Genomic DNA, 72,089 nt, shown 5'->3' with positions numbered 1-72,089 from the left:
GAGTTGCGGGCAGGGGCAAGAGGCAGGGGGGTTACTGCCTCGTATGAGCTCTCGCGCAGTTGAGAGAGATGAATTCTTGATTGAAGTGTGAAAGGTGGGGCTAAGTGCAGCGCGGTAGCTGTGTCTCAAGAGAGGACACATCAACCGCACTGCACAAGGGGAAAGGGAGAGAGGTGTTGTGGAGACGGCCAGGTAGTAAGAGGAGAGGGAACTGTCACTCTCTCGTTAGTCACGCGAAGGCGCCGAGGAAAAGGGCGCGTGCTGTCCTGCAGCCAAGTTGCGGAGAAAAAAATGGGCGGAGGAGGGACGACCGTGACGCGTCAGCTTTCGTGCAGCCGAAGGGCCAGGATTGCTGGTAAGGGAGTGACTTCCGCTTGCTTGCTCGTTCATTTGTTCGTTAGCACTATTCGCTCACACTGGAAATCACCGTCCATGGCTTTTGCCTAAGTTTCGTTTTTCATGTTATCTGTGAAAAAAAGCAATTGTATCTCCACACTATATAATAATCTAAACTCTAACCTTTGATAGTCCGTAGGCGCCCCGGCGGACATGCGCAAAAGTTATTCATACAAAGTTGAAGCAATTTAGTAATGTATATAAAAATAATACTTTGTATAGTCGATTTCATTACAGTTAATCAAGACAACTGATATCAGGGAGAGCAGCCTAGAAATAAAAAGAAAATGCCAAACTTTATGAATACCTGCTCGTTAAGTGCCGTTCTCGCGCAAGAAAATCTCGAAAATGAAAGTGCGGACAAATAATAGCGCCCTACGATTTCTTTATTATGTATCATAATAAAGAGTTCGACGGAAACCCGTCCGGCGAGGAATGACCATAGTGCAATAAAACAAACACTCACCAAGATCTTAAGTGTAATAAATGGAAGCTTGACGTTTCGGGGCCCTCACGGGTCTTTTTATCAAAACGAAAGAAACCGTGGTGGCTGTTTTTAAATATAGGAGAAATGTACAGTGCAGGTGCGTAGGTTTCGGGCAGATTGCCACGGTACCCTATATATCGCATGCGGCGTTGTCTGATTGCTCAGCGATTCTAGCATTAGCCCTGCAGGCATTCTCTTCTCTGTGGCGATTATTATTTCCGAGTGTCGGTACATGCAATCGCCTGTGCTCTTGTGGTGTTCCGATAAAGCGTAGGAAACTGAGTTTCCCTTGATAACATCGCATAGATGCGACTTTATGCATTTTTTCAAATTACCAGTTTCGCCGACACAGGTTGCCTCACATTCCTTGCAAGAAATTTCATTCGCGACACCCGGATACCTTGATCTCTCCAAGGGGTCTTTTACGCGCATGAGTTGAGAACGTAACTTGCTGGAAGAGACATGCGCAAACCAAAGATCGTGGTTACAAAACTCTCTTGCCAACGCCTTGCTCAAACCAAACCGCGCGTGCACAGGATGGCCGTATGCTTGCCTGTCCTTGTAATCGCTTGGTGGTGGGGCACTGAGACACGACGTTCCTGCTCCCTCAGCATTTGCGGAGGGTATCCGTTTCTGGACAGGTCCTTCCGTACCAACATCACGTCTTCTCTGCGACTTGTAGGACTCGAACATAGATGGAAAGCGCGATGAAACAGTGAACGAGGGACAAGAGCCAATGTTTCTACTTTCATTATGATCAAGAGACCCGGATGTGCCCCGAAACGTCATTTTCATTTGATACACTTTTCCTCTTGGCGAGTGTTCGTTTTGTTTCACTAAGTATGTCTCATGAAGGTGGTATGGTTTGGAATGTTGATTTAAGGCAAGCAGTATTATGTCTTCTGCATACACCTCATAATTCTACGCATACGATGGCAAAACCTAAAGGAAAGGGCAATACTAATAATGAAACAAACAGACAGCTTTTCTCACAGTCGCCGCCTGGCTGATCAAAAAGAAGTTCGTAAGTGGGAGATATTTGTTCCTTATAGATTACAAGAGTAACGTGAGTACCATAGCTGGTTTTAGATACGACAGTTTTTCGTGGTCCGTGAATTTCTTACCAACTGTTCATGTTAATTCAAGTGTCATTTACCGTTAGTGTTTCTATTTTACCAATTTCTTTCATTAACCTTAGATAGTTTTTTGTTGTTTAGAATCCTAATGTTTTTATATAGTAATCATTGAAATTTACAGAGTAATGTCGCAGAAATTTCGCAGCATCTTAACAATATTTATTAAAATACTTGCTTGAAAAGCGAATTTTGAAAACGCAATTTATAATTCAAGATTTACAACGCTTCAGGTGGTATTCGCTTTAGAGTGAGTGCCGTTCTTGTGGAAACCCGAGCAGTTCTTCTAAGGGGTCGTGCTTTCATACGAAGACAGTAATTAGGTTCAGAAGCAGATAAAAAGGCCTGGTTTGGACTGCATCTCTGTGAAACCGACAAGGTGACTCTGGCAGGGCACCTATTTAATACTGCTTCTGTGGAACTTCTGGAGAAAGAAGAATTAGCTACCTGGTTTTGTTCAGAAATCCCTGGGAACTTAACTCATAAACACTCCTTTAGGCGTCATGCCAGTAATTCAGAGAAGTCGCTCCGTTGGCCCTCAAGTAGCGTACCTAATATTCATCTTGAATGCGAGCAACTACATCTTAGCAAGGTGAGCTTTCATCAATAACATATACCCGCCGTGGTTGCTCAGTGGCTATGGTGTTGCGCTGCTGAGCACGAGGTCGCGGGATCGAATCCCGGCCACGGCGGCCGCATTTCGATGGGGGCGAAATGCGAAAACACTCGTGTGCTTAGATTTAGGTGCACGTTAAAGAACCCCAGGTGGTCGAAATTTCCGGAGTCCTCCACTACGGCGTGCCTCATAATCAGAAAGTGGTTTTGGCACGTAAAACCCCAAATATTATTATATTCAATAACATATATCTCTGCGAATAAAAAAAAAGAAGAAACAAGAGGTAGCGGCGAGTGAAATGTGCTGGACATGGCATTGTACATTGATTGTTTATTGGTAAGACGCAACCTACATAAGAAAGGAAGAACTACAGTGTCGCTAATTCCACTCAAGGTGCAATTCGTGGTTGCTTCAAAGCGTAGTAAAATGAAACGACCTATTGAGCATACGGCAAAGACTAAGCCACGGCATAGCCTCAAAACCAAGGTTCGCCTCAAAAATGTAAAGCTCCGTTGAGCCAGTCACAACGTGCATGTTTGTCCCAGCTAGATGTAACTTTTGGCAGCCATGTGCAGCTACAACGAACAGTTTCTTGAAAAACAGCGTCAAAATAACATCAGGATCGGAAGAAGCCGCTCAGGGTGAGCTCTTTTTATCTAGGGTAGCTACGTAGCTGTTTATTGTATTGCAGAAGCCTAACTGACTCTTTTCCTAATACCACGTTGCCTGTGGCTCCACTTCTGTACGCCAAATGCTGTAATAACATCTCCCCGTTTGTTTGAAACTATAAAATAGGTCGATGAATTACCTAAGGAAAGAATTCCGCCTTCGAAGATGCGCAGCTATTATGTCCACTTGAACTTGCTGACACAAATGCCTCTAATGTCATCGCAATGTTACCGCCACAATTATTTTTGTTCGTACTACGGTGAAGAAATTTCAAATGTGTTGTAACGACATGGCAAATGTGTTGTAACGACATCAGCCCCGCATATCCCCTATAGCGCATTGACGCTAAGCGCTCGTTTTTCTGTGTAACCCTTTTAATTTGCGTCTTTCCCCGTCCGATTTCGCTGTAGTCACTACAGAACAAATCTATAAGACCCAGACACAAATTTGCCAACTTTTCTAGTATAACAAAACAAATGAGTTAAGAAATAGGTCGCTCTCAGAATCTGCATGCGTTACAAGATGATCTTAACTGCTCGACTAGCTTCCATAAGAGGTTGGCTGGTAATATGTTGCATATATAGTGCTGGTCAAAATTATACATGAAATACTTATGAAATTCTCTTTCTCTCCAGTAACCACTGCATTGATTTTTCGGTAATGTCAATCAAACTGATGGTGTTCATCAAAAACATATTTTTGTTCTGCGTACCACTTCATCTAAAGTTGTCTGTGCTTTACTAAAACACAACTTCAGCTATTTTCTTGTGCAATTGGTGGGACTGTTGTCTTTCTCTTTGTAAACATGGTGACATAATTGTTCAAGATAAGCTAATTATATTTTATTGGAGTCATAGGACAAGAGTAATATGTTGCGGGTTATTCATTGAGTTGTCAAACTTTTCTCTTATTTGTATTTACCAGCAGCGAATAACTGGAGTCCGGACATTTTATTTTTACTGCTTTAAACTTCAATTTTAGAGAGGAAAATACTACGAAAGTTACAACAACAATGACTACAGCCTTTTGTGTGTTTCTTCTTTTCTGCATTATTAAGCCTTGCGCAAGTAAGTGTTTACATATTTTTATTGAAAATACACGGCGGGGTAACCCAGTTTCCTTTCCAGCACAACACTGGCTTCTAATTTTGAATTTACCGCACATTACATCGTTCATCACTCTGAGTGGTATAAAATAAGCTACAGTCTCCTTCCACCTCGTCCCTCAGAACCCGTATATTTCCTTTCGGTGTCAAAGCACGCAATTTCTTTTAACTTCAAGGAAATTTAGCAAGTCCGTGAAATAAGAATCACCGACTTCTGAAGGCGTTCATCGTTAGTGACCTTTGAAAACATCTTGAAAAGCAACGTCTGAACGCATGCGGTTCGTCTGCAGTATTGCGGAATACGCAGGAAAGCTTAACACCATGAGAGGCCAGTATCTACATGTCAACGAGTAAGCATTTGTACAACTATGACTTAGTGCACACGAAGCAGAATGCAGATAAAAAAAAGTTGAATTCCCGCTTGAGCTCTGCCGGAGTAAACATTATTTTTCCCGCGTTATACGACGAACATTTGGCCATTCCATTCAAATCTCGTAGTTGTAAAGCACGCACTCTATTTGGTAAGAGAAACTCGAGATTTTCAAGGAAAGACGAAGTTGGTCAACAATGTTTAGGAAGCTAAGCTAACTTGCGCCAACCTGGAAGAAACACCCCGTGAGCTCGACGAGAATGCAGCTTAGTATTGTTCATTTTCTTCAATGCACCTCCGCTCAAGCGCAGTTATGCCTCCCTACGTAGGCTACCTAGTGAAAGCTCGTGACATGGTGCTGCAACGCGGCCAGCAAATCCCTATCAATTCCGGAAGGTGTGAGCAATTCCTGAAACAAATATAAAAAATAACGACCGGGCTAATGCTTGCCAAACTACGACGTTATTTTGAGGCACGCCGCAGTGGGGCACTCCGGTATGATTTTTTCTGACTGCCGTTCTTTAACCTGCAGCAAATGCCTGGAACGCAGACCTTTTTAGCTTTTCGCCCCCATTGAAGTGCGGTCGCTGCAGTCGAAATTTCATCACGCGCCACACTATGCCACAACGGCTAGCGATTGCTTACACAACTTCGCTACCCTTGCCGTATCAGCTGTCACATTGGCGTAATGACACCCGCGAAGGATTTTTTTAAACTCTTTTTGTTCATCACTGAGGTGCGATATCTATTACGCCGCTGCTTGGAGTGTTCACCGCGCTCCACTGCAAAAACGTTTACGCCATTAAAGGGCTTTTCTTGTCGGATTGGTAACACCCTTAGCGTTAGGGCCTTACAAAAATTTATAGAGGACGACAACGGAGCTCTAACTAGACGCGCAATGACAAAAGAGGGTTTCATATTTCTGTCCCCGTGAAATCCTCTTGTCAGATATTTCTGTGCGCCTAAGGTTTTCAGAATGATTGCATAGCATTGAACTACGTCTTTATCATCGCACGTCTTGTTAGAGCTCCGTTGTCGGCCTCTACAAATTTTTATGAGGCACTAACGAGAAGGGTGTTACCAATGCGATAAGAGAACACCCTTAATGGTGTAAACAATTTCCCGGCGTAGCGTTATGATAAGCCTGGTATTTGCCAAGGCGTTGCTCCAGCTGCACATTCAGTAGTTCTATCAAGTGATGAGTGACGTCATGTAGCCAGCGCCTATTCTTGGAAAATCCATGGGAGCAGCTTTATTATATCATTCAAACTTCGCCTTTCAGCGACACTGCCATTTTTATTTCTGTCATTGTCATCAGCGTCTTCATTACATCGACACTGATTCCTTTACTAAGCAGATATCACATTTTGAGGGTTGTTTTATACAAGTTGGGCAACTTTATGAGATAAGTGATCATCTGCCTCTATTTCGTTTCATTCCTTACGCGCACAAATGTCGGGAAGGAGGGATAAGATCTCGTAGTTTTCATACAAGGGGATTAGAAAATTTCCGCACCCTGATTTTATCAAGAGACTGGTCATCTGTACTTTAAAAACAAGGTACAACTGCGGCATACGAGTAGTTTTCTTCATTAAGTGATCACGTGCTACGACCAAGCGTTTTCATTGAATTTGTGCAATCAGTGGAGCCGGAAAATATGAAAACATTGGATAAATGCTGCTTTCTTAGGAATCATAACAAGAAAATGAAACATGTACTACTTGTTTGTAAAATGCAGGAGTGTGCAACTGTTTGCTGATTTCGAAAAATACAGAAATAGGGTTGCAACTTTATGAAAGAAAGACAAAAATTAAGCAATATGAACGGTTATTTGTTGAAAAAATAACACCACGAAGTTTGGAATGGAGTTAGAAACCTAAGTTCTACGAAAAGACAGAACACAGAGATAGACATAAAGGCAGCCATTGGCTTTTTGGCAGACACAGGAGCAGCAGCTGCTTTGAATGAATATTTCGTTTCCAGTACCAAGCCACTCGGCAGGGGTAAACCAATGACCCCACCTATCGTGAACAAATTCAGTCATACTAACTCAGCGATACTGACATCCGTTACGCCTGCTGAAGTTCTGCAACTACAGCTTCAAGAAAACGAAAACAACGTTTATGCTGGGTGCTGATAAATCACTACGAATAAAACATATTGCCGATATAATTGCATCTGTGATAGTTCACAACATGAAATGCTTGAAAGCGATACCTTTCCATAACTTCAAAATAATATAGCATGATTGTTATCTATCTACAAAGGAGGTGGTAAACATATATATGACAAATTACCTGCCAGTAAGTGTCTTACCTGTTCTCTCAAAGGTGTTCGAAAGCGCCCTGAATGTTAGATTACATTTATTAACAAATATAACACAATAAATGACATGCACTATGGTGTCGAAGATGTAAATGTTGTGAAGCACTTCTTATTGTCAAACATAAAGTAATACAAAATATTGAAAATAGATTGTATACAGTACATCTATTTGTGGACATCAGGAAAGCCTTTGATTCAGTTTGTCACAACTAATAATTAGAAAATTGGAATAGCATGGCGCATGAGGTATCGTACTGGAACTTTTACGACATTACTTAGCCAATAATTATCAATAAGTGAGTATAAATACCAATGTTTCATGTTATGTACATATCATAAAGGGTGTTCCACGAGGAAATATACTTCGAATTCTTTTGTTTATTATACATATTAATGACTGTGTGGCATTCCCGAGGCTACTGATTTAGTTATGTATGCAGACAATAATAAGATATTCTTTAAAGCTGTAACTATAGCAGAACTCGAATTGAAGGTTAACAATTACCTGAAGGAATTCTCATGCTGGTTAAAACAGAATAAACTACAAATGAAATTGTTCCAAAACAAGATACATAATATTTGCTCCTACAAATAACCACGTAACTATTACGCAGCTGTTCTTTTTGAAGAGAGAATGACAGAGCAGGTCAATATAAAAAATTTATCGGAGTGGGGCTGCAAGAAGATTTGACTTGAAACACGCACATCGGCAAAATTGCTAAGGAATTAAGCAGAACTGTTGGTTACTTATACAAACTGAGTACCTTGGTACATCCATGGTTGAAATGTTGATGGTACTATGTACTTTTTAAATCTTGATTAATCTATTGCAGATTGATTTTGGGGTACTATTTCGCAAAAAATTATTATAAACTGATAATACTGCAAAAAAGTCCTTTCGAAGTATACGATGTCCTTTTACAAAATTTAAAAGCAAACCATTTTTTATAAAACATCCTATGTTGAAGGAAAACCAGGTGTTACAAGTTGATGCTCTACTATAAGTAAGATGAATCACAGTATGTCCTGCATGTACCCAGCAACCTGAACTACAGCTTTCGGCAACATATTAAAACACTTAAGATAAGAACTAATCACGGACAAGAACTGGTCAGTTAACAGGTACCTTCACTAGCAAATGGCCTGCGTGATTTTGGGGATTAAATTTTGGAAGGTTCGAATAAATCATGCAAAACTTTTCTCATTGCAAACAATATTAAGCTTGTCGGAATAGAACCCTAGTATAAATCATTACTGTTTTGTTTCTTGTAGTTTGAAACAAAATGTATCTTATGTGTATTCTCTCCGATTTTTATATTTGTTGTAGACATGTTCTTTTTTTTACGAAAATCGTATGCTGTATCGCGACCCTCCGGTTGATTTCGTTATGTCTGTACGATTCGTGTGCTGCCTACGGCCTGCATGCCTAATTGTTGTAGGAGGGGAAGCCTTGGTCAGGCCACATGGCCCTTTAGCGTCTACTTCCATTCTGTTGTAAACAGGTGAAACTCATTCATTCATTCATCCAGCTGCACCTATTTCGGTCTCAAGTAGATTATGAGCCTTGTAGCCTTCGTTCTACAATCTACAGTGTACATCCACTGTCGTAATTTTTTCCATTGACCGTAGGGGAATTTCTAGCATCCTAAAATTCTTTGTTATACAACGAGTTGGGGATCCATGGTTTGGCACTAGCAGTATACAGTACATTAGGTGTGTACTTTTACATTTAAATACGTTGATGGACTTCCATTCTCGGCATCAGAGTACCGGCTATATGTATCAAGGCCGATTTTTATTACCGTATACTTTTTTTTGCAATCATCGTGCCATCTTGATCAAATTGGCCTACACCTATTTATTATTCCGCGGTTAGAATAAACTCAACGCCTAAGTAGAGCTCTTGTTGTCGAGTCGAAATGCTGAAGATTACAGCACTCTTTTGTACTGAAACTTCAAAGGCAGGGTCCTACATCGCCGGCTGCAATCCTTTGTCATTTATGGGCAGTCATCTCTATTACTGATGACCAGCATATAGCATATGACGAGCTTTACTTAGCACATTTTCACACAATGAATGAAAAGTGTAAAGAGAGCCTCTCGATAGCTGGTTGTTTTTTCATGAAATGGTAACGTATGTATATAAGCTACGCCAATATGTGGTACATGACTTCGAATCGCCATTGAATACTGATTGTCATCCGTTATCTTGGAGCATAAAACAATAATGTTTTAAAAGTATTTAATGTAAGCCCTCGTGCATATGCACAGAATTTTTAAGTGGTTATTTCCTTGGTAGTACACTTATAATTGGTATTTTTAACGAAATATCATAATTAAATGCGCGGATCGATACGTTCAATTGTCACCCCATATGACCACAAACGTCGAGACTCATATCTTGTACGGTTTTCCGCAAAAGATTCATTAACTGCTCAATTTTACTAACTTTGCTATCGGTGTAGATATAGAGGAAACTTATGCTAAATGCTTGTAGCTTTTTGAAGAAGTCTAGACACGTGGTTACTTCGAGACATTCCTCACAATGTACGCCAAATAGAGAATTCATATTATGTTATTTTACTTTACTCTAACGCTTCCTTGGAATCTTTTGTACACAGATTTTCTGAAAATGTCTGCACCATTCTTTGCAGTCGATTAATAAAAATGTAAATTAGAACACAAAAATTTACAGGAGCGAATTTAACATAAGTTGAACGAGAGCCACCTAAAAACACTGTTCTTTTTTTTTTCAGACCTTCTTGTGTACCCAAAGCTTCTGGAGAGCAGGTCAGAGGATGGTCGTCTCATCTTGCAGGTTCATCCTGGTCTCAAACTCACACTTGAAAAAAGCTCTGTTCTAGCAGACGATTTGCATTTTGTAATTTTATCAAGCGAAGACACTCACAAATCTATTGTAAGTACACTAATATTGTCACGTTGCAGTAACGGGGAAAACACAGTGCCGAAACTTTGAATTACGAAGATAACTTTTTATTGGGCGAACCCGTACGCACAGCTGCAAGTGACAGTTGAAGCACAACGATAGCATCGAGCGAAAGTTCTACAAGTGACACGACTAGTTGTAAATAGCGCATTTGGCGTACCTGCGAGCTACCAATGTTCCTGAGGATCAGATGGTAGAAGACTTCTGCATCCTTTTAGGACCGGAACCTTACGCGCTCCAAAAGTCTCTTACAGCTTCACATATACCGTCCGCGGAACCCCTTGAAAGCCGGCGCGAATAGCTTCGAAAACATTTGTCCTCAGAATGCTCTGTCATAGAGAAGCAAGCTAAGTTTCATCGTGCAGTGCAAAATGAGCATGAAACTATACCGCAGTGCGCGGCAGAGCTACGGCCACTGATGCAATCATGGGAGTTTGGTGCGCTTCTGGCCAAGATGTTTCGAGCGCGGCATGTGTGCGGTTTTCACAAGTCGACGCTCAAAAAACTCGTTTCCTAAACACAATTACCCAGCGTTTTAACGGCCCGTTCAACACGCTAAAGTATTCCAAGCCGTGCTCGCTAACGCTATAGATACTCATTTAAAATCTACATGACAGTTCTGGGTGCGTCAGGCGCCAAGTATTTTAAGAACGGTGAAATACTTCCGCTGTGGTTCCAGTCATGCCGCCAACGAGTGCCAGCAAGTCAATGCAACCTGTCTCTTCTGCAACAAGAGAGGCCAAATTGAGAAAGCCTGTCTGAAACGACAAAGTCAATTGCAGCCGAAGCGAAAACTAACAGACCAGCACGTGCGAGTGCTGAAACCACCAGAATTTTCCGTGCAAAGCGTTATTGGCAAAGAAACAAACAGGAACTGCCATCATGCTCAGCTTGGGCTTTGAGCGTGTGTTTTTGCTGATGGAGCTTGACACGGAAACAGCAATGTCGGTCATACCGGCGAATAAGTTTCGCTTGCTTTCTTTTGGCAGCAGCCCTGAGTAAAACGAAGCTGAGACTCATGACTGAGACAAAGCAAGCTGTTAAACAATGAGGTGTTTCTTTGTTACATTTGAACACCACAATCCGAGCCAGGAATTGCCGCTTTACTTGATTTCTTAGAATGGTCGGTCGGGCGCTTCTCGGGCGCAACTGGCTTCAATAAATACGTCTTGACTGGACAGTTTCGTGGTCGGCAGCAGCTGCAGGTTGAACCAGCACACAGCAGTGAACGACTTCCCGAGCTGGATAAGCTTATGTACCGTTACGAGGACCTCTTCAGAAATTGGGTAGGAACAATTTAAGGGGAGGAATCAACCCTTGTTTTTAAGAATGAAAAAACTCTTAAAGTTCTCAAAGTTCGAAAGGTTCCATTTTCTCTCAAAGTACCTATTGAGGAAGAATCTTCAAGACAAGAACGGATGTATATATTGACATCAGTACCTAGCAGAGAGAACGCACTTCCGGTCTAACCAGTTTTGAAGCGATACAGGTCCATGTGACGCGATTACAAGCTTACGATGAACTAAGTACTTGACGCAGAACAGTACCCGCTACCCAAAGCTGAAATTAATTGAATGCTGGTATCTTACGTGCCAAAGCCACGCTTTGATTATAAGGCACGCCGTCGTGGGCGACTCCACATTAATTTCGACCACCAGGGGATCTTTCACTTGCCTCCAATGCATAGGGCACGGGCGTTTTTGCATTTCGCCCCGATTGAAATCCGGCCGCCGCGGCCGTGATTGGACCGCGCGGCTTAGCACTTAGCAGTGAAGCACCATAGCCGCTAAGCCATCGTGGCGGGTCGTTACCGAAGGCTGATAAGTTGTTTGTGGCCTTCGCTGGCGGAAAGCAATTTTTATAATACGAGCGCAGCAGCAAGGACCGCAACAGGGGCACTTATGCTCTGGATCGTGTAGCCTTCGGTATTGCATCAGCGCCCAGAATATTTCCAAAAATAATGGACATTTATGTTGAAGGGCCTCAACTTCGTGTTTCGCTACACTGACGACCTCCTGATTACTGACCGCTCGCTCAAAAGAAGAGCATTTTCAGAACCTTGACATAGCTCTAAAAAGCGTGCCGGAATGTGGCATTCGCGTGAAGCCGCCCAAATGGGATTTTTTTGTGACAAGCTTTTCTGTTTGGACCATTTAATTAACAGGAACGGCGGCACCCCAATGGACGAAAAACTGGCTGCGATAGCCAACGCGCCGGCACCTGCCGATAAGCCCCAACTTCAGTCGCTATTAGCTCTTGTCAACTACCACAAAAACCTTGCTCCAGACTTGTGCAATGTTCTTCCCCCGTTGAACAGACCCCTACCGAAAGACGTTGCGTGGGTTTGGGGTGCATCTTGCGGCAATTCATTTGGCCACATCCAGCAGCTGCTTTCGTGAGCCACTATTCTGACACTCTACGACCAAAGCTTCCCACTGCAACTGTTTTGAGATGCGTCTGCCTAGCTGGTAAGTGTAGTTTTGGCGCACGTTCTTCCTGACGGACATGTAAGGCCAGTAGCCTATGCCTCCCCACATTGAGTCATGCTAAACAAGGCTATGGTTAATTAGAAAAAGAAAGCTCTCCTATTCGGAGTGAAAAAGTTCTAGTTCTACGTGTACGGAAGACATTTCGTTTCTCCCCGCGCATCACACGTCCCTGGCTACAACATTTTTTCCATAACTGGCATACCGACAATTGTCACCGCCAGAATGTAACACTGGGGAGATGGATATTAATGCAGTTCTGCATAGAGTGACTCAGTATACGAGTATTCTGTTAGGCTGGCGATACAATATCCATGACGCCCGTCATGCTTAGTGGTCATGTTCAGTCACAGGCTTAGTAAATATGATGTTGGGCTGCGAAGCAGGAGGTCGTGATCGAATCCCGGCCATGGTGACCACATTTAGATCCGGGTTAAATGTAAAAACACCCGTGTATTAGGATTTAGGTGCACGTTAAAGAACCCCAGGTGGTACAAATTTCCGGTCTCCCACATCATCGTGCCTCATAATAAGATCGTGGTTTTGGCACGTAAAACCCTACAATTTAATTTTGTTTGATGTCCGAGATGGCGTCACACCTCTTTTTTCGCTGTTTTTCTTCAAGTATGTAGAACCAATTTGCCCACATCAAGCTCCTGTAGCAATTTCTCCTTAAATACTGACAGGACAAAATGGGTATAACATACCACTATAATAGATCCAACCTTTAAAAGAAGGTTAGCTGCTTTCAGTCTAAAGAAAACCGCAATGTGATCGATGTAACGAAACGTGCCGCTTACTGACACAGTGAATTAGAATTATGTAACACGCCCGTGAGGAGCTGCCTTTTGGTTGTACTACTTATTGAACTCAAAACCACAAATAACTAAGAAAGCAAACCGTATTCTTTTGTTTCGGCTTTAATTAGTAATATGCATATACTGACAGCCTGCTAGAACGTTTTAGTTTTAGTCATACTCGTCTACCTCATCTGAAAATTTCTTGTCAAGAATTATGTATAAGAACTTTGCTGATGTTGGAGCTTACGTGAAGGAAAGCGCGATTAGGTGTTTAGTTAAATGTTTTCAACTGGCCACAATTCGTAGAATCTGGTTGAATTTTATCCTCTGTAGCGTGGAATCTTATTTAATGCTTATGTTTGTCCACCCAAAACGTCACTGATTTAGTTTCGTGTGATTTCGCTTGTTGTACACTATGCCGCTTACAAGTTCAGGAATCAGGAAGATGTAAAGTATGGGACATGTGCGCGATGATGTGACGATGACGAAGGCGGCGGTGCTTCTTGAGGGAAGCATGGGGTTGACAAAGGCACACCCGAAAAGTACGAACTGTATCAAGCAGCATTTAAAAGTTTTGCAGCTCTTGTGTCGCGATGATATATGCACATGTTATATTTAACCTACAACATGAACACGCTTAGTGGTCAATACCGAATGTCTAAATCAAAGAAAGTAAAGTAAATCAAGGATTACAGCAATTACAAATCATTATTCTAAAGTGAAGTCAGTGTGCCTTGGAGATGCCTGTGAGCCGATATATGTGCAGGATTTATGTAGGAATTATATGTTTTTCTTGCACGCAGGAGCATACAAAGATTACACAAGGGCATTAGCTGGTGGTAGCTGTACTTTGGCTCCCGTGTCATTTTCGCCTAAAACACCAATTGATGATTCGTGCCACTGGGTGTGAACTGACTGCTTGTATTAACGTAAACATCTTGGGCCACTCTAAATCTGCCTGAACAGACAACTTGCTGTTGTCTGTCACCTCGCTAAGTGGACAGCTAATGGCACGTGGTGTGTGTCAGCGGCCATTTACGTGACCGACAACTTCGTTGCTTTCTATGTGCGACTGTGTATGTGCTCATCCTTAGCCAATCCCCAAGAATTATTTTGCTCCTGTAATTCAAGGGTTATGAAACACCAAATACATTTATATGTGTCTTGTTTCGTTATGAACACACCTCTCACGAACGTTATTTGCTCTACAAGCATTTTTCTCGTTAGAGACAGCTAACATGTGCACGTGACGAGGCTGTGCTAGTGTACGTCACAACCTACACCTGTCCCCTCGCTGACCAAACAATTCTATATTGCGCTGCCTTGTTTTCATCTGCACTAGTATGGCATGTTTTCTTATCCTTAAGCTCCACCTGTAAAGTTGTACTAGCAATGGAAGCATGGAATAGGTGTTGTGTCTAGATTACTTATGAGTATGCTTTATAACTATTTTTGGGTTCAAATGTACAAATACCTCGCTTTGTTTCATTTTTCCGTAACAAATACCAGCCCTTTTCATCTACCAGCCCATATTATAAAGTGTTAACTTACTTGTAAACAGTCTTTCTGCTGTATTTTGTTTTCCGTAAGCTAAATGGAAACGAACTGGAAAGAAACTTGTATCACGATACCACGCATATGTCGTCTCTTATTGTGGACCGGATACAAGGCGGCGTACAAGTGGTAAGATTCGTAACTCCAAGCTCTACGAGTGTTTCTAAAAATCTCACGAGTATATTTTTGCACGATACCGACTAGACATTTGCCGTTAATACATTTCCACTAGATTACGAATGTTATATCCAGTAAATTATCAAGAGTAGTGCACTGCAAGCATCTATCAGATAACTGTAATGTGCCTCATCTAATTGTTATTACTTATCAGCTCGTCTTTCCTTGTGTGCTTTGGGAGGTCATTCTGAGTTGATACTTCATCAGAAAGCAGCGGTTACGTTTTATTCTTAAGCAATTATAGAATTAGACATATAGTTTCATTTTCGAAGGAAGATTGACGAGAAAGAAAGGAAGCGAGAACTGGCACAGAAACAGAAAGAGGCAGGAAAACACAAATGCGCTTTGTGTTTGCGTATGGATTTTAATTTTTCGCCTCTAGTTCCAGATTGCTTATTCTTTCTTATGTATACTACCAATGTTCCCAAATTGACATCTTTGGAAAGAAATATGGCCATGGCATGTGTATATGCATTGGAATTCAAGGCATCAGTACAGTGTTCTTGTTCTTGAGTTAAATCAAGAACCGACACTGTCCTTCCGTTTTCTCAAAACAATTTATCTCATGAAGATTAAGCCGTAGCCTAGAAACAATTCTTGACAACTTCTATGGGTTGTCGGGTCTCGCGTGGGCCCCTATATGCCCACTACGTCGCAGCAGTTTTCTTGGTGCCTCAATCAACGTTGGACAGCTTGCTTACATCCGACAATCCAACAAGCCATGTGCTCGGCAATCTCTTGTGAACCGGTTGTGTTATGTTTTCAAATAGGTGCGCTCTGCCGCTCATATTCCTGTGGCGTGCTTTTATTTCTCCCCGGTGACCTAACACTCTCCCACACATCGCACCCATTCCGAGGCCTACCGGCGTAAAGGTTCTGCACCTAATATTTAAAAGATTTGCAGTCTCAACTGTCGCCAAGCCATGAGAAACTATAAAAACACAGGTTGGTTAACGTGGATGTAAATAGTCGCATAAATTCATGCATTGTTATTTTTTTTTACTGTAGACGTAGTAGCTTTCAGATTGGCAACTGGTATACTTCGCGTCGCTCGCTAATGTGGCCCCCGGTGTTAAATAATAGTGCATAATTCACTTTTACAATCGAATTTTAATCAAAGGTCCCAGTACCACTGCAATGGCGTTCACCTGTTGACAAATGTTCAAGTTGTTTCCGCAATTTATCTGCCACAGCTTGAATCCTTTAGGATGTGGAGCCTCAATGCATGCATCCGCGTGGCAGACGCAAAATCAAGTACTTGTGGAATTAACAATAAACGCTGGCTCAGTAAAAATAAATGCACACCGGCAACATATGTTCCTTATCAATCAATGCTGCCTTGAACGATCTCTGCTCTAGCGATTGATATTTGCATGTTCAGTTTAGAGAACAAGTCCGGAGAAGCTGTTGTAAAGAACTATTTGTTAACGCAGCGGTTGTTCTTTGCAAATTATTCGTCGATAGTCGACGAGGGATAGACGAACGACCCTGCGTCGACACTTTTGCTATTTTCCGTACTCTACAATGCATAGAGTTTGTGTAAGCTGACATGAAGAAAGAGGGGGTGGGGCGGTGGCTCTCCTAGCCTTGTCAATTACATTTGCAGTGTATTAACAGAAATATTCGCTGAAGCGGGTAGACCGCGTCTAGTTTCATACAGTAGATTGTATATTGGCCGTGGCATAAATAGGTAATGTGTACCGATATTAGATTTCATGTACGATAGAGAGACAAGACAAATAACTGCTATCCAACACTTCAATCAAATTGTCATGATGGTTTGTGTGTTTACTTATGCGTGGCTGGTCTTAAGGAAACTTTGTTCATTATTTTGTTACAAATTTCAGCGAGGAATTCTCAATAATGACTTGAGAATCGCTCCTCTCGAGGTCGCAAGTCGTTCCAGCAATGGGAACACTCCGCATGAAATCACGAATATTACAGAAAGCCCGACACCAATGTCCAATGACAGTAAGACATTAGTTCTTTTACCGACTGTCTGCGTTAGCTTGATATTTATTTATGCCATGTCTTGCGAATCGCTAGTTACCTTTGCAATGTTCTGGAATAAAACGCGCAAATTCTGCTTTTTTTGGAAGAAACATAATGAATATGTGAAAAAAAAATCTAAATGTCCTGCAAACGCTGTGGAAAAATACTTGTATAGGACTTATTGTGGAATTCCACCGAATGCTAAAGCAAATTGTTAATTTAGGCTAGAGTACAGGTGAACCCTGGAAATTGCAACGCATGAAATCACGAATTGAACTGAAAGGGCTGAGTTGTTATCTATGCTTGCGTCATGCATGCTGATGTCTAAAATATAACAAACCTTTGGGAAAGGGTTCGTAATTTTAGATATTTATAATTTATCTTGCGCTGAGCAATACAACACTGAGTCCAGATTTTCAGCTCCCTTAGTGTAATTAGCATTGATGCCTGAGTATCCATCTTTACGTTTATCTTTTGTTTGTTGCACACTGTGTACGAGAGATGAACAGTAGGCTACGTCGCAGAACCACCGTACTTAGAATAGAATAATTGCTTTGAGCACATACGTACTTCCGAAATACTGCAAGTGGGCTGCATTCGCAAATTTAAGCTTTTGTTCGGAGGAAACCCTTTACAGCATGTCTTCAAGTCTTAATTCTATAAACATCACCAGGTCTCTCGCAATATACCTCTGTCGCCAGTTACAATGATCTCTGGTACTTATATGATTCTGTAAAGTACACGACTTTCCCAGCGGGAAAAAGAGTAGTGCTAGAAGTGGTACTGAAATTTTAGGCTTACTCCATTTTCCAATATGACAGAATTAAAGTGATCAAACTTCTGCTTTGGACGTTTCTTAACGGTGCTGTGCTTTTAGTGTAGGATGTCACAGACAACAAACGTGAACCTTTTCCTGCTGCATTGTTCAACTTTACCTGCAATGTGCAATTCTGCACGTGAGTGAGTTTCTTTCTTTTTCTTTTTGTTACTTCACCAGTTAAGGTTGCTAACCATAATCAATTTTGCGTGCACTTAACGCAACAGCGTTAGAACCCCGGGGCCGTGTGCATGACCCTCACGCATGTTGTTTATCGTTATCGCAGCAGACGTGCCGCCATTAGTGTTCTTATAATTACAATGCTCTTCGACACAGTGGCCGCTGGGGATGGGGCATTTCTGCTGCGGTGCCGAAGTTATGCGGACACTTTATCAACATGCTTATGCAACGGGAGGTTGAGCAGCCAGCGCCACCAGGGGCATTTCGCGCAGTGCAATCTAAGCCAGTTCTTGTGGGCTAACACAAACACAGGCACTGCCGAGGGTGGGGGGTATTCCCGCTGCGGCGTGGGAGACGTATACAAAATTTACACAATCGATCAAGTATACATATGCAACGGGAGACCTGGCAGAAAGGCCACGCGAGAACAGGAGCCTACCATAATGTCCTATGTTAATGGCTCGTGGTGCCATTAATATGTTACCATAGCGTGTCATTGCAACGAACCAGATGCACCTAGGCATCTGAAATTCAAGCCGGAGTACAATGTAGCGTTCCTTTAGGTTTTGGGTGGTAAAAGTAGCTCAGTACGACGCTATGTTTGCCAACGAGTCCAGCCAGGAACTGCCGGGAGGAATCATACTGCCAAACGCGCGTGTAGTCTGACTTTAACTTTCGCGTGGTGCGATGCTACTTGAGCGTTAAAACTAAGTGAAATTTGCGAGACCTGACAGATACGACACCGATGAGCGGTGTGACCAAAGTCTTGTTCCTACGCGGGCGACCGTGGATGAGCGTGAAGAGGCAATATTCATCTTCTTTAGGAAGTACGTAATTCTAAACAAAATTTGGAACGCATAATTTCACTTACTTAAGCCTGCTGAATAAAGTGTTCCAATAAATATACACACTAACAGTAGGATGAAGCAGACTGATTTAAATACTCTTCTTCGTTGGTACGTCCTGTCAGCCAACATCATCAGCGTATGGCAATCTGATACATGACAAAATATGGCAGCCCGAAGAGAGTGAGGAGAACACTTCGTTCGGAAAGTCACTGTTTGAGAATCAGGCGACTTCGCGCTCCGTTCGCGATCTCCACGCGCCGCATCCGACTGCAAAATTTAGCTGATATACGCACAGCAGTCTATGTTATCCGCAAAATGGACCAGGTTTGTTCCTCTTCCAAACGCCTTACCAAGCGTGGAGTAGCAGGCCAGAGGCACTTCAGTAAGGCCGGCCTCTCCCCCTTTCTCCCATTAAAATTCCTCTCCTTCTCTGCACCAAGCTCGAGGGGTTGCTTAAGCAGCTGCAAGTTTTGTTTACGTTACAGATCATTGACACGAAAAGTGGTTTAACATTATGCGGCGGCACTCTTGCAATATTTCCTGCGATATTCGTTGCGGTATAATCTTACTTTCGAGGAAAAAAAGGTGGTTAGCTTCATTTGTGAAAGTTGCGCTGCACATAACTCGAAACACACGGCTTCTTCGTCGTCCTCTTTCTGTAATTTTGCTTCTCGCCCCTGCTTTTCTTGAAATGACTATGTATCAGTGCTAGTTTATGAATAAGCTGCGAAACATGACCTCAAAGAATCGTAGCACCGGGCGATTCAACCGCATTAGTCTCTGCTGTGGCTACACTCTAAAAACAGTTGCACCCTTTGGCGTGTATATCGGTCCCACAACAATAATCGTCATCGGTATGGCCTGCGTTTCCTTTCTTTAGCGCTGTGAGCCAGGTGCTTCACAGTCACGAACGGCATGTGCGTTATCGGTGTGACGCAGCATTCTCGACAGGTAAGTAGCGAGCGCTGAGTTTTCAAGAAAGGAAACGCAGGCAAGGCAGATGACGATTATCGTTGTGGGACAAATATACACCCCAAAGGGTGCAAACCGTTTTTAGAGTGTACGTCGAGGTGGCAGAGAAGCACTCAAGAAAAATGGAGTGGCTCAGAAGTGAAATACCCTTAGGAAACTCTGTCTGCCCAGTGATTTATTCCTCCCTTGTCAATTTTTATTAATAGGCTTCTTGCAAAAAAAGTGATTGTGTTGTTGGTAATCGCAAGGGGTGAACCACAAAGGTGAACCACAACATGACTCGGGAAGAGAGCGCTTCACATCAACTATCGCTATAAATAACACATTGTACATGGGAAAGGTATCAGTATATGTCGTCAAAAACAATGCACCTCGCTCTCAGTAGATGAAATATGTGTGCAAATTATATAGAGAACACATGGGTTCACAGGAAATTTCGCTCTATTTACTTCTAGGTAGTCAGCAAGCTGCTGAAGATCCCTACAAGCAGTACTGCGACCCTGTGGACATTGGTAAGCGTCGTTTCATTTTCCCAGTGTTACTTCTTGATTATAAATATTGATACGTCTATTCATAACTATAGTAAAAGAGGGCATTGCGAAATGATCATTCTTGTGAAAATAATGGGTGTATGTATGCTCTTTACAAAAGAAAAATTCTCACCTAGAAGTATGCTATACAATACACTGTAACAACGTGAAACGAATAATGAGAATAGTTCAGTGTGAACTGTGGGCGAGTTGCTTGAAGCGCTCTGGTGCTGGAACCATGATAGAAGACGAAGAGGGCTAGGGGAAGAAGGGAGGACGAAGAAGGTTATATTGCGAACGACACCCATATCACTGAGGTTGTCTCTTATACAGAAGTTCTAGTTACGAACGTTACATTTCAACGCAGTCGACAGCTTTTGACGACCAGACATGTGGGTGACGTCTTTCGTCGACCAGGCGTCATCAGAGTCTGTTGCTTTCACCCGGTGTCAGGTGCGCGGTGAGCCAGCGACGGACCTTCCTCGCGAAGTTAGTTCTACTGCGCTGATCGACGGGGAAAGTGACAAAATCTCCACACTGGTAAAGCCTTATGACGTTCGCTCCCGGCGTGTTTTTGTTGAAATAGCAGGGCACATCAGGGTGTTTATGGAACACTATTAAACACTTCGAATACCACCATTTGACGCGTTTTTTATGTTTAATGGTGTGGAGGGATCTCGGCGAGAACCCGATCAGCCACCGATGAACCCACCGACCCAAGTGAAAGAACGGAATAATTGGCAGAGGAAGCTTCGTTTCGGAGCAAATATTCGCGAAACTGTACCAAACTGAAGAACGCATACATCAAAGACAGCGACACTGTTTAACTTAAATCTCACACCCTACGAAAGCACTACAGGTCTGTTTTTTACCATCGCACGAGATCTACCAAGGTTTCGCAAACTCTTCACTACATCCATGGCAATTACTTCGCTACATGCCAGCACCCGTGTCCTAAATGCTTCAGTATATTGGAGCATATTACTTCCATAGTCGGCGTTATACCACAAGCGTGTTTCTATATTCTGACGCGGCTCTGGCAAAGCCAGTGTCGGAATGTACGCTGCATAGGCCTTGGTAGGTCGGCCCAACTGGCTGCTCCTTGATTGAGATACCATACCAGCCATGACGTCAGCTTTCACCATCACTGCCGTGCAAACCACTAGGTATTTTCAGTGAGAGCCGGTAAAATGCGTCTTGGCAAAAAAAAAAAAAAATTACGGATTACTCGGTAAAATAAACCTCGCAATGAAACTGTCTAATCGCGAGGGTTAGGCGCATGGTAACTTTTATATGTTGTAATTTTGTATATTTCCCTAAAGAAGGAACTCGGGTGCTCCGACGCAGGTTGCGTTACTTAATCTTCTATGACTGAGATTTGGTAGCTAGCACGTCGTCGCACAGTGTCATTATTGACCACCCAAGAACGAACACATAACTCTCCCATGCGCTTCTCTTTAAAATCAAGCATACTTTTTAAAACATAAAGCGCAGTTTATAAATGTTACTGTAACTACATCGAAAGCGTGCTTCCGCAAATGATTTTTATTGTAAGTACAAATTTACAATTTCATTGCCTTAGCCCGTCCAGAAGCTTTTCCATTTAAGGCGTTCTAGTTTTAGGTTATTATGGGATGTTTTTCCTAACCATGCGAGGTCGAATAAGATGTGTTTCTATAGCTACGAATGTTATTAGAAACGGCAATGCATAAAATAACCAGAAGGTTCGGCAGTAATAACCATATTTCCTAGAGAGGTCAGAAGTGTGAGGTAGATAAGAGTTTTAGAAATTACACAATTTATGTGTAATACTACAAGCCCTTTTCTAATTTCACAGGTTCTTGTTGCCAAAACAAGGGTAACATAGTTTAAAACATAGAACATGACTCATGAACGCAGTCAATGTCAATACAATACTGATGGTAGGAGGCTGTTAGATAATGAAATAATTACCTGTGAGTAAACTTCACAGTTTGTTCACAAAGTAATGCGCCATTATTAACAATAGCAGCCTTCAAAACATACCACTCAAATACTTAGATTATCGCGTGAAGTGTACATGGGCGTGAAAACATTTAGCCTCGAAATTGCTATTTTTTGCATAGTACCACATGTTACTTAATGTCAATTTTTGCAGAAAAGAGAGGAGTGGAACAACCACCACCTTATGTATTTCTTGTGGAAGTGTGCGTTGTGGTGAGCATCAACTATACGAGTGCGTTTAATACAACAGAGGACCTTCTCCTGTACCTGGCTGCCTTGTTGAATGCGGTGGGTCCCTTCGACAGCACATGTCAAAGCGGTGCATGCTAATGCAATAGTTAGATATATAAAATACTGACGAATATAACTAACTGTAAGTGAATGGCGCAGAATGCTAAGACGTAAACAAGATTATGAAGGTTGCATGTACAGACGTGCATGTACAGCAGGCACGTACCCAGGATGTTTTTTCGGACGGGGGGGGGGGGGGGGGGGGGGACATCCCAAGGTAACTTTTCTGTGCAAATGAGAAGGGGGGATACCTTTACTAGTGTAAATGTGAATAATTCCCAACGTTCATGATAAAACGCGTAAACCCGCAAAAGAGAAATCAAATAAGGTGTACCTAACAGCTATACGCCTGTGAGATAGACCTCTCCTTTGCTTGACAAACAAGGAATCACATCAAATGGACTCGCGCAGGAAGAACAGTGCAAAGAACAAGTACACAAGCGAAAGTATAAAATAAACATTTCTAGTAACGCTTTTTTAAACGATCCCTGCAAGAAATAAAGATAAATACATATTTTCGGAACAATCACAGTTCTTTTGGGTCCATCGCTTACTGCTCTACCAAGTTAAGTGCCACAACCGACTCGTATTGTTATTTGGGAAGTTTCGTAACCATGCGTGGCTGCCAGCCCTCGCCTCAGTGCTCCCTTCAGTTGATAGTCGGCATTCGTGTTGCCCATTTCTCTACTCTTGTGTCCGGTCTGCACACCCCACCTCTTTTTTGCATAATGAATCCTTACCAACCAGCTGAGCTTTGCGTCGTTCTAATCATTCTCCACTTCTGGCGGGGTTTTCTCTACTTCTCTTTAAATAAGAAGATGTTGACCCTTAAATAGTTCCACAAGCAACAGTTAAAATTTATCATTTTCATTTTGCCTTCCTGTTTGGCTGTTGCCTCGGCTCTCTTCCTTAGTAGATGACTTAATTTCTCAACTCCTTGCGACTCTCGTTTCAAGTAGCTAGTTTTGCATGAAAAGTGCTGTACAATTACGGGAAAATTAGACGAATGTAACAGGCGACACTCGTATTCCTTATGAGGCAATAAAATGACGGATACTGACCAAAAGAAGCACTAAAAAATAACAAATCTAAAAGATGTTTCGGCTTCTCTACGAAAGCTTTGTTCAGAATGGGTTGAAGGAAAGTTCGCGGAAGCTTATGTATGCTTCAGAACGAATAGTTTCCAATGCCCTTGCCGAGCACACTGATGCAACGGCCCACAAGATTGACTGGGATTGATCGAGAGTTATCGGCCAAGAAAGAATCCTGAAATTGCGGCTGTATCTATAATCACTCGAGATACAGAAAACACATCACACCCTCAATCGAAATGAGGGAAGCCTCCCCCCGTCATACATGCGCTGCTTACGTCATGTTCTGAAGTATACATAAGCTACCGTGAACTTTCCTTCAACCCATTGTGAAGAAGGCTTCCGTAGGGAAGCCGAAACGCCTTTTGGATTTCTTCCTTTTTAGTACTTCTTTTGGTCGGTGTCCGTCGTTTTATTGCTTCATGCTTCATCCCTACCAGACAGGCTTCCATCGAACTCACGACTTCATATTTCTTATGGATTTAACGGTTATTGCAGGGCTTGATCATGGACGCTGTTTCGCATGATCTTATTTTGCACCTTATCTAACCTATATCACGGGTATATGTTTCCGAGCGTCGCGGCGAGCCGTCACTCGAGGAAAGAATGAAGCAAAAAGAAAAGTTAAACACAAAAGGCGTTGTCTCCGGCCGCAACTCGCTCCACGAGCATACAGACCAGCTGACTACGAACTGAGTCCCTTTCCTGGTCCGTGGATCAGTTTAAATAAAGCTTGAACTAAAGAAGCAATAGCGATGAGCGTGACGGTTGTAGTAGATGGTGACAACGGAACGCATGTTGAGTTAAAGGCGCGGGCACCGAATCGATATGAAAACTGGCCATCACAATGCAGGAGATATTGATGACTACCGCCGTCCAAAGGAGTGAAAGAAGCAGCAGAATGTTGACCACCGAATAGCTGTCCAGTCTCAAGATTGATCTGGCGGTGCTTTAGCAATGTGTGTGAGGAGTGGTGGCGCGGTTAGAGGGGGGGGGGTGCCGCTTAGTTTACGGGGGGGACCCTCCGCCCCCCTACCCTGGGTACGTGCCTCGTGTACAGCAACGCCAATCTCAAGAAACAGTAATATAAGAAATGTATAGAAATAATCCTACATGGAGAGAAAAAAATATTAACAAAACAATCATGAAGCATCATTGTAATCGCATGTGCTGGTTTCCTCCAAGAAAGTCATTTCTTTTCCTTAGTGAGCTATGGATAGCTGGCTGACGCGTGCCTCTTGTTATTACCCACCCGCGCATCTTCTTTGGAATGAACAGCTGTAAGGCGTAAACACGGGAATCACCGCATGCGCATAATAATAAGAGCATCACAAAATACGTGCGACAAAAGCCGGTGTGTTAGTGACCCATGGTGAGCCCTAAACGGGCACCAAATATCTCTTTTGGAGGAAGCATACGGGGCAACAAATTACTTGTACTTACCAAAGGAATTCCAAAATATGATAAGGCAATGGCAATGAAACTGGACGAAAAAACAACTTGCCGCAGGTGGGGACCGATCCCTCGTCTTCCCATTACGCGAGCGTCGCACGCGTATGGCCAAGATAGAGGATATATATATATATATATATATATATATATATATATATATATATATATATATATATATATATATATATATATATATGTATTGTTGTACAGTAAAGCTGTTAGCCTCTACTTAGTTGGGCTTTTCGTAGCGTGCTCACCAGAAAAACCACAGCTCACAGCTGGAAAGCCGTTGGTGTTTCAGCTTCCGCCTCAGAGAATAACCTTTTCTCGCATGTTCGAATCTTCGGATGCACGTTACTTTGAGCAATTCAGTTTGTTCAACAAGTCGCAGTTTCCCCCAAACAGTATATATGCGATAGCAAATTTATAGGCAGCCATACGAACTAAGGATAGTAGTTTTCTCGGCCGTATAAGCAAGGATACATTGGCTTACTAGGTGGATTCACAAGCACGGTACTAGCGCGCACAAGCCAACATGAAGACATCACACTCGATGAGCGTGGACACTCGCTGTCAAAACGGTGGTTTGAGCAAGCGCTGCAGCAGCATCGAGCGAAGTGACCTTCGCGTGGTCTATCGCTTGAACGCAGGAGCGGCGAGAACGCAGCGCTAAGGTACTAGCCGCCTGCGAATCCCTTTCAAAATACGACACGCGCACCACCGAGCGCGGCCGTGCAAAGCACGCACCTGGTAGAGTCGAAGCCACACCCCCCCCCCCCCTCCCTCCCACGCTGCCTCCCCGCTTTCTTCCACATATGGCGCGCTATGTTGAGCCGCGAACCTCCGTTCCCCGTGCGCCCGGTCTTGAAATGCGCGGTTGCTGCCGGAGCACAACGCCGGCCCCCTTTGTCCTTCCCATCCGCCCACGGCCTTTTGCGTGATGGAAGGCGGCGCGTTTGTTCACCGCTCTCTTTCATCGCGCTCGCCATATGGAGTAGCGATCATCGGCTTCCCTCGCATGCTTTCGCACATACAGCATACGACGCGCGGTGACGGTGTCATTGCCCGTGGACTCAATACGAAACAGCACAGCGACGCTGGCTGTGTCGGCAAAAATGCGGCTGGAGTGTCAATATAATTCATCATCATCATCATCAGCCTGGTTACGCCAACTGCAAGGCCAAGGCCTCTCCCATATTTCTTCCACTACCTCAGTCATGTGCTAATTGTGGCCATGTTGTCTCTGCAAACTTCTTAATCTCGACCGCCCACCTAACTTTCTGCTGTCCCCTGCTACGCTTCCCTACCCTTGGAATCCAGTCCGTAACCCTTAATGACCATCGGTTATCTTCCCTCCTCATTACGTGTCCTGCCCATGCCCATTTCTTTTCTTGATTTCAACTAAGATGTCAATAACTCGCGTTTGTTCCCTCACCCAATCTGCTCTTTTCTGATCCCTTAACGTTACACCCATCATTCTTCTTTCCATAGCTGAATGCGTCGTCCTCAATTTAGTTAGAACCCTTTTCGTAAGCCTCCAGGTTTCTGCCCCGTACGTGAGTACTGGTAACACACAGCTGTTATACATTTTTCTCTTGAGGGATAATGGCAACCTGCTGGTCATCATCTGAGAATGCCTGCGAAACGCACCCCAGCCCAATCTTGTTCTTCTGATTATTTCAGTCTCATAATCCGGATGTGCGGTCACTATCTGCCATAAGCAGATGCATTTCCTTACTACTTCCAGTGCCTCGCTACCTATCGTAAGCTGCTGTTCTCTTCCGTGACTGTCAAACATTACTTTAGTTTTCTGCAGATTAATTTTAGACGTACTCCTGTGCTTCGCCTCTCCAGGTCAGTGAGCATGCATTGCAGTTGGTCCCCCGAATTACTAAGCAAGGCAATATCATCACGGAATCGCACGTTACTAATGCATTCTCCATCACCTCGTATCCCCAATTCTTCCCAAGCAAAGTCTCTGAATACCTCCTGCAAACACGCTGTGAATAGCATTGGGCAGATCGTATCTCCCTGCCTGACACCTTTCTTTATTAGTATTTTGTTGATTTCTTTATGCAGGGCTACTGTGGCTCTGGAACCGGCATAGATAGCTTTCAGTATTTTTATATACGGCCCGTTTAGACCCTGATTCCGTAATGCCTGCATGACTTCCGAGGTTTCGACACAATCAAACGATTTCTCTTAATCAATGAAGCTATATATAAGGGTTTGCTATATTCCGCACATTCCTCTATCCCATGATTGATAGTGCGAATATCGTTTATTGTTGAGTACCCTTTACGAAATCCAGCCTGGTCCTTTGGTTGACAGAAGTCTAAGGTGGTCATGATTCTATTCGCGATTACCTTAGGAAATATTTTGTAGGCAACGAACAGTAAGCTGATTGGTCTATAATTTTTCAAGTCTTTGACGTCCGTTTTCTTATGGATTAGGATCATGTTGGCGTTCTTCCATGATTCCGGTACACTCGAGTTCATGAGGCATTGCGTATACAGGGTGGCCAGATTTTCTAGAAGGATCTTCCCACCATCCTTCTACAAGTCAGCTGTTACCTGATCCTCCCCAGCTGCTTTGCCCCTTTGCATTGCTCCCAAGGCTTTCTTTACTTCTTCCGGCGTTACTTGTGGGATGTCAAATTCCTCTAGACTATAACTATCTTCCATTATCGTCGTGGGTGCCACTGGTACTGTATAAGTCTCTATAGAACTCCTCAGCCACTTGAGCTATCTCATCCACTTTCGTAAGGATATTGCCGGCTTTGTCTCTTACGCATACGTCTCATTCTTGCCCGCAGGGGTGTCTGCGTCAGCAGGCGTTTGGTGTGTTGCGACACCACGTACCTGAGCACACGAGGGTTGGAGCCTCCCGCGTCTAACCGTGCGCGGCTTAGCCATGTCCGGTGAAAAGGGGATCCTGGGGGTTGATCCAATGCCGGGTGTTCGGACCGTTAAGGTCCCCCGGCGGAGGCAACACCTCTTTGGCCTCTGCTTCACGTAGACGGCACCTCCAGGCTGACCCGCCTGGGGGAAATCGGTAGTCGCCTTTTTCTGTCCTCCTCTCCAATCTTCGTCTTATTCTCTCGCCTTTTTCATCTTTCCTGTCTTCTCTTCACTTCTCCTCACTTCCTAGTTTCCCGGCGGCAAGGGTTAACCTTGTGTGGCTAGCCAGCCTTGGTTATGCTGCATTTGGTTATTGAAGTGATGTACGGCTGGCGTTGGTCGGGTTTCTCTAGCAGGAAGTTCTGTCACGTCCCCCTGTTGGGCTCCATGGTGGGTGGTTGGCATCGCGGCCGAAAACCCAACATTACTTAAGGAAAATGCTTTTCGTGAACTACTTGATCGCCCTCAGAAACGAGGGCGCACCGAAGATCTATTTCAGTGTTTCGGATGACAATTCCACAACTTTCCTCGATTCCACGTAATTCACTCAGAAAAACCAGACAAACTAGTGCGATCCATTTCACCGTTCCTTGTTTCCAAGTCTTTGACTGAAGTTTTTGGCACAGGATATAAGATGTCGAGAATGTCAAGCAGTGATCTCCTTTTGGAGCTTCATGACTTCATGATCAGAAGCAATGTGAGAAACTGCCGAAACTTGTGTCATTTGGGGAGACCCAAGTAACAGTAACCCCACACCGTAGTATGAACACCACCCCCGGCGTTGTCTCGGACGATGACTTGCTAGACCTCACTGAAGCTGTACTCTTGGAGGGCTTCAGTGAACAGAATGCCATAAATGTTAAACGAACTAAGATGAGGCGACATGGTAAAGAGATCAAGACGAAACACCTGATACTCACTTTCGGTTCAAGGGTCCTTCCCGAGTCCATCTAGGCCGGTTATATCAAACTTCGTGTTAGGCCATACGTGCCCAATCCCCTTAGATTCTTTAGGTGCCAAAGGTTCGGCCACAGTTCACAGAACTGTCGAGGCCGGCTGACATGTGCCAAGCGCAGTAACAATGAACATTCCCATGAAACGTGCCAAAACACCCTACATTGTGCAAACTGTGTTGGCGAGCATGCCGCATACTCGGGGTCCTGCCCGTCTTGGAAAAGAGAAAAAGAAATTGTGACAATCAAAGTCAAAGAAAGCATATCTTTCAAGAAGGTACGTAGGCGGGTGTCATACCTGTGTAAGAGCAGCTTTGCCGATGTGGCGCGTCAGGGGGCAACGTCACAACTGCCTCCGGCGGCTGTCCGACCCACAAGCAGTGAGTCGGCAGTTACGCCATCTGCCCCCGTGGCGGTTGCAGGCCATCGACCCCGAAGGTGGGTGCAGCCGAGGCTGCCCCAACCTCCCCGGTCCAAGGAATCAGAACAAAGCGCGGGGGTTGCTACGCGCTTCGCCCACTGCATAGAATCTTGTCAACTTTAAGAAAGTAAAGTCCGAAGGCAGGAGAACCCGCCGACAAGCCAGAAGAGAAAGTTTGCACATGTTTTTATCGAGTATTAACTCGTTTACAGATGAGGCGAAAGTCTGGAACAGGGTAAATAGAATTAGAGGGCGACAAACATATTCACTCCCTCTGGTAAATACACAGGACGATACACTGCAAGACCAGGCAGATTCACTTGGGGAGCACTTTGAGAGCGTGTCAAGTCCCAACCATTACTCGCAATCCTCTCTGAAATATAAACAAATAGAAGAATGTAAGCCACTCATAAGAAATTGTTGACAGAATAAACCATACAACTGTCCTTTTAGTATTGCCGAGTTGAGAGCTGTCTTGAGCGCATGCAAGAGCTCTGCACCCGGATCTGACAGAATCATGTATGAAATGATCAAAAACTTACATAAAGACACCCAAGTTACACTACTCACAATTTTCAACACCATTAGGGCTGCAGGATACCTTCAACTGCATGGATAGAAGCCATTGCGGTTCCTGCTTTGAAGCAAGGCAAAGATCCTTCCTCAGTGGCAAGTTACCGTCCGATAACCCTGACAAATTGCCTTTGTAAGGTATTTTAAAAAAATGATTAATCGGCGACTCATTCATTTCCTTGAACTGACCAAAATGCTTGATCCCTATCAGTGCGGCTTCAGAGAAGGGCGCTCCACAACTGACCATCTTGTACGTATAGAAGCAAATATCCGGGACGCATTTGTACACAAACAGTTTTTCTTATCCATATTCCTCGATATGGAGAAGGCGTACGATACAACGTGGCGTTACGGAATTTTAAGAGACTTGTCAGAAATGGGCATCCATGGTAATAGGCTAAACCTAATAGAAAGTTATCTGTCCAAGCGTACCTTCCGGGTAAAAGTCGGTAATGTACTTTCAAGTCCTTTTACACAAGAAAGGGGTGTACACCAAGGAGGTGTGCTCAGCTGCACGCTCGTTATCGGGAAGATGAACACGCTTCGTGCTTCATTACCACCGGCCATCTTTTACTCTGTCTACGTGGACGACATTCAAATAGCTTTCAAATCTTGTAACCTCGCAGTGTGCGAGAGACAGGTACAGCATGGCCTAAGCAAAGTGTCAATGTGGGCAGATAATAATGGATTTAAGATCAATCCTAACAAAAGTTCTTGTGTTCTTTTTACAAGAAAGAGAGGCCTGATCCCAGATTCTTGCATAGAACTGTGTGGACAACAGACACCTGTAAACAAAGAACACAAATTTCTAGGTGTTATACTTGATTATAGACTCACTTTCCTCCCCCACATTAAACATCTTAAAGAAAAATGCCTAAAAATAATGAACATAATGAAACTTCTATCCCAGACTACATGGGGTAGTGACAGGAAATGTTTAACGAATCTCTACAAGAGCCTCATTCGATCCCGATTGGATTATGGTGCCGGGATTTATCACTCTGCCGCTCCGAGCACGCTGAAGATCCTAAACCCAGTCCACCATCTAAGCATCCGACTGGCCACTGGTGCTTTCAGAACAAGTCCCATTGAAAGGTTATATGTAGAATCAGGTGAGGGGTCAGTACATCTGCAGAGAACATACATCAGCCAAACATATTTTCTGAAAGTCCGCTCTAATCCTCAACATCCGTGTTTTAATACCGTTAACGATATGAAATACGCGACACTCTTTTGCAATCGCCCCTCCGTACGACATCCTTTCTCGCTGCGTGTGAGGGAGCTTAGTGATGAAATGCATGTCCCACTCCTCCAGCCTTGCCTAAGGCATCCAGCCAAGCTGCTACCTCCTTGGGAGTGGCAGCTGATACAATGTGATATATCATTCCTACAAGTTACAAAGCACGCTCCAGAGATTGAAATCCAAATGCATTTCCGGGAACTCCAGTACAAACACTCCTGCACGGAGTTATACACAGACGCATCGAAGTCACACGACGGGGTGTCCTATGCAGCCGTCAGTCCATCGTTCCCGGAAACCGATGTACTGCATCCGGAAACTAGTATCTTTACGGCTGAGGCCTACGCACTGTTGTCGGCTGTAAAGCATATAAAGAAATCAAAACTCCCGAAATCAGTTGTTTATACCGACTCCCTTAGTGTTGTGAAGGCCTTGATGTCATTCTATAACCACAAAAATCCAGTAATTATTGAACTCTACTCCGTCTTGTGTGAAGCATATATATCTAACCAACATGTGATTAAATGCTGGGTGCCTGCACATAGGCGCATTGAGGGCAACGTTCTAGTGGACCAGATGGCCACAACAACTTCATTGCATGAAGTTAATCCTACTGCTTCGGTTCCTGTCACAGACCTGAAGCCTTTCTTAAGAAGGAAACTGCGAAACCACTGGCAAAGTATGTGGGACGCAGAAGTAAATAACAAGCTGCACGTGATAAAGCCACAGTTAGGTTCTTGGCCCTCCGTAACAAAATCACGGCGAACAGATGTCCTATTCTGTCGCCTCAGAATACGACACACATTTGGCACGCATAACTTTTTACTTACTGAAAATGATCATCCAACCTGCGGTAGATGCGGGGAGAGGCTGACCGTCCTCCACGTCCTCTTGGAGTGTCGGGCAGCCGAATCTGAGAGAAAGAACCATTTTTCCGTAGCATACCGGCAGTACATCCCCCTCACCCTGTAATGTTACTCGGCCCAGAAGCGCTCTTTCACACCAACGCAGCTCTAGGCTTCCTGAAAGATGTTGTGTTACATGTTATTAGCCCCACACACTCGTAGCGCCTCCTCTCTTCAGAGGATGCTGTTGTGATAGCTGTTTCGCATAGCACATGCCTCCAGGCCCTTGTGTTTCAAGGGCTCTAAGGAGGCAGTAATGCTCTAGCATATCTTATGACCTGATATATTTTTACACATCCTTTAATTCTTTTTAAATGCATCCTAATGTTCATAGTACACGTCATACGTCATCGCCATAATTTTATTATCCAGATTTTATGTGTTTTAGATCGGGTGTGTTTAAGGCCTCTTTACAGCCACCTCACACCAATTTCATAGAAATCATAATTACACTGGAAACTCATTACCACAGACATGGCGCTCTTTGGCCATACTTGGCCTTTGCGCCATTAAACATCAAACATTCATTCATTCATTCATTCTTGCCTATTCCTAATTTCCCCGCAGGGGCGTCTGCGTCAGCAGGCGTTTGGTGTGTTGCGACACCACGTACCCGAGCACGCGAGGGTTGGACCCTCCCTCGTGTAGCCGTGCGCGGCTCAGCCGTGTCCGGGGAAAGGGGGATCCTGGGGGTTGAGCCGATGCCAGGTGTTTGGACCTTTAAGGCCCCCCGGCGGAGGCAACACACCCCTTTGGCCTCTGCTTCACGCAAACGGCACCTCCAGACTGACCCACCTGGAGGAAATCGGCAGTCACCTTTTCCTGTCCTCCTCTTCAATCTTCGTCTTTCTCTCTAGCCTTTTCATCTTTCCTGTCTTCTTTTCACTTCTTCTTCCGAATTTCCTGGCGGCAAGGGTTAACCGTGTGTAGTATGTCCAGTCTTGGTTATATGCATTAGGTTATAGTGGCGGTGCATAGCTGGCGTGTGCAGGTTGCTCACAACTTGTAGCGTCCCCTTGTTGGGCTCGGTGGTGGGTGGCTACCACCGCCGCCGAATTTTGAAACCATATTATGGCAGAAGCTTTTCCGCGACTTCCAGATCGGCCTCTGAAAAGAGGCCGCACCGATGCACCTTTTCAATTTACCCTCCGAACCGACGTAGACAACTTTCCACGTTACCACGTCTTGCATAGTGAAGGAACACAAAGTATGCGTAAGCTATCCCCTTTCTTGGTGGCGAAATGCCTGATAGAAAAAAATTGGAGAAGACTACCAAGCCTCGAAATTGACCAGCGGAGACCTAATTGAATTGAAGAAGAAAGAACAAGTGCAAACGCTTTCCGAACTCGCCAGTATTGGTGAAATCAAAGTGTCAATTTCTCCCCATCGTTCATTAAACACTTGCAGGGGCGTTATCTCTGAGGAAGATTTTCTCAGCTTGAGTGACGAAGAACTCCTCGAGGGGTTCCATGAACAAAATGTCATTAAAGTTCAAAGAATTACAATCCGAAGGAACAATGAACAACTACCCACCAAACATGTGATCCTCACATTTGGTACTAGCATTCTCCCCACTTCTCTCGACGCAGGATACCTAAAGATAAATGTCAGGCCATACATGCCGAACCCAAGGCGGTGTTTTAAGTGCCAGAGGTTCGGCCACGCATCACAATCATGTAGAGGCAAAGAAGCATACGCGAAATGCAGTGCCAACGATCACCCATCTGAAAACTGTAACGCTCCCCCACGCTGTGTGAACTGCAAAGGGGATCATCCAGCGTATTCACGATCATCTTCCTGTTGGAAGAAGGAGAAAGAAGTGATTGCTCTCACAATAAAAGAGATTTCATTTTTCGAAGCTAGGAAGAGGCTCTCACTCTTACCTCAAATAAGCTATGCTAGTGTGGCGTGGCAGGGGGCAGCGCCGCATCGGTCTCAGGAGTCTACAGAGGTCACAGTCAGTGGTCCTGTAGCAACTCCATCCGCCCCCTCGGTGGCAGCAGCTAGTGCTGCTCCACCATCATCCAAGACGGCCCTGCAGACAGCTGTTCCGCAGGTCCCACGACTAAACAGAACGCCAAGGCCCGAGGCGCGTGTCTCGGCGCCTGGCTCTCGATCATCCAGCGCCTCAGAGAAGGCGGTGGACGTCGATACCAAAACCCCGGCGCCATTGACGCCAAAAGAACAGCGCTCTTCTGAGCGCTCTAAGAAGGACAAGGTCCTTATAACTATACAGAAAAAGGGACAGGCAACCTGATCGGTTACCGCCCATTAAACGTGTACTGTCCCATATCGCATGTCATCTTTAACTTTTAAGAAGTTCGCAAACATCAGTACATTTTTTATTTTAGAATCATGGCTTTCATTGTGCACTGGAATTGCAGAGGTCTTATGCACAATATAGGTGACATCAGAGACATTATCAACACTTTTTCGCCAGTTGCAGTGCGTCTACAAGAAACGAATCTTCGTCCTAAAAATACTAACATTCTCAAAGGTTTCACCGTTGTCCGAAGGGACCGCGAACACTCTAGCCGGTTGTCAGGAGGAGTCGCCATAGTCGTTCAGGGCAGCACCCCTACACGAAATGTTCAGCTGAATACTTCTTTCGAGGCTGTTTCCGTCACTGTTCTATCGCATAAAACCATCACCATCTGTTCACTTTACATCCCACCCCATACTCATTTTACTACTAGACAAGTGGAACATCTAATACACCAGCTGCCGGAGCCTTTTATTCTTGTAGGAGATTTTAATGCCCATTGTAGCCTCTGGGGAAGCGATAGAACAGACCAAAGAGGGCAAGTAATCGAAGATTTTATTTTGTCTAACAGCATATGTCTTTTAAACTCAGGTTCACCAACATATTTCTCACCAAGCTCACGCAAATTTAGCTGCCTAGATTTAGCCTTCTGCTCACCGTCTGTTTTTAGCGATTTTAAGTGGGAAGTCCTGGGCACTTCATATGGAAGTGATCATTTGCCGGCATTTATCAAGCTATCATCCCCATTACCTACCATAAACTCTAAGCCACGTCACTGGAAAACACATCTTGCCGACTGGCCGCTCTTTATGAAATATGCAAAACTCGAAGAAGTCCTTTTAAATGAACTGAGCGTAAATGAAATTAATGAGAAGTTCACTGCGGTAATAATTTCAGCGGCAGAAAAATCGATACCTCAAACATCCAGCCTTGTGAGAAAAAGACATTTCCCTTGGTGGACTCCTGAGTGCACACAAACAAAAAAGCTTCAAAATAGGCCTGGGGTATGTTACGAAGACACGTCACCTATACCAACCTTTTATGTTTTAAACAGGCCAAAGCCAAGGCACGATTTATCAGAAGGCAGGCTGAAAAATCATCGTGGAAGAAATACGTATCTTCCATAAACAGTTCAGTCACATCTAAACGCATGTGGGAACAGGTTAGAAAGTTTCGGGGAGATTACTCATCTTATACAATACCGTTACTTACAAGTCCAGACACACAAACAACAATACAAGAACAGGCAGATATACTTGGCGAACATTTCCGTGATGTATCCAGTTCAGGGAACTATACAAAGGAATTTTTACAGTACAAACAGTCTGCTGAAAAACAGAAGCTGCCCACTACTGGCGCGTTAAATGAACTATACAATTCCCCCCTCACACAACAAGAAATAAACAGAGTCCTTTCTGCAGGGAAAAAGACAGCGCCAGGACACGACCGTATTCACTACGCCATGCTGGCTCATCTATCGCAGGCATCTGTAGAAGCTCTCCTTAAATTTTTCAACATAACCTGGGAATCAGGTATAATGCCCGAAGAGTGGAAAAAAGCAATAGTAGTTCCTTTTCTAAAATCCGGCAAATCTCCAACATCCGCAAGCAGCTACAGACCCATTGCCCTCACGAGCTGTTTGGCAAAATCATATGAAAGCATTATCAATATAAGACTCTCATTTATTTTAGAATCAAGAAACCTCATAGACCGCCCCAGTGTGGATATAAAAAGGGTTGTTCAACTACCGACCATCTTGTTCGTCTAGAACATGAAATTCGACATGCATTTTTATACAAACAACACTGCCTTGCAGTTTTGTTCGATTTGGAAAAAGCTTATGATACCACATGGAGATATGGAATTTTAAGAGACCTGGCAGACCTCGGCATCCGTGGTAAAATGCTGAATTGCCTAACTGATTTTATGTCTAATAGAACATTTCAGGTACGTCTGGGTACAGTTCATTCTAATACATTTACACAGGAAAATGGCGTCCCGCAAGGCTGTGTTCTCAGCACGACGCTGTTTATAGTGAAGATGAATTCAGTTAGTAAGATTATACCGTCGTCTCTTATGCACTCCGTTTACGTAGATGATCTCCAAGTGGCTTGCCGCGCTTCAAATTTGCCAACCTGTGAAAGGCAGCTTCAAATGAAAATAGATAAACTTACACAATGGGCTAACAAAAATGGTTTCCGTTTCTCCACACAGAAAACAGTTACTGTTTTGTTCTCTCAGAAACCAGGGCTACACAGCGATCCAGTCCTAAAATTGAATGACATCATACTGCCGGTGAAACAAGACCATACGTTTTTAGGAGTAACCTTTGACGCCAAACTAAACTTCCTAGCCCACATTAATACACTAAAGATTAAGAAAAATAAAGCATTAAATATCCTGAAAGTTCTATCTCAAAAGCACTGGGGTTCGGACCGAAGGTGCCTCTTGCGTATTTACCGGTCTCTTCTGCGTAGCCTTTTAGACTACGGCTCCGTGGTTTACGGCTCAGCCAGACAGTCCTACATCCAACGACTTGATCCAGTACATAAACCTTGGACTGCGACTGGCAAGTGGTGCCTACAGAACTTCACCTATTCAAAGTTTATACGTCGAGTGTAATGAACCCTCCTTACAGCAGCGCCGAGCATTACTAACTTTTTCCTACGTACTAAGAATTCAGTCATTACCGCAACACATATGCTACAACATCCTCACACAATGAAACTCCCGCCTACACTATACAAATAAACCGAACATGATTAAACCGCTTGTCCTGCGATATGAGAAATATGTTCGGCATTATGACATTCCTGGCGAAGTCCTCCAGGTTGCCAGAAAGCCAAAGCGTTTGCCCCCGTGGCACGACTTTCAACCGTTGTGTGACTGGACATTAACACATTTAAAGAAGAAAGACACCCCACACGAACACATTACACAAGAATTCCGTGCACTTCAGGACAAATATAAAAATAACATGCAATATTACACTGATGGCTCTAAAACGAAAGAACACGTGGGTGTGGGGGTCGTAACGGGAAATTGGGAAAAAAGTATTCACTTGCCACAACACGCCTCTGTTTTTACGGCCGAAGTTTTCGCTATATGTGTTGTTGTTAAAAAGATTATCGCTGATAAGCACAAAAATGCAGTCATATACATAGATTCTTTAAGCACACTGAAGGCTCTACATCTGAAATCTGAATGTGAACCCCTTATTGGAGACATTTTAAACCTTGTGGCTTTTAACAAATATGGGAGGTCAATTCGTTTCTGCTGGGTCCCAAGCCATGTTGGGATACCGGGTAACGAAGCAGCTGATAGATGTGCATTGATGGCAGCGCACAAAGGCACTACAAACACGACACTCCCATATAATGATAGCATCCGTGCAATTAGAAAAGCCTTAACGGCAAAATGGCAACGCGAATGGGACCGTTGTGCCGCCAACAAGCTACATCCCACGAAACCCATAGTTGGCGAATGGAAGTCATGTTGTCATCAGGAGCGGTTCATCGAAGTAGTTTTATGCCGACTACGCATTGGGCATACACACCTCACACACAACTACTTACTTAGGAAAGAAGACACACCAACATGCGAGAAATGTCAACAGCCACTAACAGTTATGCACATATTACTCACATGTACGCAGACTGAAACACACAGACGAACACTTTTGCACAAATTATATCAACTACACATACCTTTACACCTTGCTCTAATTTTAGGTGATGATCCGCTAGTCCCATTATGTGACGTCCGTAAATTTCTAGAGGACACTGGATTTTTACGTAAAATATAGATTATTAACACAGCCTTCTCCTTCATAAACTGGATTTTAAAACACCTCGTGTTTGGCGCAGCATAGCCTTAGCTGCTTTTGCGCCATTGAACCCCATTTAACTAACTAACTAACTATTCCTAATTTCTTCTTCACTGCCTTCAGGCTTCGAAAGTTCTGCCAGTTCTATTCTAGCTGTAGGGTTAGAAGCTTTATACATTGGCGTTCTTTAATCAGATCTTTCGTCTCCTGCAATAGCTTATCGGTATCCTGTCTAACGAAGTTACCACCGACTTCTATTGCACACTCCTTAATGCTGCCCATAAGATTGTCATTCATAGATTCAACACTAAGATCTTCTTCCTCAGTTAAAGCCGCATATCTGTTCGGTACCTTTATCCTGAATTCCTTTATTTTCCCTCTTACCGCTGACTCATTGCTCGGTTTCTTATGTACCAGTTTTTTCCGCTCCCTCCTCAAGTCTAGGCTAATTCGAGTTCTTACCATGCTATGGTCACTGCAGCGCACTTTGCCGAGCACATCCAGGTCTTGTATGATGCCAGTGTTAGGGCAAAGCATGAGGTCTACGTCATTTCTAGTCTCGCCGTTCGGGCTCCTCCACGTCCACTTTCGGCTATCCCGCTTGCGGAAGAAGGTATTCATTATCCGCATATTATTCTGTTCCGCAAACTCTACTAATAACTCTCTCCTGCTATTCCTAGTGCCTATGCCATATTCCCCCACTGCCTTGTCTCCAGCCTTCTTCTTGCCTACCTTGGCATTGAAGTCGCCCATCAGTATACTGTATTTTGTTTTCACTTTACCCATCGCTGATTCCACGTCTTCATAGAAGCTTTCGACTTCCTGGTCATCATGACTGGATGTAGGGGCGTAGGCCTGTGCGACCTTCAATTTGTACTTCTCATTTAGTTTCACAACAAGACCTGCCACCCTCTCGTCATTGCTGTAGAGTTCATGTATGTTACCAGCTATATCCTTATTAATCAGGAATCCAACTCCTAGTTCTCTTCTCTTAGATAAGCCGCGGTAGGACAGGACGTGCCCGCTTTTTAGCACTGTATATGCTTCTTTTGTCCTCCTAACCTCAAGGAGCCTATTATATCTTATTTACTGCCCGATAATTCCTCCAATAGCACTGCTATACTCGCCTCACTAGATAACGTTCTAGCGTTAAACATTGCCAGGTTCAGATTCCAATGGTGGCCTGTCCGGACCAAGAGATTCTTAGCACCATCTGCTGCGTCACAGGTCTGACCACTGCTGTGGTCAGTTGCTTCGCAGCTGCTGGGAACTGAGGGCGGGAATTTGTTTATTGTATTCATTTAGGTGGCTCTGGCCAAGTACTGTACCAGGTGGCGAATCCGGCTCTGGTGAGGGAGTGCATTGCCGGTTCTGGTCACCGCAATCAGGCTGCACTCCAGGCCCCTGTAAGCAATTTTATCAACTCGCCGAATTTTTTTTCATCCGGTGGAAAATTCCGCGGCACCGGGATTCAAACCACGGTCCTCTTGCATGCGAGACATATGCTCTACCTCTACACCACCGCTGCAATTGTCAATTTAATTGCTACCGCAATAATACCAAACTTGGGCTAGGCAGAGGGCCGAAAGGAATGAGGATGTTTGTTGTGCTGATGGTACCGCCACGTAGCGGCTGTGGCCACTGAGATAGATCTCAAACAATAGTTGGAAAAGTGCTTTGGCTTTAAGTTTCCGCGAGGGATTTGTTTTCTCATAAATTAAAATAACAATTCGGAGCTGTCACGTCTGCTACTTGTGTGTAAGTCGTACTCTACGCATTTTCGAACGCAAATAATTTTTAAACATTCATTTGCTCCAATAGAGCAGTTGCGCTTGTAAGACGCCTAGAATAATGGATGCGTGCGTGTTCGCGTTACGTACGTCGCATGTGGTGGTGGTACTTGTCTAGCGCCCGCACAAACTTCGCTATACATGCACTTTTAATGGGTGGAATGGAGGGGATTTTTTTAAAACGTACTGGTAATTCTTGGAGATGTCAAATGTTTCTCTCCCGTTGAAAAGTATGGTATATTATACTCTTCACACAACAATGTTGCCTCAGTTTCAAGGCAGCGCTCATTGTTGTCTTGGTAACGTGTTTGGCTGCCATTTGCACTGCTTACTTACACAGAAAAATTAACAAGCGGTCCAATCAGTCTCCCTGCAGGGAATGCAGGGGTCGAATCCCTTTTCTTTATTCCTCGCTTCCAAAATTATATTTCATCCTGTTGATCAATTTGCTCTGCTGGCAATAAAAGAACATAAATTACCTTTTTTTCCTGACTCATTATTTAAGGTAAACTCTGTATATTAAATAATATCGCTTGAAAGGCGTATAGTGCAACGCAGTGCAGAGAAATAATCTACGGGACGTTTGCTCCAAGTCATCACTTCAACTGTGTTTAGGGACTATTTTCATTACTCATCATTATCATTATCAGCGCATTTTATGGCCATTGCAGGACGAAGGCCTCTCCTTGCGATCTCCATTTACCCCTGTCCTGCGCCAACCGTTTCCAACTAGCACCTACAAATTTCTTAATTTGGTCGCACCACCTAGTTTTCTTCCGTCCTCTATCGCGCTTTCCTTCTCTTGGTACCCATTCTGCCACCCTAATGGTCCAACGGTTGTCTAATCTGGTTCTCTAATTACTATTACACTATATTTCCAAGACGCCCGCAAGGTTGCTGTCTGAACCCGTTTGATATTTTAATTGCACTAAGTGAAAACCATAGAGCGCGAATAAAAGTATTGGTGGTTAGCAGTCACAAGATGGTACTAAACAAAGCATGACACGGGTAGAACACTGAAACAAGTGTCTAAGAAGCGTCGCAATCCTCGGCTGGCATATTCTAATAAAATAATAGGCAGGTAAATTTAGCATCCCTAAACGAGGCGCTGCTGTGAAACTGCTTAAAGAATGAAAGGTTAAAAAGATTCGGCAACTGTCAATCATTTGTCGGCTTACTATGCACCATTTCACCACGCCTTACACGAACTACTTTTAAGCTATGTAATTCTACCCACTGATAAAATGTTTCGTCGTAGCAAGCCAGCAATATATGTTTTCAAGTGTTCCCGAGGATGGCGTTATTGTAATAAAACGCTTATAACCTCTAACGCAAATAAAAGTAAAAGTATGCATATCTAAGTTGTCTATGTAAACCACTGGGAAGTGTGCATGCTAAACGAACCTAAATATTTTAGGCTGTCATAGCTATCCTCTCTAAATAGGTAAGATTGTCAGATGATCAAAATACTGGAAATTTTCATGAATCACTTCGTTGTGTCTAAATGTGTAAAAGCTTATGTCTGCAGATAAATTCTACGTAGGAACGCTCAAAAATTGGCATTTTTAAAGCCACCTTTAGCTGGCCGGTCAATTCTCGGCAATTCAATATTTCAAATTATGTATGAACGCTAATTATGGTTTACTTGTTGATCTTCGATTTGTTCAAGGTGGCATTGCGATATAGCGATATGGAATGTCCGAAAATGCAGTTTCAACTCAACACCGTCTTTGTGGTTGAGGTAAGCAATTTTAGTACCATTACAAATACAACACACCACAATTTCTCTGTTGCGATGTTGTCTCTGAGCACTTTGAATGTCTTCAACTCATTGACTTTCCACGAACGTGATTGCATGAGCGACACTGCTCCTTTATTTATTTATTATTATTTATTTCATAATACTGTGAGCCTTTCTCAGGCTCTGAGGGGAGTGGAATGAAGAATAGGTAGAACAACAATTTTGGTATTCCGCAACATGAATTAAAAGACACATAGCTTACATAAATAAACGAATCAAAAGTGTGCAGAGCTCTACAATAATTCAATACATGGGCCCTATAACATAAGTCTATTCCAATATGTTTTATTTCCGAGCTCGTGACGTCAAACTTCCGTAACCGCCGACGCAATCATTGGGCGGTCACCCGCAGGGTTGTCTGAACAGACTAATCAAACGCTCTCCTCGTTCATAGGATGTCAGTTTTGTTTGCTTGAAAAACGAATAGCATTGCCTACACTTAGGAGCTTGTCTTATCTAAGTGGCTGACAAGAGTCGTGGAGCACGCGCCAGTGGAGAGGTTTTCGATGCGGCCGAGCCATTGCACTGAAAATCGATAACCCGATGAAAAGGGCGGTACCGGCGTGGGCGCTTGGTCCACTTTCCCTTATTTAGCTTGCGTTGGCTGGTCAAAAATCGTGGCGACACGCAATGGAAGCTTTAGAATGACGCTAAAACGGATCCTCAACAAACAAAAGTTGGCACAACAAGGTTGTAACCGCACCGAAAGTGCTCGAAAACGTTACACGGCCACGCAAAAAGTTTTGTTATACGCAAATAAACCCATGCTCTCCGGCAGGTGCAAGTAGCCAGTGCCTGAGCGATCGGAGGCAGCCATGTTTTATTCCATTCGGAACGGGGCAGCCTGCGGCTATTCAGAAGAAAATTGAGTTTTGTTCGGCGTATTAATGCATCTCTGATGCCTACACGTCTCTTTGACGCGGTAAGGTTTTGCGGTGTTCTGACGTCGCGTGACAGGCAGATGAAGTGGGTGCAGCCTGAAAACTTTTCACCAATAGCCGAGGGCTAATGGAGAAAACGCGTCGAATCAGAAATAACTATTTTTCTTTTGTTCGGACAAATCATGCATAATCAGTGTGTACACGTTATACTATATGGGGAGCTATCGTGGTTTTCGAAACGTCGCGTGATAGACTGGGATAGTGGGGGTGGTCCAAAAACGTTTTTTACCAATCGCAGAGGGCTGATTGCAGAGTTAGAATAGAAAAGGTTGGAATAAATTTACGTTATAGCACCCTACTACTCATAATCAAGATATGGCTACAAAGAGACTTTCAAAAGGGACTGCTCTTCAAAGAAATATTCAATATTCGCAACAAAAGCATCAAGTGACACATCATTCATAATATGGGGAGGCAGGTTATTCCACAGTTCCAGGTATCGAGGGAAAAAATGAAAATTTATATAAGTCACATCTAGCAGCAAATGGTCGTACGCACATGTGGTTGATTTTTTTGGAGCGGTGGTGAAATGGCTTTAGGTACGCATATTTATTTATGCTGATGCATTCATGATATAACAGAAAAAAAAAATTCATACATGCAGTCAGTCGTCGGCATTGGAACGTCGAGATGCTACCCCTTTTACGGAGAAGTGTCATGCTATCGTAGCGGGAGTAACGGGAATAAATAAAACGGAGTGCTAGGCTTTGAATTCTTTCAAGTTCCGTTTTCGGACAAGATTGATAGGGGTCCCAAACTATGGCGCTGTAATCAAGAAAGTGTCTTACTAGAGTTTTATAGCCGTTTAGTTTTACATGCGGGGGTGCAGCTGACAATTCTCGTCGGATGAAACCAAGTTGTCGGTATGCTTTTGTACATATGTTATCTATGTGGGATTCTCAACTCAATTTTTCAGTAAATGTTGCCCCCAAGTTTTTACTTCATTATTATGCGTCGCAGCAGATCCTGATAAAACGTAAGTGAAATAGATGGGCGTTTTTACCTTATTATTGTCACAGATGATGTTTTGCTGACATTTATTTTCATATCCCAAGTCTTACACAAAGAATCAATGTTAGTCAGTGTTAAGTGCAAATTATTTTGGTCATCTTGTGAACGAACCGCAATGTACACAACGCAGTCATCTGTAAACAATCTCAGTACAACATATGGAGTGACACAGAAGAATATGTCATTTATAGAGATTAAGAAAAGTGTAGGTCCTAATACTGATCCCTGTGGAACACCAGAGCAAACGTCTAGGCTATTGGATTTGGCATTTTTTATTTCGACGTAATGAGTACGGGCTCAGCGGTAAGCTGCAATACTGGGAACTATGTTTTAATTATTACCAATAATATTAAACTACTCAACTAGTTTACGATATGCACAGAATCAAAGGCCTTTGCAAAGTCAACGAACACTGCATCCACGTGCAAACCAGAGTTAATAGCAGCCGCGAATTCATGTGTAATTTCAAGTAATTGCGTCACTGTTGATAGTCCTTTCCTAAACCCATGCTGGTTTCCATATAAAAGTTTGTTGCTTTCCAGGTAGGTTATGCCTGCTTTGTAAATTATGTGCTCCATTAACTTGCAGAAAGAACTGGTTAGTGATCTCGGCCTATAAATACTTACTAAGAGCATATTCCCATTTTTTTTTATTGGCGGGACCACTTTCGCACAAAGCCAGTCGGTTAGCACGGATGCTGTTTCTGTGAATAAGGGGAACATTTTTGAAGAAGGGGAGACAGTTGGTGCGCGTACCGCTTTAGAAAAGCATTGCGTAATCCGTCGGGCCCAGGCGATTCTTTTTATCAAGCAGTAGCAGTAAGTTAAGAATGCCGCATTCTATTGGGACAAGGTCAGCATGCGGGAACTCTGTTCCGTTTGATGGAATTCTGAGGCAGCATGCGTGAACACAGACTGGAAACAGTGATTAAAGGCGTTCGCGATACAGTTTGGGTCATCTCTAATGGCTCCGTCTATTTCCATTTGGTTGATCGAAGCCTCCGGTTTCCTGGTAATGCCAGAAATTTCTTGGCTCGTGTGTCATAAAATTGGTCAGTGTATTTGGGATGAAATAGCTTCTTGATGAAAAAATTTCTGCTCTGAGCATTTGCGAAAGCTTATTTATAGCATCAACGTTGTTTTTTTTACGCATTCGTTGTAGTCTTCTTTTGAGGTGGATAATGCTGCGTGTAATCCAAGGTGTATTCCTATTTACTCGCTTTTTTACTGTTGGGATAAATATTTCTTCATAGTACGCTAGTATTCGTTTTAACTTCAAACATAAGTCATTCACATTTTCAAATCCTGACTTTAAAAGACTTATCTATCTAGCATTATTTCAATGTAATCAATAACACTGATATCATCTGCCCTGCTGTAATCCTTGACAGATATACGAGATATATTGGTGATTTGGTTCGGACTGAACCAGAAGCTAAATCTGTGCGTAAGTACAAGAGATGAGAACGTCAAGTTAGAAGAGAAAATGAGAGAGATATTTTATGCGACTTATATGAAAATAATGCAATACGGGACCATGACTAATAGAACAGACATGTTTTACAATTGTGCAAGCCAGAATCTCTCAGGTAGGATCCAGCGTTTCGACGAGCACACATATACCCATACAATGTTCCCATGTCGAAACGTTCGCCCTAGTCTTGTTCAGCCATGGTTGATCGATTGAAGTCCCAGTTCTTTCACAAATCGCTGTCTGAATTTATTTGGGTTAAAAATAGCCAAGGGTATTTCAAAGAGCAAGTGCGTTTAGTTTAGCGAGTTTACCCCTAAATATACTAGGTAGTAGATTTAATTTCCGGCCAAACACTTACACACTACCCATTGACTGTGGGCTGAGGTCTGTTTCTCATTCCAATTCCAGTAGTGTCCCCTGGGTGCAACTGTTAGTTTTTGTTGACTCACCTACGCCTATTCACTTTCCTGAATGGTGGTAGCTTCCTCCGTTTCTACGCTTGCTACTCATTTACTCGCGGGACAGCGATGCCTTTAAAGAAGTGTACGTTTTCTAAATATGTAATCTCATTACTAATGCTTCACCTAATGTGTCTCCTGTGTGGATACTGTTGCACATTGTGAAAATGAATTTCCTATGTTTTATGTTAGCACTCATGACGAAGGTGATGAGGTGTTTGCAGCTTATTATCTGGTATTTGTTGCGAAATGTAGCAGCCATGCTATCTCAGCTTCACTGTGCATATGCACGGTTCCTTAAGGCCTTAGAATTATGCTCCTTAAGGTAACCTACTCCTGGCATCAGGTTATTATATTTTAGGCTTGTTTGCGGTGGGATTGTTGCTGCGCTTCTTAGAAATATGTTTGCTAAGTACATTTTAGCACTTTCTTGGTGATATAGTACCCGAGTGGATGTGTATTGCATGTTACTAATGAGAAGATAACGCAGGTATTTATTTTACTGTGTGTCACCCCACTTTCGTTGTCGTTTCTATGCGAAACTTCAGTTTTTTTTCAACTTATTCCGCAAGCGGCACCAATTCTCTACCAATTGGGTATAAATAGCTGTCTTGCGCCTACGCCTATAAAACGTTGATGAAGGCTGGTCTCAAACTGAGGCATACAAGTATAGTGCCAAAAGGGCGCTCTATAGGAAAGTGCGATTTAAATCAAAAAGTCGTAGCAAGAAAATATACATATACAACCCATATGTTGAAAACTATATGAACCGGAACTTTCGTAAAGCAGTCAAATAACCTATATGCACCTAAATGCATTACGTACAATTCCATTTGTTTTCATGCTATGCAACGCGTTATTTTTTGCTTTGTTTATGCAGAGCCTGTAGGGTAGCATTTCTCTTCAGAGTTGATTATACCATCCACACTCTGATCACAATAGTGAGTGCGCTGAAAGTAGTTTGATACCGCAAAATGACGAGGATGTCGGAGCCTGCCTCCATTACAGCTAACCTGAATGATCTTTGTGTTATTCAAGGACAAATTTGTTTTTGGAAACGAGGTTTGCGATAACCGCACCAATGTATCTGAGGAGAACATCCCTGTGTGTGGCTTTGATGCTGAAGAGACACTAAACAAGACCACGGCTTATGTGAATATATGTACCACTGAATATTGCGACATTGTTTTTCACCTGACGAGGTATGTGCGTCTTTAGGACCATTTTAGTATCTTTTTTTTTTCAATTTCACAACGGGTTATTTTCTTACATGATTCGCCTGTGCTACTTGAGAAGGTTTTATTGATAAAACTGTTGGCTTCCAGGCGGTTATTATAATCCTCGATGTTTGACGGATTTGGGAAGACCGAAGATATCTATAATGGCATAAATTCGCTTGAGCTTCCTACACTTCTCTTTTATAAAATATATCAGTGGCGAACAATCAATTATAAGATAAAAAACGCTTTCTTTCCAAATCCGTGACCTGACTTCTAGTTCAGCAAAATTACATGATGTGGAGGCAGTGCAACAATTATAATTGCAAACTGACAGCCCCGCTTTGTAGTTTCTGTAACTTGCAGAAACCCTGTCCGCCTCCCCTGCCCGTGGCGTTGTACACTAGACTAGTTTTTTTTTTCTTTCGGGAAGTTGGATAATGCTATTTTGTTTAATAAATGGTAGACAGTCTCTCCTTTACAGGCAGCCGCCACCCACAACAACCCCACGTCATGTCATGCTACGAACCTGTTAAAAGCAACCCGCCCAAGATGACAAGGCCACTTTTGACGAAAATAGGTCCTCTAATGAAAACGTCAGCCTGCCTTTCTAAGGGACCTCATCCCAGTTTAAAACATTTACAACACCGTATTCTCATTAATAATATTTCATACTATTGCTTAAAAAAACAACAAACATCTAAAACTGCATGTTTTGACTCATATACTGTAGACCCTAGCGCTACGAATCGAAGCCTCCAGAGTTTCGCAGTGTTCAAGATTTCCGACACTAGCTCTACGCAGTTGTGGCTGGGTGCCACCTGATGATACGCTTAAGATGGCGCACACGTGCGGCGAAATATGAGGAAGGAAACACGGAACAGAGGAACAGTATACCAAAAGTAGAACTGCAAGCGGGCCGGGAGCACTGTTTTGATGTTGGAAAGCTGGGAAATCAAGAGTTGACAAAAACTCGTCTGGTCGGGATTGCTCATAGTCACGGGTAATACGGACACCGACCAATACCATTCAAAGAAAAGAAACCAAGACGTTTCGGCTCCCATACGTGGGCCTTGTTCACAATGAAAGTGAACAAGGGCCCCGTATGTTCACTTTCATTGTGTACAAGGCCCCCGTATGGGAGCCGAAATGTCTTGGTTTCTTTTTTTTAAATGGTATTGGTCGGCGTCCGTTTTATCGTTGGATAGCTGTGTTTGGCTGGCATGTGGGTTCTTGCTTTATGTGCGTGCACTTTAAAGTAGATAGAGTTAGTTAATAGGGAATATTACATGAAATAAAATAATTACCCCTTATACTGAAAATCCAGACGGCTGGTCGCATGCAAGACTTTATTACAGCCTTCTATGCAGTTTATGGCAGGTTTTCTTTATTTAATTTTTTACGCTTCTAGTTTCACATACGTTAGTACAAGGTGAATGAATTTCGCCCATATTTACCGAGATACACCATATTTACCAGGCAAGACTACGATTGTCATGCCTTTAAGAGACGTGTATGAGTGACGTGGTTCCCAATGCGTGTTAACTGTTTCGATCTTACTACTTCCATTAGCTGTTAGGTCAGAACTACGCATTAAATTTTTTTTTTACAGTTTCAGTGCATGAGCTAATATTACCTGTCGCTTTCCATCACACTTTGCGCAATAGATATCTAGAGATTGTATTCGGCGTTAACTTATATCGGAAATATATCGTGTTTTACAGAGAAGACCTTACGTATTACATTAACGGCACTTTTACGGCTGAGATCGATGGTGAGCACGAATACTTTCTATTCCATTTTCATTACTACCACCATTAAAAGCACTTTGAACTCATACTTCTCCCTCCTCCCAATAGTAACCTCCACTTTGCATACATCTGAGAAGTTCATTGCCATGAGAAAACCTATGCTGGGGTGACTATACACTGCAGTAAAGTCGTCGCGTGCCCTTGACGATGTCTTGTTGGGAGCGTTCTTCAGCCTTTCCACAGAACTTCTCATACTTCAGTTTCAGTTTATTTCTTTAAGAAGGATACATACATGTTTACATAAGTATACAGAAGGAGGTCCCAGAGCATGTGGCTGAAAGGGGACCTCCTGTTAGAAAATATATACATTAAAGGAAATACAAGGCATAAAACAGCAATACAATAGTCACTATGAGGAAGATTATTCAAAGTATATGTACAAACTGTAAAGTAATATAAAAATAGCTAGTCGTACAATTAAAACAGTAGTTTAAGGCATTCGCAACAGAACAAACCAAAATACTTATAAAGGCTATAAATGAGAGAAAAAAAACTAAAGAAAAAAGAGGAAAAAAACGGCAAGGAAATGTCCTATTTCTCAAAATTGCCAAGTTCCTTCTTAATTCAGGTTTGTAATAGGCAGGTTGGTAACGCGACAATGTGATAGAAAGCTATACAAAAATAACTGCAGCTCATTGTATGAAATACTACATTCGCCTAATCAATTATTTTAGAGAACCGCACCCGTGAACTTTTCGACCTCCCGACAAATATTTTCCGACGGAGACGATTATGGTAGGCAGGAAAATGCATACATATAGATGTACCGATCTTCTAAGGAATGCATCAAAAGGAAGCCACCAGTTAGAGAAACACGTAATGTTTACCGCTTATATTTCAGAAAACACGTGGGCGGTAGGTGCTACATGTTCCTTTGCAGATGGTGACAGAATAGGGAGCACAAATATTCCGGTATGCAGGTACCGATTTGTTAGGAGGCACTACTTTAACTCCACAGTGTTCATAAAACGCGGTAAACACGATGACGACAGGAACACATACGACAGCACGAGCACTTAACGACAATGTTCGAGGCTGGTAGGTGCATATGACTATGAGGTTAATGCAGGAGATGGCAAGGTCGAATGTAGTCGGTGATGAGATGATAAAGCCTATCGTAGGAAGAAATTAACAATTCCTTGATTTGGCGGAGTTCATTCTCCTTGACAGTGTTCATAAAACTCGCTAAAGACGAAGACGACACGAACACATACGACAGGGCGGGCGCTTGTAGATGGCCCCCCGTCTTCGTCTTTAGTGTGTTTTATGAACACTGTCAAGGTCAACGAACTCAACAAAATCAAGGTATTCTTAATTGAGCTACTGTGGCGCTGTCTTCCTTTAGTTACGTCCAAAATACATATATCCTATTTCAAAGATATATGACAAATTTAAACCAGTACAATACATAAATGCTAGCGCTAGCAACATATTTACAAAGTCGTTAAAAGAGGCTCATCGTCCTCTGACTCAATTAAATCCTATCAGCACACCTGCTGTAGTTAGAGTTGTCATTTTTTCATGCATATGGCCTAAACGTCTAATGTGACCAATTATTCACTTTGAAGTAAGAAAATTTATTTTGGTGCCCTACGCACATTCTTTATGGCGACTCATTATGTTCACACAGCATTCTTTTTTATCACTAACTGCCATCTATCAAATGGGTTACACCGCCGGTTTCTATATTTTTTTCACAACAACCACAATATTATCTTCTACGGGCGTATCATTGAGTAATAATATTGCGCTAGTGTTAGTGTTTTTTACGTGTAATTCTTCGCAAATACATAAAATCTTCTGACAAAATATGATTTCGTTTTCACGTTATCATCCAAAGAGGAAGGCATTTTCCATCTCGTATCTTTCGATAGTATGATTGTTACGTTGATTGCCATCTATTATACTTTTTATTCTCGTGGGGAACACTTACCGTCTACATCTAAATCATGTTGAATGCCTTCAAAATGAAGCATTAAAGCTTATGATCTTCAACAGCTTCCGTTTTAATTTTGCACCCATTACCAATAACTCGGTATTCTACCTCTTACGCATCTATTTCAGCATAACCTATCCATCACTGTGGTTTTTCCAATTCATTGCGACATAATTATTACCAACGTGTCCATTAATAATGTTGTTAACACAAATAACACAAGATTTTCTGAGAACAATAGCCTTCCCTTACCAGAGATAAATCTCATTATGGTAATTTTGCGCAGTTCGTTTGGCGTCGCGCTTTAGAATTCTCTCCCAACAAACATTAGCCATCAATTTCAGTTTAGTCTTTAAAACACATTTAAAATGTAAGGTATTAGAATCGCTGTCTTGTGTATAAATTCACTTTACATGTGCCCGTTCCTTTATGTTGTTTTGGTTAGCTTATACATGGTTTCCTTCTTTCTGTTAACTTAGAAATATCGTTACTTTTGTGTCTCTATAATTACTACTTTTACATTCCCTGCTTTTCAATTATTATTGCTGTAAATTTATTTCGTATTTTACACATAGTTCTAATATGCTGTGTTTATACAGCGTGTCCCCGCTAACTTTAGCCAGAGTTTTAAAAAAATTCCATGCCACGTAGCTTGACAGAACAAAGCTAAGGTTATTTGCCGTCGCTTGGAGATACTCAAACTGTGTTTTTTCATTCTACCTAATTAGTTAATTGGTCATAATTAATAATTCTTGTTCTCAAATATTTTCATTAGGTTGAACGTGTCAATGAGTAAATTGTAGAGAGACCTGAAAAACTACCAATGCAGCTTTCCGTTGCTCAATACGTGCCGCATAAAAGTGTTTTCCCGAGCGTGAAAGAGGCCCCCGAATGAATGTAAGATTGTCGCGTGACTAGCAGCTCATTTTCATTTTCATTTCATTTTATTTGTGCCCATTTACAAGCAAATGGAGGGGGCCAAGGTAAAAGCTGCTTTTTGGCAGCTTGAGTGGTCCCTGGCCCCCTCTACATATTGGCAGACCGGTGGCAAAGAACACTTTCAGAAATGAAAAAAGTAAAGAACAGTGGGTTACATCAAATAAATTACATTTCTTTCATTGAATGCATATGGTTTTACGGAATCATGGCGATTTAAATGGTAGTTTTCACCAGACAGATGAGCTCCGATGGTGTCAAGGCATGGATGTCAATGCCGGCTTCTAGGTAAGAATTTATTAGCCGTGGCAAGGTATTTGCGACCATTTGATGGCCGTAATTTGTCCTCGAGAAGGGTATGAGCCATTTTTCATGGCTGCGCGTCTCATATGTGGGTCAGAGGCTCATTGTGTGTATGCACTGGTATCTTTCACGCTCGGAAAAATTTTTTTATGTAGCGCGTATTGAGCAACAGAAAGCTGTATCGGAAGTTTTTTGCGTCGCTCTACAATTTTACATTCACATTTTTATTCTAACTATAATATTTCAGCAGCTCAATAAATAATTAGGACTAATTATTCAGTTAGGCGGAATGAAAAACAGTAGTTTGAGTATGTCCAAACGACGGCAAACAACTTTACCTATGTTCTGTCAAGCTACGTGCATTTGCGTATTTTTTTTCTCTGGCTAATATTACCTGGGACACCCTGTACATGTTTTTTATGTTTTTAATTGAGAAAAATCATTATTTTCTATTTTTGTAATCACTACTTTTTCAATGAATGTTTTTCAGTTATGATTGCTGATAATTTGTCTTGTGTTTTTTGCATACACTTCATATATATCTCACCCGCTTCACGTATTTTATGTATTCTTTCTGACACATTGTTGTGATTTTGTTATTTCTACGTGATATAATGGGCAACTTATACTTTTCATAATAACTATGTACACAGCAATAAGAGCAGGTCCGCAGATTTTACTCTTGGGCCTCCTTGCTATAGGAGTAATCCTTTACTTTACTTGAAAGAATAATAACAAAGATTACACTGCTAATGTACACTGAAAATTAATAGTGAAATATACCTGACTACGAATAAGGCGGCTAAAGCTTTATTGATTTTCGCGATATGTAGCCTAACTACAATGTTGAATCCGGGAATGACGCGTTTAAATAGATGTAAGAGAAACGTGTATTACCTTCCATGGTTCCTTAGTTAATATGGTGTTGGGCTGCTAAGCACAAGGTCGCGGAATCGAATCCCAACCACGGCGGCTGCATGTTTATGGGGGCGAAATTACGCAAACATCCGTGTACTCAGATTTAAGCGCATCGTAAAGACGCCAAATGGTCCAAATTTGCGGAGTCCCCCATTACAGCGTCTCTCATAATCTCATCGTGGTTTTGGCATGTAAAACCCCATAATTTAATATTAGAAATATGTATCCAATTTAAATTTATCCACAGATAAGAACAATTTTGCTGTGGCAGCCTGGCTGGCGTTGTTTTCATGCTCCTAAGTTACAACAGGTCAATATTTTCCACTGTCGAAAGCTACGGTGTTCCACAAGTAAGAGTGAGGGCAAGTTGGACTAAAAATCGTGACTGAAGTGCACAGTTAGCTAGATAGCGCACTAGAGCTGAACTGATGCGTATCACATTTGTGTGCATTAGGCGTCAGGCACAGCTTTACGTAAATATAAAGTTTTAAAGCTAGCCCTTCATTTAAATATGGTGGAATACAGTGGAAAATTTCGTGGTTTGTTAGTACCTCAGTAATTTAATTCAAAATTAATTTTTCAGTATTATTTACGAACATGTATCACAATGAGTATAATTAAGCTCTCATAAAAAGCATATGTATTCACGGAAACTCTCGAATGCAGCCTTGGTTTTTGTAGATGTTCACGCCTAATTTGCCTTCAACCGTAATCACTCCCATTTAGTCGTATTTCTTCTGGCACGAGCTATTGCAACAAATTTTTCGCGAATTCATTGAAATATTTCATGCAAATACTCTTTCAGGTATGGCTGAAAGAGCGGGAGTGTGCACAGAGGATAAATTTGCTATTGGAGAAGACAAACCGCCTACATATAGCGGACTTCTAACGATGGCGCATGAAATTGGACATTTGTAAGCAAATCCCAGAAATCCAACATTCGTAAAATTTTCATTTGCTGAAACTTTACGATGAAAGTTAATATTTTCAACTTCGCACATTCATTCAAAGAAGGATCAATAATATTGCCCCACCTTATCCGCCGCACATATCAGTGAATGTTTCTAGCGCATGAATGCATCAAACATATAGCCACTGCATACTCCATAGCCAAGGGATAGTAATGAAGCTGGCCCTCACAAACGAACGTCACATGATGCAAAAGCCTGTGAGATGAAGGCGGAACCTAAATGTGAAATTGAACGTCAAGAAATAAAAAGAACGGTCTGGACAGACAAGCAATATTTATGATGTGTAAATGCGAGATGATGACTTGTCGCTGAGTGTGTCTCTGAGTTACACTTTTCCGCGCTATGACTTTTCCGAGCGGCAGCGTGTTGTTGACACTGCATTTATTCATTATATTCGTAGGCGAATTCCACCTCATACTCTGGGGGGATGTCATAGCCGTTGTGCAACGCGTACCTGAAGCGCCTTGCATCTCATTTGTCGTCGACACGATGAGCTCCGGCGACGGCACCTCCGGGTACAAGTAGATCGACAAAAGCATGGCCTTGTGAACGGAGTAGTATGCCGATGCATACCTTACTTTGTGCACTTTGCGTGGCATGTTTTCGAACGCCAAGTCAATTTTGATGCTTCGCGAAGTGGTGAGTGTTTCTATTGGGGAGGCGAGTCTTAAGTTGAGATCGGCTAGCATCGCGCCAACGAACCTTGGCATTGAACGTGTGCTGTAATTGAAGTCTCCTGCAACGAGCATACACCTGCCGCAGCGTAGAGACGAAGCGTATTCCTGTACACGAACTATGTCGCGTCTGTTTGATACAAGTTTAGCGCCACGTATGCGCACACAAGCACGAGTTCTGTTTCGACGAACTCCGCGGCGCACGTCTCTGTCCGCATCGAAGCGCTCTCAGGGCTGTATGGGTCGTAGTTAAAGTGCTGTCTTGGCGTATGTGGCGACGCTGGCGGCAACGTTGGGTTGCTGCGCGACGCACACGAACGAGCATCCCATGAGCTGTCTCTTGTCATCCAACCCCATCCATTTCTCCGTGGTATGCGGCCACTGTTGACGTTGGCATCGGCGCCATGTCCTCCATGTTTTTGGGTAGAGAACGAACGTTGAGGCATGCGACTAGGCATGCTGACCAATCTGCCATGCGATTGCACTGCGCAGTGAACGTGTCGAGCCAATGATCGTTGATGGTCCTGAACTCGCCCGTCTGGGTGCTATCGGTTCTGCTTTCCATGATAGAATGTGATGTCTCTACTCTTGCTTGTAATGAGGAGCACCTGAACGCTTGTGACCGGCTCAAGGCGACATACACACACTTCTCTGAGTGATTCTTTGTGTACTCCGTGATCATACTAATAATGAGCAAGCACGATCTCGAAATTATACTGTAGAAACTACGCTAGCTGTAATAGGGGTTACGCATCAATGCATTCTAATGCATGAGTAAATGTAGCACGCGCATTTTATTACCTCACGCATACCCTAGTGCTCGTACACACTCTGCAGCATGAACAAGTCGTACGTACCCCTTGTGATTGCGTTCCTTATATTGCCTAACCAATTAAAAAATATTTTACAGACTAGGCAGTGATCATGATGGATGTACAGGTGCCGAGGACTGTCCTCCGGAATACGGAAACCTAATGAGCAGCATTGACAGAGGCATGCAAAACAAGTCGAGGCTTTCAAATTGCAGTAAAGTGCAGATACGTCGTTTAATCACGTAAGAAAACAAATTTTTGCAGTCAAAGTTAACATCATAATGTAAATGCGATAATGTATGCGTGTTTACTTTAAAATAAAATCATTGCACAACAAACTGGCAAGGCAATTTAAGTTTAATGAATAATGGCATTATGTGTTGTGTTTCCTGACAACAATCATTTCAAGCAAATTTTTCAGAGTATCCTTTTAGACTTCCATAACATCAAAATATCAGTCGCTCACGGTGGTCAGTGAGGCATCTTCGGGCAAAAGGAGCCGAATACACAGAGCTCTTCATTCATAAGTGCTCATTGCTATTGTCCAGCTGTCTTAATATGTCGAGCATCATTATAATACGAATACTCAATAATGATATGAGCCGGAGTTTGTTAATGTGAAAACTTTTGTTCTTGCGCGATCTACTCCATATGGCACATCCGCGTTTGCTAAAATTCCGTCAGAACTCTTCATACAATGAATGTCGACGGTAATCTGATTAGCATTGAAGCGATGCAGCCGCACCTCAGTACCAATGCCAAAACGTTAGAGCCAGGTTCCTCGCGGTTTCAGCTTCACACACTGTGCCATCTCGCGGTGCCTCCACAAAGTTCACACAAAGCGCGGCTTTAATTAAGTCGAACAGCGGAGAAATTTGAATTGAAGGTTCTTTTTTTCATTGAATAGTGGAACAGACGCAGTGACACATACGAATTTCCCAAGTTCGCAGCAAAGAAGTTCACTCAAGAGCGGCATATACCTTGGGCCACGTACCAAGTGACCCAAGTCGGCGTCTTCTTCTTTGAAAAGCGGCACAGATAAAGTGGCGCATACCGAATGCTCCATGTTGGCATCAGAAGGGTTCATTCAGGCTGTGTGACGGTTAGTTGGAAACCCTGTTGCTTCAGCCCACGAGCCCGATACGCTACTCATTAGAGTATGCGCTACCTACCTACCTACCTACCTACATAGATAGATAGATAGATAGATAGATAGATAGATAGATAGATAGATAGATAGATAGATAGATAGATGGATAGATAGATAGATGGATAGATGGATAGATAGATAGATAGATAGATAGATAGATAGATAGATAGATAGATAGATAGATAGATAGATAGATAGATAGATAGATAGATAGATAGATAGATAGATAGATAGATAGATAGATAGCCACCGGAAACTGGTTGAAGTACCCTAAGAATGCTAATCGCATTAAAATGCATTGCCACTCTTGGCATCCGTCTGGCTTGGTAAAACGGCCAGTTAGAGCCACTGCTTAGCTCTGGCGTCGTACAATCATCGTCAGTGCGGCTGAAGTGACGAGGAAGATATCTAGGGCTATTTACGTAGGGGAGTCGGCGAATGATCCTTTGATGCCCCATGTTTTGGTGTGCTCGAAGTATTCACACCGCTAGGTAATGTCGTCGACCATACAGCAATTATCGCACATGAGCAAAGTGAATGAGATGCCCAAAGGTGTCAGATTCTGGCTTGTGCGTCTCATCATTACGGTATCGCACTAGCACATTCTCGTTATCCGGATATTTTTTTTAACTCGGGCTATGTTTTGGCTACAAATTCATAACCAGCAGGCAATGAGCGCGTCACAGTACATTGAAGTACAGGTTTATGAATTCCCATGTGCATCCTATTAAACTTAGGATACTCAAAACGCGTATCAGGGTTGCCACCATGACTCTCGGGTTCCAGTAACTGTGATTTCCCACCCGTTCATAACGCAAATGTGAGCATTGCATGCAATTTCGTCGGCCCTCTTGAGTGTTCAGATGTCCGAGCTGAGGCTGGTGCCGGCTGGCCTGTCGCAGATGTGACACCATATTAACCATAACTTGTGAAGTTCGTTGTCTGTCGAACTTATTCTGCCCTTACACCAAGTGGTAGACGGACGCCACACAGACGAAATTTAGGATGCGCATACACGCACTGTTTCTGGTATTGGGTTAACCAAGTTAGTGGTAGTAGTAGTGGCATCTTTCGGACTTGCACACACTAAATCTTGGCGATCAGCAAACCATTCGGCTTGTAGGGCCAATGTGAAAAATAGGAGTGTTTCTAAACCTTGTAGTATCGGGTTTGTCTGGAAGTGACGCTGCCCCAGCGCCATTTTTTTCCTTCAGATATTATCAGATCAACACAACGGTTTATTTTCGGTTATGCAGAAGAAAAAAATCGCACAGGTAAAAGTAGATCTAGTCTTAGTATCGCTACCAAATTGCTATACTCGTGTTTTAATTTCCACGTAGTTTTGTTATGACACAGCCGCTTCCGTTATTGCACCACCGTAGCTAGGTAACAAAATATTTTATAGACATATGACAGATGGCAGAAACACGCAAAACTTCTTGCTCTGCGCCACGGCGCGAATATTTTCACGGAGAATTGTCGCCGCAGCAGTGCACAAAGTCCGGAAGCCACTCCTTGCATCAAGATGTCCCATAAAGGGGCCCGTTCAACCGCGCGTGAAAAAAACCGCTGACCAATCAAACACAGACAGATGTAAAAATACCCTTCTAGAAATTTACAACAGATGGCCTGACTACCAGATTGCGCGCATCCGACTGTAGAGAGTGGTGAACACATGGTTACACCAGTGACATGGCCGGACAGAAGCGCGGAAACGCATCTGTTCGTCAGTGACACTGAAAGGGTTGAAAGAGCGGAAATAAAGCAGCATAAGTTGGTTAAAATCAAAGGTGAAAACAATTTGAGAGCATAATTATGAGCAGTAAAATAGCAATTTATAATATGAAATATTAAAAGGTTGGATTAGATTTTGCCAAACAGAAAAGAAACATCACGGTCTTAACTAAAGAGTGACTGCAGCCTCTCTATATGGCTTTCACAGATAAAGAAAAGGCATTTGATTCAGTCGACATACAAGCAGTCATAGAGGAATTACGTAAGCAAGGAGTACAGGACACTTTCGTAAATATCTTGGAAAGTATCTACAGACTCCCCAGGCGCCCTAATTCTCCACGAGAAAATTGTCAAGATACTCATAAAGAAAGGTATCAGACACGGAGACAATCTCTCCTATGTTATTCACTGCGTGCTTGGAAGAAGTATTCAAGCTATTAAACCAGGAAAGCTTAGGAGCATGGCTCAATGACGAATATCTCAGCAACCTTCGGTTTGGAAATGACATTGTCGTGTTCAGAAACACTGGGCACTAGTTACAACAAGTGATTGAGGACATCAACAGAGAGACTATAAGAGTAGAGTTGAAGAATAATATGCAGAAGTCAAAGATAATGCTCAATAATGGACAAGGGAACAAGAGTTCAGGATCTCCAGTCAGCTTCTAGAGTCTATGAAGGAGTACGTTTACCTAGGTCAATTACTCACACGGTACCCTGATCATTAGAAGAAAACGTACAGAAGAATAAATACGTGTTCGAGCACATTCGGCAGGCATCATCAGTCCGTGACTGGAAGCTTACCCTTATCATTAAAAAGAAAAGTGTTCAATCAACGCATTCTACCGGTCTAACATATGGGGCAGAAACTTCGAGGTTGAAAAAGATGCTCGGAAAAACGTTAAGGACCGCACAAAGAGCGATGGAAAGAGGAATATTAGGCATAACATTAGGAGACAGGAAGAGAGCGGTGTGGATCAGAGAGCAAACATGGATAGCCGATATTTTACTTGACATTAAGCGAAAGAAATGGAGCTGGGCAAGTCATGTAATGCGTAGGCTAGATAACCGATGGACCATTGGGGTCACAGAATGGGTGCCAAAAGAAGGGAAGCGCAGTCGAGTACGGCAGAAGGATATGTGGTGTGATGAAATGAAGAATCTCGCCGGCGCTTGCTGGAATCGCTTGGGGCTGGGATCGCTGGGAGAAGCCTTCTTCCTTTGGTGGACATAAAATAGGCCTATGATGATGATGATGATCGTTGTTGCAATCGTAACTGCCTCTAGCGAATGTCGGTAGGTTCTTCTCTCGTTTATCAGCAGAGCGTGCTTGTCCGAGTTTCAAGGAAACAAGGTGTGCGGAAAATAGCTGACTGCTTAGCGCCAACCCTTTGGGAGACGGGAACTCAATAAAATTAATTTTAAGAAATACGTGTGGAGGCAAAAAAAAAAAAAACAGCTTGCCGCAATAAGTAGCCCTACATATTGCGAAAATGATTTATGCGCTCGAAGTCGTGGACGAAGAAAGAGTGCTACTGGACACACGAAAGGCTTGTTGCTCGATGATGGCCCTAGGTACCAAAACGCTTTTGCTCAGCTTCGGGCTTCTCAAGGCCACATTGTCGTTGAAGGCATATATATATTACTGGGTAGTTTTATGGTTGTAAAGAACTTGCGGAATAACATAACTAAATTGATCTATACGAGGCGTCGAACTGGCAGTGTATTGAGGAATGGTTGTCTACTGACTTGTAATATCGGCCACATCTTCATGTCATGTACACGCGTTACTCTATCCAGTATTTCTGAATAAAACGTATAGTTTATTATGATTTCTAAAACTGCACGATTTGCATTTTTCCAAACTTATGTATATTGAGCAAGTGTATCGTGTGAAGTTTGTCTATTTCACTAAGGTGCAAGTGACCGCGTGTATTTCGATACGAAAATGTGCTTGTTTCATCGCTGGTAGCCGCAAACTGCAAGTCGAATGACTTAGAGAACTAGAAGGTGACTTGTCTTTTGCCCATTCCTATGTTTGTTGAACCGTTGTATTCCGTGTAGACGACGACCGTCACCATGATCATCAAGTCGTCGTTGCCGCATTTTTGTCGGATCGCCTCGTCACTTAACAAAATTTCTTCCTACACGTACGTGAAGAAAATTACAACATTGACGCACCCGCTGTAACATTGGGACTGACGTCACTGCAACAATGTCAAGCCAAGAGCTGTTTGTGCTGCATTGCGCCTTCATGCGCTGTAAACTGTGCAGTCGCGTGGCATGATGCTTGGTAGTTTTTTGCGGTATCATGTACCCCGCCGCTATATAGACTCTGAGATTGGCGGTGTCTTTAAATGCATTCCTTGAGGCCACAAGAGGGAATGATTCAGCAAACGAGGGCAACGTTCTAAGCACCATAATTAACGAGAAGCTGGTGTTGTCCACTGTGAGGAGTTGTTGGTGTTGGAAAAAGGATTTCAGAGCAAGATAAACTGCAGCGTGCGCTGGTTAACTCATACGTAGCACAGGCACTACAAAGAAGGTACATGGTTCTATTATATTGGATGAGCCCTTGCTACATATTTGGAAGTACTTTGCTGATATATGATAATTATAAGGAATTACCCCTTAGAAAACTACCTCCTCGTAGATATTTGAGACTGTTCATTAGGTTAATATATCAAGTTCCGTATCCCTCAAGTGCAACTGTATGACACCCTTTGTGGCTTATAACTGATAGGTGTGCAATGCTTGCCGAATAAGTTTGTAAATATTGTAAATGCCGCAAATGCGTGTAATTTTTGACAAACCGCCAACCACGGTTATAGTGGTACACACTTATGTTTTATCATGAGTATATGGGAATTTCAAGCGGTGAGTAAACCTTTTGCCTCAGTATTTTCTTTGAGCAAGCTAGCTTCTGTTACTACAGATTGGTGATCACGCGATGGGAAGAAATGAAAGAGATCACGCATAGAAGAGATGTACATAAACGATCTTTTCTCTGTTTACCCATCGGTGTGCGGAACATTACGTGTGGTAAACATAGCACCTCTCTTCAAATCAAATAGTTCCGAAAGCCACAACTTTATTTGTGCTTAGTGCCCTGACTCTTCTCTTGTGCAGCCGACTACCACCGTCATGCATACACGCCATCACAACAGCAAATTTCACGAACAACTTCTATCCAGGAGAGAACCTCACTCACGAGGCCTTTTGTAAGCTGATGCACCCTGATGCGGAAGATGTAGAGGCTTCCACGGTAAGTTTCATGTTATACCCGAGATCAGACCTATTTTCTCACGTACGCTAAGAGCACATTTCTTTCATATACAATAGTTGTGCTAAACAAAGCTTGAAAGGAGTCTTGTTTCCATGTTTTGTTTAATTCAGTGTTCCTTTTGCACGCCGGGTTAAGCATGTTTTTTTTTTTTTTTATTTTTCCGTTCTAGTATTGCTTTCTGCTCTTGAAAACATAAAGGTATCAGTTTCCTTGCGTATTACAAATACACGTGGGGTATTTCACACCAGCTGTATGCTTCAAAGTTCTAGATTATCAGTTGGAAATATGTTCATGGGGCGTTTTCTGTTGAGAGAGAAACTTCCCTGAAATTGGCAATAACAATAGTAACATTATAACAACATTTACCCAGGTATGCGCTTAGGTGCAAATGGTGTCATCATAAGCACGTTAGTGTTCTTGATTAGGGCAGGTGAAATGTAATCCTGGCTAAGCAAGGAAAAAAAATTGTAGTGAGAATATCACGGAATTTAAAAAAATATCTAGGTTAAATATAAGGGCTCAGAAGGTCTACGATGCAGAAACGTTTTAAATAAAAAAAAAAAGATTATGCAACCAAGAAGCCAATAAGCCACAATACTTAGAGCTTCGAGCGCCTAGTCACAGTGCAATTTTGTGTGCATTCGTCGGCTTCTTTCACGCTCGAAAAAGCGCTTCTTATGTAGCGCGTATTCAGAAACAGCGAGCTGTATCGTGAGCTGTACTTGTCGCGCTACAAGTTCGTCACTGAAACATTTCACCTAAATATGATAATTGAGAAGGTGATTAATTAATTAGGAATAATCATATAATTAGACATAATGCAAAAACTAATCTCCAAGCGACTGCAAACATTACCTTGATTTTATGCAGCTACGAGGAATTCACGTATTTTTACATCTAGGCGCATCATAGCTGAGACGCCCTTATAAGCGAATACATTTCCGCAGTCTTTTCTATTCTTCGTAGCGTAGTCATTCAATAAATGTAAGGGATTCGGGTGCAGCCGATCCCACAGAGAGAGGGATAATTTTCAGTACGATGAAACAATATATTCTGTATATGGGCCCTTAAGTGCGTGTTTTCTTGCCACGTCATTAACAGGAGGATATGTTGGAATGTGATATTCAATGTTGCTGGAATGAAACACTAACCTTTGAAGATCGAGACAGTTCCGGTGGTTTAGAGCGCGAGGCTCGCGACGATGCTGAGACTACAACTGAAGCTGACTCCCAATACACCGACGAAGAAAATTTTTTTTGTGCATATCACCACTTGCTGGATGGAATGGCGTGTGGCGAAAATAAGGTAAATAGCAGCGTATATACCTTCCTCTGAAAGAATCTAAATATTTTTTCGCATCAAAATTTTGGCACACAATGAACGATAGTTTACTACAATAAATCACCATAGATAAAATCGCGTTGTAATATATGTAGGCTTTAATTTATCGAATGATATATTGCAACCTTCCAGGATTGGATTGCGAGACATGTTGAGATAATTTCATTCGACGTACATATCAGATATCGACGTACATATCTTAACTCCTGCAGTGGCTACTTAAATAACCTTGCAAAATATGTAAATATTTTTTTTGGATTCGCGTACACTTGACGCAACCTACTCATCTGATCGCCTGCTCAAAGGGCGAGCCTCAGTTGCCTCTTGGGTTCGGCCTCATTAAATGTATTGTGTGGAAACTGTGAGGTCTTGAAAACGTTTGTCAGCTACGTACCTCACCGTTCGTATACGATCTGTAAGATAATAAAGGTAACAAAAACGCCTCCTTTAAGAAATTATCATCGACATATAAAAAGTTACTCCAAAAAGCAATAATTTTTCTCGGCTTGCGTAAAAGCATAGCCAAAAGTGCAGAAAATTCACTTCTGCCCATGCCCTTCAAAATACCAACTTTGCAGATGTTAGATAAATTATGCGCACCAGCCGCGGTAGCTTAGAGGCTATAGCGTGCTGCTTCTATCCTTGAGGTCACGGATTCCATCTCGGCCTCGGCGGCGGCATCTTGATGCGGGTAAATGCGAAAATTGAGATGTACTAATATAGACAACAAAAAGAGACACCCAGGTATGAAAAATTATTTTGGAGCCACTCACTGCTACTGCATCGTCACTAGATTGTGGTTTCGGTATATAAAAGCCCCGAATTGATTTTCAAAAAATAAATTATGCGTTAACAAAAAGTTAATTCCGCACTCTTTATTGTAGTTCGACAAACAAATCATACCTTTCTAAAAAGCATTGATGGATATATTCTTTTTTCGCGGTAGCACTGTGAGAAAGTTATTTCAGTCAGGGGAAGTGCAGCTTGAAAAAAATCACGATGCTCCAAATAGTTTAGTACGGGCGACTGATTGTATAATTTGGCTACAGTGGGAGCAGAACAGGTTGTGCACCATCTGAGAGACATAGTACCGACAACCGGGGTGCGAACCGAGATCGTTGTTCATCACGTTCGTTCGGTTACCGGCGCGCGCAATTTGCGCAAATGTGGCCAGCCGCGAGGCACGGCCACGTTTTTGGTGACGTCAAAATGACGACAAGCTCCTGTCAATCGTCTTGCAACCGAGCACGTCGTCTGCTAGGCGCAGAACGCGACGAGAGTTGGGAAGTTTGAAGCGCCCATACTCTCGTTACGAGAGCGGTTTCGCGTGGCGCGTCTGGTGGATTGGATGGGATCCAAACGGTGGCTTCGGCCGCAGAATGGCGCGTTCGAATCCAGTACATAGTTTAATTTGACAAAATGACGCTTGCGAGGAGAAATTCTGTTGTTGCATTGGCGTTGCTTGAGGAGGAACGAGAGCAGTAGAGCGGCGAAACGCGTTTGAAGACGTGGCAGAAAGCTAATTCCGGCGTCGCTTTCGTTTCACGAAACGAATAGTACGTTGGTTGTGCGGCGAACTCGACCCCTTCATCGAGTGCCAGCGAGCCAGTGGAATGTTGTTGTTGCCTCTAGAAAAGTGCGCCACTGTTCCCGTAGTTTCTTCTTTTTTCCCCTCGCTGTGCGCGACACCACCTGGGGACAACTAAGTGAAAGTTATAGTTATAAATTGTATTAGTCACACGTTTTAATATTTGAAAACGTGTTTAAGCTTGAGAATAAAAAGAAATACATCTTCAGATAAATATTTTATTCATTGGGAGCCGAGAAACATTTCGTTGTGTAGTATACTGCCTGCAAGCAGAGGACAAACGAAGGAAGCAAACATCCGGGCAGTTAACCTTTGCCGATTGGCTACCCTCTCTGCCCCATTCAAACAAATTTTGCATGCTGCCGCACTGTGACGTTGCAGTAGCCGAACAGAACCCGTATCGAACGAAGATCTTCGATCTCGCCCCTGTAGAAAGACTTCAGCACCAGATAGAAGCTGCAATACGGCGTTGGTAAGAAAGGCGTTATACTCCTTTTGTTTTAAAAGTATGTCTAGAAGGAGCACGCAAATAGATGAGCACATTGTTGAAGTTGCTCTATAGGTCGTCTTATTCCTGGTGTGTTCCTGATGAACCAGGCGTATTCTAGTTTGTGTGCCTTAGACTTGCGAGGGTAGTGTAGGGTCGTTCTTGAATATGGATTTGGGTAAATGATGAAACAATCTTGTCAACGACGGCGCATGGTGATAGGTCTCTATAACGTTATAGGGAGATATTTAAAAAATTGCCCAGATACGAATGGCATTGTTTTGATTTCAATAGGAGTACGGGACAGATGCTTAAATTTGTTAGGCTTTGCTGAGATGGGTGATTTGCGGTAGAATGATGATACGGGGATTAACCAACTTTTGTGAAGTATTTATTCAATTTGTGGCTGCATATAAACATCAAAGGCATCAGTCACCACTTAAATTGCGCAGGCCACATGAACTGAATGTATTTGTGGTGTTTTACGTGCCCAAAGAGCGATTTTTATTATGAGGGCGCGGATTGATTTTGACCGCTAGGGGATCGTTAACGTGCCCACAATTCGCGGGACACGTGGCGTTTTTGCATTTCGGCCCCATTGAAATGCGGCCGCCGCGGCAGACATTTGATGCCATGCCTTCAGATTTAGCAGCGCAATGCCAAGGCTACTACGCCAGCCTGGCGGAACCCTCCTACCCAAGACAGCGTCATACTTGAACTTGCAGCCACGTGGCGGTGTCTTGAGAGAATGAATTTTTGAAAATTATGAGCCATCGTGACGTTGAACACAATTTACCTGCAGATAATGAAATTGAAGCAATAACTTCTGCTACTCCCGCTGACGATGAAAAATAATGTCCATAAATTTTAATTGTGAACAATTTTTCAACGAGAAATGTTTTGACGGATAATGAATGGTATGTTCGTAAACAAGAAAGATAAAGCACGTCCAGTATGCCTGTAAATGCGAATCGAAAAGCGTACAAAAGTTTCCATTTACGTACGTGCATTCATTAGCGTGTAACTTACACATGTGTTCTGGCATTCCTAAAATCATTCTTTAACTTCGTAAGTTGCGTATTTTCATGTCACGTACATGCGTCTCTAGAAGTAACAGCTTAGTGCAAGGTGAGCTGGGGTTTGTAGAGAATGTACAGGGTATTTGAAATGCGGAGGCACATCAATGCCTGCCCAACGGGAAAACCCGTCCATCTGTCTCTCTGTCGCGTAGGACGAATCGCTATAAGAAAATTAGCGTACAAAACGAAACGAAATCTTGAAGAAAGAAACGTTAATGGTGGTAAAGGTTCCATCATGTCCGATAAAGTTGATAAGCACATAGAAGTTTGATAAGGATCTCATCGACTGCAATAAGGTTCTTACCTACCGATTAGGGTTTATACGGGTCATATGTAGTTTGATAACATTAAAAAGGAATGATAATGATTGATAAGGGTGGACACTGGTCAGATCAAGTTTAATTGAATCGATAATGATAAATAATGACAGCGGGCTGCATGGAGATGTGTAAGTGGTGCTATGTTTACGCATACTTCAACAATTTCCCGATGAGTTTCTGTGTGAAACTTTTTAGGAGCACCAAATTTTTAAAATTTCCTTTGGCGGTTATGTAATATAGCCTTTCGTTTAACTACTCGACGAGACGGCCACTACTCCTACAACAAATCAAAATGCTTTATTACATATTTAACACATAAAGCTAATTAACTATTTCATTACTTCACGGCGCATACCTCAATCTAACAATTGTAGCCAGTGAGTTCGCAAGACATACCGACTTAAAGGAAATTCTCAGGACTCCACCATTTTCGAGATAAGAATTTTCAATGTGTCCGACGAAATGCATTGGCGTTCCAGTTTCTTTTATGCTCCACTGCATAAAACGGCGCTTTCTTACAAAAATAGGTGGAACAGCAATGCATTTTTACTGCAATTTTGACGGAGCATACTTCTGAAGTAGTGCCATCATCAGAATTTGTTCCCAGTCAATATGCCTTGCAAACTCAGTTGCTACGATTTGTGCCGTAAAGTAAATACCTTAAAAGGCAATTTAAAAAGCTTTGGTATGGCTAAAAAACGCCCTATATTTCAACCATCCCATAAAGCTTCAACTAAATTATAGTGCACGAGTTTTCGCGCATTCCGCCACCATCAAGGTCCCTCTGCCTATATTTTCTTATAGTTACGGTTCTAAGCGCTACACATTTTTAGGGGTTCCAAACCACAGTGGGCAATCTTATGCAGCACTAATCTCAGTAGCGAGTGGGGCTGTAGCCATCAAGGAAATCATGCACGTAATCGTTTGTGAAAGCATGTGTAGAGGGATAATTTGTTGTGGCTGTCATTGACCCCATGCCGCTAACGCGCACTAAAGTCTCACAAGATGGCACCAAACCAGGGCAAAGAAAAACAGCATAACTGTTCAGAAATGCTTTATTTTTGACTGTTGGAGTTTCACCTTAAGTACGATTGTTAAATCGTTTGTCTTCGACATTCCTTATTTTGTCCTTCCCGCATCGTTAGTCTCAAAGCATTTCGCACTACATATATTTTGCGTAAATCAACGAACTTAATATTGCCGTCCTCGTATATTCGCCAACAGAGCGTGTTGTAGAAGCTTACAAGTCATTCTAAGTTGAAATAGTAGCACTTACCTTTTTTTATTTATTTTCTTCACAGACGTGCTTCCGGGGCTTTTGCAGAAATCATAACTGGACTGAGATAAAGCACGATCATCGCACTCTACGGACGTTTTCGGGCACTTTGTGAAGTGGCCGCATTACATACGCAGTTTTAATTGTTTCTTAGAAAGCAGCAAAACCTTAGCCACTTCAATGGTGGAAAATGCGTTCTAATAGCGGGAAGTTTATTCCTCTAGAGGCGTGTGATACACAGTGCAGAAGGATAACTAATCAATCTTGTTTCGAACGCAAGAGCGTTATTTCAACATTGCTTTGCCGGCACAGAAATCATAGTGCGAAGACAAAACATCTATATGACGATAGCCTCGGAGAAAGTAAAGAAAATCTCATTCAGGTTTTCATGAGTATATTTTATCAGTATTTCTATAATATTTATGTTTTCTCAATATGGTCTTTTCTTGCTAATGATTTGGAAGAAGACACAATAAATATCGTACTGATATTATGCAGCAAGCGTATAATTGTCCGTCTCTTCCGCCACTTTGCTGAAACGGAGTCATAGGGCCGTCCTTTCTTTTCTTGTCTCACGTAATTATTACACGAACGGAGTCACAATAATCAGATTTGATGCGAGTTCCGCAGAAAACTAGCCAGAAACAGGTTATTTTAATTTCCACCTTCAGAAAATATACGTCTGTCCACAAACGAGTAGTCTACACAACACTCATTTTCTATGTGTAGATAGCTTTCAAAACCTGTTTTGTTCTTCCTCTTCCTAGGTTCGCACTGCTTCTCGAATCTTCTTTCTAGCTGCCCTCCTTTCGTTTCCTTTCACTGTTGGTCTACCCTTTCGCATATTCTACCTTGTCTCATGGGCACTTTTAGCCACAGACTGATATTTGACTTCGTCATTCACTGTGTTACCTATCATGTATAAATGAATTTACTCTGTTGCTCAATTGTGTGATAGTTTCTGCTCAATATACATGTATACTGGCTTATGATGGTTTTTTTTAATTTTCATTCTATATTTATCTCATGGCAAATGGTCATAGTTGTTTTACTATAGTTATTCCCTGTTCATCACTACTCACGCCTTCGGTTGTTCAAGGGTCAATGAAAAATGATTATTGTGAATAATACTGTTATCATTAGGGAACTGAACAAAGCAGCATAGCAATGTCTGATAAAAACATGTTACTATTGGATATTTAGCTTTGATCAGAGTATTTGCCCGCCTGTTGACAATATGATAATTGTTTTGCACTGATCCAGCACACCTAAGTTTATCATGTTTGAAAATACCACATAAACATATTATCCTGGTACCATGCTCATATAGCATTGCCAATGAAACACGTACTTTTGTCAAATTACACATATTGTAATTTTTAAAACATTTGCGCGTGCTTCATCTCCTCCTCAACTGCCTAGTCTCTCGAAGCTTAAGTGATCGAAGTTCCATTATGTCAGCTATGAATTGCTTTTTCAGAAGTTGATTTCATTTCGCAGATGTTCTTGTTTAATAATTGCATTCCAATGGGAAAGCACAACTACGTTATCGAATAGACATATGTATTTAAGTTTTCATCATGTTTTCCTAATGCCATTATATTCCCCAAGTTGATTTAAATCAATTCTTGCTCTATTGAAACAGTAATTACCATACTGAAGTTGTTGTTTAACATCAAGAGGAAGCAACATATTGAACTAACAGAATGGGCGCAAACGTAAGCAAGACGCACTTCCACACAGCTGATGCTTAGGGTTAGGTGGTGGGAAGTGCTTACCGAATATACAGGAATAGCATCGATGTACGGCAGGTGTATTTGGTGATCGCTGGAGAGCCGCCATCCTCTAGAGAACAATTCACGATATCATTCAAAAAGCTTCGCGAAATTTTCACAGAAATACCGCAATATCATGATAATTGCACGTCCAAATTGTCCAAACCACTTGCTCCATTGAAGATGTCTGGCCGCTGTCGCATCGTTGAGACAACTTACCAGATAAACAAGTGAACCTTGTGAATGAGTACTAGCAATGGGAATCCAACAGTTGCTACAGTTACTTTGAAGCTTGTGGCCTCTGTGGCCTCCACAGTAAGCATGCACCTCTGCTTTGGAATCTGACAGGACCTTGCCAGACAGGTCGCCCATTGACGTTCCCGACCTCAAGAGGCTCCTCTGTTTTTGCCCTGGAAACACGTACTTCTGTTTCGACAAGGTCTTCTACAGGCAAGTCCACGGTACGGCAATGGGTGCATCCGTCTCTGTTACAGCTGCCAATCTTACGATGGAATGTTTGGAAAGGCGTGCTCTCGCGTCCTTCAGCCCTAGGCCAAAAGTTTTTCTGCGCTATGTGGACGACTGTTTCTGTCTGATTCGGCGCAGCGCTTTGGATTCGTTCACTGCGCACCTAAACAGTCAAGAAAAGGCCATCCAATTCACTGTTGAGACAGAGGTCGACAGCAGACTCCCTTTTTTAGATGTACTTGTCACCAGAGGCGATGGACGGCTCTCGTTCAGCGTGTACCGTAAGGACACACACACTGGCCGCTACCTGAACTTTCAATCCGTTCATCCAGACGCTCACAAAAGGTCGGTTGCTGCCTCACTGCTCAACCGTACGAACCGCATTTGCACCACAGCAGAAAGCCGTTCCACTGACTTGGATCACGTGCGAAGTGATCTCTCGGCAAGCGGCTACCCCACATCCTTTTTGACTGCTGTGGAGCGCCGTCTGTCCAATCCAGCTCGTCCGACCAATCCCCGACCAAGAAAGCGTGCCGCCATACCTTACGTTCCAGGGATAAGCGAAACCTTGTCTCGCGTTCTACGCAGTTATGACGGTGAGGTGGCGCACGTGCCCGTATGTAAGCTGAGGCAAGCGCTCGTCGGCGGTAAGGACAGGCTTCCGAGAGAATCGTTTCCCGGCGTGGTCTATAAGATACCCTGCGCAGATTGCGACTACGCATACATCGGTGAATCGGGCAACTTCAAACAGAGACTGAGGCAGCATCAGAAAGATGTCGAAAAGAAGCGTACAGTGTCGAATGCCCTTGCCGAGCACACGGATGCAACGGGCCACAATATCGACTGGGATCGCTCGAAAATTATCGGCCAAGAACGAAACCAAAAATCGCGTCTGTATCTGGAATCACTCCAGACACAAAAAACACGTCACACGCTTAATCGAAATGAGGGAACCCTCCCCCGTCATACACACGCTGCTTACGTCACGTTCTAAAGCATACATAACCTCCCATGAACCTTCCGTCATCCCATTGTGAACAAGGCTTCCGTAGCGAAGCCGAAACGTCTTTTAGATTTTTTTCATTTTTTAGCACTTCTATGTTGGTCGGTGTCCTTCGTTTTATTTCTTCGACGTGTGGCGAAATACTCAATACTTCGTCGAGGGGATTTAGTAAATGCGATTCTAAGCTAATCATATTCTCTTAAACACACAGCACACAACACATTTACCATAAAGCAGACACAAATAGTACACTGGAATGTCAGAGGTCTCGTCCACAATCTCGATGACATTAAAGAACTCCTACATGTATACAGTCCAAAAGTGCATCTACACATCTACCGCCTCGAGCGGTGTAGCAATAGTAGCTGTCAAATCTGTCGCTTGCCGACGTGTCGCCCTTAACACGCCCCTTGAGGCAATGCCAGTTCTGGCCATTCTTTTTAATAAACTAGTAATTGTGTGTTCCATTTATATACCGCCGATACATCATCTCCAAAAAACACTTTTATAATCTCATCAATCAGCTTCCCGAGCCTTAGATACTAGTGGGAGATTTGAGCCCTCATAACACGATGTGGGGAGACTCACGATGCGACGCCAGAGCTCGACACATTGAAAACTTTCTCTTTTCCTCAGGAGCAGGTACAATTAATAAGAAAGAGCCAATGCACTACACTACGACACATAACACGTACTCCTCCATAGACTTAAGTATAGTATTGAGTACACTAATGCCGTACCTTGAGCGGACCGTTCTGAAGAGCCCCTTTGGGAGGGACCACTTTCCTATTATTTTAAACCTAAGGAAACAGGATAGGTGCTCGCCACATTTTCCGCGATGGAACGTGAACTCAGCCAACTGGGAACTGTTCCGAGAGATAACGTATTTAGGCAGAAATAACATTGCTGGTTTTATTGTTGACGACGCTGTGGCATATCCAACAGACTTTATTACTGACGCTGCAACTAAATGTATCAAGCAAACTAACGGACTGGCAAGTAAACGTCACATGTCATGGTGGAACGACGAATGTCGGAAAGGATGACACAATCAAAATAAAGCCGGGAGATTGCTTCGAAATTGTCCATCCGCCGAAAACCTTATTAATTTCGAACAAGTCCAGTCACAAGGCCGGAGGACACGTCGACGTGCAAAGAGAGAAACTTGGGATAGGTACATTTGTAGTATAAATTCGTACACTGATGAAACAAGAGTATGGAAAAGGGTA

At 42.8% G+C, this 72,089-nt stretch overlaps 1 protein-coding gene across 3 annotated transcripts; it reads left to right on the top strand.

The window, feature by feature from the left end:
* Positions 1-16,898: 16,898 nt before the first annotated feature.
* LOC126543430 (A disintegrin and metalloproteinase with thrombospondin motifs like) lies at positions 16,899-68,111 on the top strand. Of its 3 annotated transcripts, XM_072285133.1 has the most exons (11): positions 16,899-17,036; positions 20,330-20,386; positions 22,542-22,675; positions 41,762-41,833; positions 46,815-46,978; positions 48,718-48,767; positions 53,703-53,811; positions 55,453-55,596; positions 61,367-61,502; positions 62,625-62,828; positions 67,640-68,111. In XM_072285133.1, the coding sequence occupies exons 1-11, from the start codon at positions 17,024-17,026 to the stop codon at positions 67,727-67,729; spliced, it is 1,173 nt and encodes a 390-aa protein (XP_072141234.1). In that variant the 5' UTR covers positions 16,899-17,023; the 3' UTR covers positions 67,730-68,111. The 3 variants fall into 3 exon arrangements, with proteins under 3 accessions (XP_072141234.1, XP_072141235.1, XP_072141236.1); XM_072285134.1 differs by lacking the exon at positions 22,542-22,675; XM_072285135.1 differs by lacking the exon at positions 55,453-55,596.
* The last annotated feature ends 3,978 nt before the right edge of the window (positions 68,112-72,089 follow it).

Source organism: Dermacentor andersoni, chromosome 10, assembly GCF_023375885.2.
Source record: "Dermacentor andersoni chromosome 10, qqDerAnde1_hic_scaffold, whole genome shotgun sequence".
NCBI lineage: Eukaryota > Metazoa > Arthropoda > Arachnida > Ixodida > Ixodidae > Dermacentor > Dermacentor andersoni.
The sequence above is the reverse complement of the archived record's forward strand: the minus strand, read 5'-3'. Positions and strand labels throughout refer to the sequence as shown.

Coding starts and splice junctions, on each gene's coding strand:
- LOC126543430 (XM_072285133.1), top strand. Junction 41,834..46,814: donor ACACCGTCTTTGTGGTTGAG/GTAAGCAATTTT, acceptor GTGTTATTCAAG/GACAAATTTGTTTTTGGAAA. Junction 48,768..53,702: donor TTTTACGGCTGAGATCGATG/GTGAGCACGAAT, acceptor ATACTCTTTCAG/GTATGGCTGAAAGAGCGGGA.